Genomic DNA, 61,901 nt, shown 5'->3' with positions numbered 1-61,901 from the left:
AATGGATCAGGCTGATTGTTAGCAAGCTGGTTAAACAAGTTCCACTTTTCCACACCTAAAAAATGTCACCACAAAAGCACAAAGTTTAAATTGCCCTCATTCTTTAATGCTACTTCCACCCTTCACTACTTAGACTTTGATTAGACTTTTAGAAGACTTAAATACAGATGAATACATCCCAGGTATTGCTTGGAAGTTAACGGCTTTGTTTCTTTCTTCCACATTTATTTTGTACTGGAAGCAAGTCTTCCGTGACTTTTAAAAGTATGTCACGCAGGTTGAGGACTAGGTATCTTCAGTTTGACAACAGAGCTCGTATTATTGTTATTTTAAATCTCTGTAAGGTTATTCCCTTTGCATCACAATGCATTCCCTATGCACAACATTGATTCAGTTTCAGTAGGTGAAATTTTGCTTCTGCATCTTCACTGCATGCAGCACCTGTAAACTAGAATGTACTCGAAGTCCAACATCAAGAGATAAAGATCTAGAAAGCAAGTAAAGAGCCACAACTATAAGATGTGCAGAAGGAAAGGGACTCCAGCAAAGCAGAAGCTCTCAGAAGCTATTTTGACCTAGAGGCAAAATTCAGTCAATTATCAAGAGTGTAGGATTTCGTAGAAGCTACAACTGACGTTACTATGTTTGCATATGTCTACAGCAGTTCATACACCAGCAATCCTCACTTCCAACAGGAATTTTTAACGCCAGTCCTGAACAGAAGAAAAGAATTAACGTACAACTGCTGCAAGTGTAGCCAGGTCAAAGTTTCTTTCTCAGGTGCAGCCACTTTGATACCCAGCCAAGCAGAGCACCAAGCATTGGGTTTTGTGATACTAGATATTTTAGTGTTATGAATACCGTAAGACATTAGCTATCGTGGTGCTGGTGGAAGCCATTGGCAAGTTCTCTTTATTTCTGCTGCTCCTCTGTTTATCTGCTAGGGTGGGAGGCCTTAGTCAGTTTATACCTTAGAAAAAAAATAATCATGCCACTTACTTCCATCAACAGCTTGACAAAGAAGAATGTGATATCTTGTTAAGTAAACATACTAACGACCAGTGGAAGACTAATTCTCCTTCCTAAATGGGGAGAAGAGACACCTTTTAGGGAAAAGGATGTTTCAAGGATGATTCTGACAGAGCAAAGGAAAAAAAGTATATATATCACTGCTGGTTATTTTAAGTCATACTCCCCCTTTGCTCCTCTTCAAATCCCCCTATTTCTTGGGTAGAGTATAGCTACTTCCTTTGTTACCAAAAAAACAAAACAACTTTGAGGTTAGTCTGACAGGGAAAATTCTATGGCATGACTCAGTGGGTGTAGTTTTAACATGTTTCAGCTAGCATTACTCTTAACATATACAGACATTGCTTAACATATTGTCTGGCAAAGAGGAAGTGAAGACAGATAACAAAAGAGGAAAGCCAATTTAAGCGTAGTACACAGAATTTGATTACGGGCTCCCATGTAAGCAAGACCAATTGTGCCAGGACAGGAACCAACTTTCCTACCCAAAAGTAAATCCAGACCATTGCAGACACCCAGCTTCAGATTACCTTGCAGAGTGCAAGTTAGATGTTTGGGAGTCAAAGATGTTATGTCCTGAAAGCTAAACAGAGTTCAAGTGAACCTAGTATATATATATTTACACACAAGCATATATATGTGATGGTTCTTTCCTCCCATCTGCATTAATGAAAAACTTGTGTTTTACAGGGGAGAAAGTGGCTGCTAAAGCCTGGGTGCATCTGCAATATCTGAATTCATAAACCTCTCCGTGTATATTTATTTACCCCCAAAAGGAAACCATGCAATTAGATTAAGTGTTATCATAGTTGAGGCAGAGAAGTAATCAAGACTGAACCTTCCTCTACCGTAGCCACCTTCTCCCTTTACTCCCAAGCTGTAATTTTATCAATAACACTGTTCTTGCCTTTATTACAAGATGAACAGAGTAGATATTAATATTCCTCCTTTGTATCCTAAAAAAATCCATCTCAGAACATTAATCTTGCTCAAGTGTAAATCTAAATCAGCTTTCAAAGATTAGTTGGTTACAGCTGTTTCAGTTTAAGATGCAGTCAAACTTTCCTGATAAGATGATCACTTATTTTCTTTCAGCTTTCAAAATCCTGTTCCAGCTAGAGGAAACACAACCATCCATAACTAGGAAAAAACCCACATAACTCTCAAGTGAATTTAAATAGGAAGGGAGGAAAAAAGAAAATATCACATTTTCAGGAACCAGTAATGAAGCAGAAAGCATTAGGATTCTACTACAAAAATATATTTTAGCTTCCAATATAGACAAAAATAGTCTTCTGTTCAAAGTAAATTGAAGGAATTATGGCTAAAAAAAATCCCATCTCTTAGCTCAGTGTCTGTATTGGAATGAAAGTGATTTATTTATATTACACACAAAGATTTTTATTAAAAAGGCTGGTAATGGAACATTTTATTTTAATGCATCAACTTGATAAAAGTTTAGTTACAGAAAATGTGTATAATGTTGTATAAGTCACATGGATAGGTTATTTAAAAAAAGATCTGATAATTAGAGGAGGACATCTCTTATTGTAGTTACATCGTAAAGTGCCTCGTGTAGTCATATTCTATCGTCGGAATGACCGCCTGTACAAATTTCAAGAAAATAAGAAGGTACCTGAGTTTCTTATTAAGGAAAACGTGCAGTAGCTAGTAATCCTACAAAACAAAACAGAAGTCACATTCTCAGGTCTGCTCAACAGTATTGCTCATTAACAGGAAAAACACCACCTAGGAATTATACAGTTAGGGAAATACAATACAGCAGAACTCTGGTAATGACTTCTAAAGGTCGTCCAAACATACAAACTCTTAAGTTAAAGCAGGAAACTAGGAGCTACTTAAAATAAATCTTACAAACATCATGCAAACATTTACAATCCTATTTACTTATTTAATATTTGTTATTAACAAATGCCAAGGTGAATTGCATCTAGCAAGGTTAACCCCTAGCTACCTTCCTGTAGTTGCAGGGAAAGCAGGCTCCTCCTCAGTGTTTCAGTGGCTCAGAAAAATAAATAGGTTCCTGTTCTGAACCATCCTTTGAAAGAGCTTCCTGTTGATGAGGGAAAGCAGAGAGATTAGCCTTGCTAAGCTGAAAAGTCTGCCTTTGTAGTGAAGGTGGCCCTCATCTCCCTTGTATTGCATTCAAACGCCCATTGGGCCCAAATCTGCACTCTGGAGGACACTGGGTAACTATAAAATATCCACCTGGGACCTGGGCAGGCAGCAAACTGAAAAGTTACATTAATGCCTTGAACTCGCAATTAAGTTATCTTGGTACAGGATATAAGTAAACTATTTTGGCATGTCAGCCTTATGGATCATTTCTTGGCAAACACAAAATACATGATAATGAGGGAAGAAACTACCTGTTAAACCTCCCTTATTTTGTTAAACAATAGCAAAAAAAAGTAATCAAAGTCTTGAAAATAAGCTTTTTGTAACTATTGAGGAGTATAAGACTACCTTGCCAGAAATCAACTTTTCCGGTTCAGTATTAGTTGCTTACTGCACAAATTGAGCAATTCAACAGTGAAAGAGAATTTTAATGATTCAGCACCTATAGCCGCTGAGTAACCTTTCCCTTGCTTGCTTTACAGCAACAGAAGTAGTCAGAACACTATTTGAAAGGATGTACTTGCTTCTAATATGACAATTATTTCAGTCAGAAAGCATACTATCAACTACTACAAAGCATAACTAAGATCAGCCACCTCTCATAAATAGAAAATTCTATATGTGCGGCATTTGATATTGATGTTCACAACCGTTTCAGTATTTTCACTCCTCTTTCTGTCAGCTAAACATTCTACCAAGATATTGCCCACATGCAGAGTTGAGAAGAACAGGACCTCTACGTCTTTCAGAAGTAAGTCTCAGATCCAAACCTAATACAGAAGCTGTTGTACCAAGACGAGTAATTACACTCTGGTCAGAGTCTACAAACCTCCAGCCTCATCCTCCTACACTGGAATTCCAGTTTCATATTCACAGCCACCTTCTTCACATCCCTACAAAGTCTCAAGCCTGTCCCTTCAATCCCATATATTCGCATCATTGCTTCTGCCGCTTTCCCACCCTGCACCTGGTTAACAGTTTGTTCAAAGGAGCTCATCCCAGAACTCTAATAAGTGCTACCACAAGCAGTTGTTTACTGCTGTCACACACAATTGTGTTAGGAAGCTTGAGGTAGGGGCTCCTTATGCTACAAGAATATCCCGTAGTAACAGTAAAGGATACATGTGAACTCCAAGTTCTCCCCCACCTTCTGCAACAGTCTCGATTATTTTCTTCATCACTTCTGCATGCCTGCAAAACAGAACACAAAGTGAAAATAAGAAAAAAGTAACTCCCTCTTCATCCCAATAAGAGCAGGCTTCGTGCAAATACGACAGTTTTGGACTGTTAGCTTCAGAAGAAGCAAGACTTTCAGTAGACTTTTAGTCTACTATGGAAAGAAGTTAATCATGCTGCCAGTGACTGGAAACACAAGGAAGGAAGTTGTTGCAAAGTTACCAAGACACAATGTAAACAGGAACAGGCAAATCTGGGGAAATACTAAAGGTCAGCATTTGTCATTTGCTGTGCTGTTGGTCTTTGCAAATTGGCCAGCTCTCACAATGCTGGATCCTATGGATGTCCCTGCAGAACGCATGCCATACTGGGTGACAAGGCCAGTTGCTTCTACTAGAAACCCGGCCACTGTGAAAACTTAAGCTTTGACCTTGCCTGCAACACTGGACTACTTTTTCTATCAGCACAGAATACAGGTCATCCTATAGCTATGAAATGTCTCGACAGGATACTACCTCAACTTCATACATCTTAATGACTTCTGTTTTCTAAGGACTAGTTAGATATTTGGAATTCCATAATGGCCACAGTAATGGTCACTCTTACTGTCACACAGCTGGACATGAACAGCTTTGCAGGTGCTTCATAAACTTTCAAAAATGTTTCCTGTTTTCAGTTTCCTTTATAAGAAAGTTTTGGGGAATTTATATGAAGAATGTATACAACCCAACAGAAAGAAATACGATAACTTCAGGAGAAATGTTATCTACAAATTTATTCTTTTGTTTTTTTTACTTCTGAATACAAGTCCCCAGAAATAACTCTTAACTCAAGAAGACTAAGTACACTAGGTGCTCACCAATGCTTGTTTCAGTACCTGTTCGTAGTTCACTTGAGCTAAAATAGATCAGACGTTTAAAACATCTACTAAAATCATCTAATTTACGTTTTTGTATATCAACCAGCTTTTGAGGTGGTTCAAGTAGTATAGATAAGTTATTATTCATATTCCAACTCAGAAATATTGCTGTTTCTATTGAAAATAAATTGAGATATACATAGTTAAGACCATACGTTAAGTATGAAGAAGGCGATTTCTCAAGTTGATTAAGTGACCCTTTATGCTCTCATCAGGAACATTTGCTTTTCAGCTGAAGACACCCCCCTCCTGCTTTGTAATCGATCAAAGCTGTCAGTCAAGATATATATTAACTTCACAGTGGAATTCAGCACAGCTGACATACTGATATTGTCTGCGTATCAGCTGGAAAGATATACCATCAGAAAGTAAAAACAGAAGTCTATCTGATATACGGGAGGGGAAAAGAAAACCCAAACCAGAAATGATTCATTCCCTTCCTGCCCCTTGGAGTTTATAGAGATGAAAGACCTTCCATAGGGCTTTCAGTGTAGTGGACAAGCGCAACAAGTTTCCACAAAAGAGGGTGAAATGCAAGACTTTTCAGGACAGCGTACTTTCAAGGAAAAAAATTACCCATGAATTTGACTCAGTGTCTGTCACTGCTCACATCCACTGAAACACTCAGAATCACAACAGTCAGTTAACTTTAAGATCTACAATTCACTGTTCCTTGCAGTTCCCTCTAATTGCATCCCTGCAGATAGTTAGATTGCATAAGAATGAGAGTAAAGCCGCCTATCACCATTTATTCTGAAACAGAGAAAAACAAGCCCTTAAAATTAGCGCAAGTAATTCAGATCTAATTGTAAATGCATTTAGTAGCTAAATAGTTTGATAGTCCCTTCATAACACCCACATTAAAAAGCTATGAATTGTTATTAGACCAGTTTGCAGCAATTGAGGAAGTTGACAGTGCTCCTCCCAGTACCACAAAAATGCTGACAAGAAGTACAATGTACAGCAAAGCTGCAAGACGAAGTTTCATCTAACTACTCAGAATAGAAGCAATCTCAAGCAGCTGACGGTGGCACCCAACTGCTGCTTCTTTCCTTTCTCTGACGCATGACAGAGATACACGTCACAAGAAACAGCCAAGTAAGTTCAGGACCATACAAATATCCTACATTGCATAATTATTGTAACATGCAGGAAAGCAACAGAGCTAGCTAAATACCGGAACCTCCTAGCTAAATTAAGAATAAAATAACATTTTTGGCTATTATTTTTCACCTCAGATGCCCAGACTTCCTTAGCTGTCAGCCTGACCAGTTTAAGAAAATGGAATAGTTCAACTTGGAGAGTAAGAATATACTTAAAATCTCCATTTCAGATACCTGTTTGCCTCTTCACAGTCTCAAGCTGACCTTTTCAAACCTTCCTAATCTGAAGCAGTTGCCAGTCAACTAGATTTCTTTTTTGAGAAAGACTAGACTTTCTTCCACTTTTAAGACAAATTCATCTCACTGGAGTATCAATCATCTCATTAATAGTTAGACTAGTTGGAACAAGTTTCATAGAATCATAGAATAACCAGGTTGGAAGAGACCCACTGGATCATCGAGTCCAACCATTCCTATCAAAACGATGCAAACCATTTCTTCAAGTGTACTTCTTGATTATGTAACAAAGGCACTGGAACTTTGCTGGCACAAGCTTCAGAGGAAGAAGTGAAAACATGCACACAGAGCTCTCATCCATAAAGGCTCTCAATCCAAATTCACAGATGAACAGGAAATTGGATTTTACTCTGCAAAGGTGTTTGCAGAAGTAAGCAGATTACTTGGCAGCCACAGCCCAATACAAAACCCACAGGACTACCTAGCCAGCAAGGACCGTCATGCAAAAATATCTGTTCATCTTTGTTTCTTGTGAGAGTGCCTTCCTAGCCTGCATCCATCAACAGGAGCTTCTTCCCAACCGATTTTTAGAAGGGCTTCCAGCAACCACTAAATCAAGCCTTGGCTTCAAGCTTTTTTCCCCTCCTTTTCTTCTACGAATCATCCTACATTCAATCCCACCCAACACTCCTTCAAAAACAGTAGTTGTACAAAAAGCTGCATCTATTTTTTTCTTCAAAACCCTGCAGACAGCAAAAAATAGCACATTCCAAGTCACTAAACAGGTTGACATATTAAGATGATTTGTTCATATAAGGTACACGAATGCCTCATTGGATCAAACCAAAGTTCTAGCTTGTCCTGCTTATTGTCTTATAGTATGCGCTCAAGAAAGTGGCCAGAAGAAGCACCCGTGCTACTTGTTTCTAGCATGTGCAATCTAGGGACTTCCTAATTCTGAAGCATTCTAATAACTTCCCTTCTAACAACTTACGACAAATCCTTCTTTCATTAACATCACATTGCTTGTGTGCAGAGTTAAATCCTTCATCTGGCTTTGAACATGCCAGCAGCGAGTAGCATTCAGTGTCACCAGTTTTACTATTGTGAAAAAGTTAATACCTATTACTTCACCTTTTGTGACATTCATAATGAAGATCACTGAAATCAGAACTCCCTCCTCAGCTGCCTTTTCCAAAGTGTTGCTCCCAGGTTATCCATAATTTCTTATGGGAAAGAGCTACATAACCTCAGTTATCCTGTACAAGTCCTCTGTGTCTGTATCCTTTTAGTCTTCCTTTATTTCACAGGCTACAGAACAGATGACCAGAGCTGTACAGCAGTATTCAACATGTGGGTGGTTCCACAGATTAATACAGGCTGCATACTGTTTTCTGTTCTATTTTTTATTCTTTTCCTAACAGTTTTCTAAGTTCCACTCCGTGTCTACTCTTGAGTACTGAGACTGATGTTTTCACAAGTTTATTATGCTAGCGTAGACTTAAACCCGAGGTCTTAGAGCAACAATAAATTTCCTAGTAGCACAATGGCTTCTCTGCTCAATATCGTCCAGATACAAGCCTGACTATTTGGTGAAAGCAAAGACTTGTAAAGTTGTAGTTAAAGAACTATGAATTGGAAGAAATACCAGATACAGATTTACAAAGCCCATCAATATACATCCTCATACTAAGATCAAAAGTAATCATAAACTACCTGGTGTAAAGCTCCTTTGCTCTCTCTTACAAATGGCATACCCTTCCTAAGACCAATCTTATGAATAAATAATTCCTAAACCAGAAACAGGAATGCTTTGAGTCTACAAAAACTATTACAAGCTTGTCAACAACAAGCAGATTATTTGACAGCTCAGCTAGTGGCATGGATGCCAGAAGCATTTCTTAAAGTAAAAAAAACTGCAAGGCCTAAAAGGGCAATTTGCATGTTGGTTTTTTTTTTTTAAAACAACACCAACATACGCAAGACTACAAAGGGCATCTCTTTAAAATGCAATAAAAGCCTAAACTCCTATCTCTAAGAATTTCACATTATCACAAAGTTGAGGAGTTGCACTGACGAAGATATTAGCTCTGTGACACTAAGACACCTGAAAGGACGTTAGGGCTTAGATACAAGACTAAAGACGCTTTTCAAAGGCCTAGAAAAAAATATCTGTGCAGCTAGTTAAATGACAGACTCCCTATGTCTTAGGTGAGAAATGTAGAAAATACAACAGAAAAGACCCTAAAACCAAAGGTGTGTTTCAGACTTGTGTTCAACAAATATTTCAGGACCTTTATTTATCAGTGTAAAATTTCAAAGACTTCTGGGGGAGCAAGAGGTAGTCATCAGAAAATAAGAAAGTTATTTCATGTTCAAATAGCTTTCTTCTGCTCCTAAAGTATACATTATACTTTTACCCTCCAAAAAAAAAAAAAAGCAGCAACAGACAGTACAGAACTTCCTTCTGCAGAGTCCTAGTAGTCTGCCATCTTCTGGAGTCCGTAGGAAAGTGAAAAGCAGGATAAGCAGAGGGAAGACGGGTCTAACTGCAGAATACATTTGCAGCAATAAGCATTGGAATTAGTTCAGAGAAGTGCCAATATCCTCTTTTCTTACTGTATCAGAAGCCAACAGACCACTACGATAGCCAGCTGTGGAAATATGTCCAGAAAACAGACTGGTTCAGTGCCTCATGTCTGCATGCTGTAGCAGACCAGAAACACAGGCTTACCTGCACGGATGAACTGAGCACATGGGAGGTGGAGGAAGATGAGGATGGTTTTCAATGGTCACTGTTTTCTTGACATGATCTTGACTAATATCTTCATACATATGCTCTACTGTTAAAGGCTGCCGTTGCTATATGGGAAAAAGGAACACAGGAGGAAAAGTACTATTATTAAGGAATATTTTGCTCCTTCTCAGCAATTCTAACATCATTAATAGACGAAACACCATAAATTCTAAGCATCTAACACACGATGGTTCTGAAGGTACACTGAAAGAAAAGGGTGTGTGTTAAAACCCATATGTGGTAGAAGTAGTACAGCACAAATTTTGCTTTTACTATACCAAGTGAATCTTAAAATCCATATATCTGAGCACCACCTAGGTTTCCGCATTTCAGCTATGAGCCCTAACCAACTTTAATTCAAGAAACAAGCCCTTAAAGGGAAGAGTGATTTATCTAACCCTCTCCCTCTGAAGACCATGAAAACACACACCTGCTTACTTGACTTAGCTTACGGGGGTTACTACTAGCTCTATAAAGCTGACAAACTCAAACGACAGAGCAAGATTTCATCTTTCCAAATGTGCTCAGTTACCAAGTACAATTTTCACTGAAATTGTTCCTACTTTCTGCACATACATTAAGACCTGTCTGCAATCCTGTATAATGGTTTTCTCAATAGTTTTTCCTTTACATTTCTACTGAGTAAGCAACAAAATAGCTTTGCTATTTGACACTGTGAGTCTCATTTCACAGAAGCTGGAAAAAAATATAACACAGCCATACCTCATCATACCCAAATAACCAGAGCCTTGGAGTCTGGTAATATTTGTCATACGTGATATAGAGGTCGTAAGTTCTAGTCTGTAGAATAGCATCTTCCCCTCCAATATCAGCTTTAGGTTTGTTAGCTTCTACAATTTGTCTGGTATCAAGTGTTGCCTGGTTTAGGTAAAAATGACAGCATTAGTATAGCTTTGTTTGGGTTCCCTCCTTCTCCATTCTAAGTAGTTATGTAAAGCTGTAAAACTGAATTAACATTCTCAAGTGAGCATTAAAAAAAAAAACACATAGGCTTTGGGGGATTGTTTTTATCTTTAAATTAGGAATATCAGTTTCTCTCCCACCAAGCATTCTCTGGTTTTAATTTTGGTGGGGGATTTTTTAAAAAAGGTCTGATTCCATGCAACTATATTACCACATCCCCCTCTCTTCTTTCATCAATAACTTTTGAACTCAAGAAACAATTCCAATGAAATTCAGAAGGCAGAGGTCTCAGTTTACAAAGACTTCAGCAGAGTACCACAAATAACAATGCCCATCATTTTCTCACATGACAGCCTGGTGCATCAGTGTAATCTGTAAGCCACTATAAGCCACTCATCCTCCACATGAAAGCCTCAGGAACAACCACTCTATTTTATTCCTCTTCTGAATACAGCACCGTGTGCAAGCAAAGCGAAAAGGATCAGCACAAAAGGCAAAATTACTGTGATCAAAATCTTTCAGGACCTAAGGTTACTGCAGTAGGTTAGCAGGAAACAAATCCATAGGAAATGAGGCTCAGGAATCCCACAGCTCGTAACAAGCTTGTTAAGTCATTATTTTTACTTTGCTTGTGCTCATATTAGCGATAAACATTGTAACAGACAAGAGAGAACTGTTCACTCACATCATCTGTCTCCAATAGCCCGCTTTCTTCATATTCTGAAAAGAAGACCCATAAAATTCTGTGTTCAGCAGGTAGCTAGTCAGTGTGTTTCTCATTCATAAACAACTCCTTTAAAACAAACTACACGTACCTAAAGATGTTTTATTCAGGCAGATTTCTCAATCTCCAAATTAGACTCTATTTTTTTTTAATACAAGCTTGAGTGAGACTAAAGCAAGTACACAGTCAGAGATCCTTAGTGGTTTTAAGTAGGCAGTTTGCGTTTAAGTGTAGGTATAAAGCCGGAAAGAAGCTGTGTAAATCTTTAACTTCTGCTTGCTTGGATCTGTTCTGCTATTCTAACTTCCCAGTCACTAACATTCATGCAAGTTTCGGCACACAAGTGAGAGTAAAGGTGTATCAATAAGACTACAAAAACATAACGAGCATTTACATGCTGAATTTTTCAGCATGCACGCCACAAAAAGAAACAGAAGCATTTTCCTAAAGCCTACTGCTTTAATTAAAGGCCTGAAATAAAACATCCCACGCAATTTAAGGAAATACCTTCCATGTCTGCAGCTTCTCCTTCATCTTCCTCATCATCTTCACAAGATGCTGAACATTCTGGTATTTTTATATTATCCTTTAGAAGTTAAATTGAAAACACTGCTTTAAAGACTGCTCCATATACGCAGCCTAATAGACCCACCAAATTTAAGGTAAAAGTCCAGTCAACAGATAGTGAAACAAAAATAATTTATGCAATATTAAGGAAGACCATACAGATATCAAATTACTGGACCTGTGTTCCAAAAAATGAAGTACTGTACAACAAGCAAACTTCTCTATGCACAATGTATTAGAAGTGAAGTCCAATTCATAACACACAACAGCAGTTAAGAATCACAGTAACATTCTGCAAGTATTGTGTTTCATAGAAATAGTGATCACTTTTAGGATTCCTTAGTATTTCTTCCACCCCGTGTTACTGATTTGTAAAAAAGCAGTATTTTTACTATTCAGCACAGTTTCACTTGAAATATATGCACTTCACAGTTCCTCATTTCAATAGCATTTTGAGCTATTTTCTATTGTGTGGTAGCTGTGGCAGCCCATTCTTTTTCCACCTAATATTTAGAATCCAAAGCTTTGAGCTTGGATGGTTTAATAAACGCTCAGAGCATACACAGAACTGCACTTCAGCTGTCATAACTTCAAAAGCATTTTATGTCTCTGTAACTTCCTCCACGTTTCTTAAACATGCTAACTAATACATCCCCATTTCAAGTACTTCCAACTTTCAGATTTGGCCACTACTGAAGAACGACTTTTTGGAAATGTGCAGAAACTGATGACTTTGGAAGACGCATATATTTTAACAGTTTTAGTACTTGAGTGCAAAAACCTGTCAAACAGGACCAAATGTATTAATTCTCTGCTTGCAGCAGGTAAAGATTACAAAGAATTTTACGTAACCTTTCCATGTGTAACCATATGTAATTTTTCCATTTAAAAATTTCTTTATACTGGAACTCCAAACATTAGTTTCTTTAGAGACAAGCGTGCAATCCCACTGTAAACAGAACTTAATTTTCAGCTTGTAGAAGCATGTCGCACAAAAGCATACCGGCTAAAGACATACTAAAAAGAACATTGCCTAATAGAAGCACAATGTAATAAGGAGATGCACATGCTTAGACTAGTATCATGGGCTCTGAAGGTCAACGTCTATCCGAAACACATGCAGTGACAAAGTGTATTTTAACCTTTCACAGGCAGATAAGACTTCCATTACCTTTACAAACTGTAATTAAGCAAGAGGAAAATTCAGAAACAAGTACCTTACAGTCTAGTGTGATCTCCTTAACTGCTTCTGTTGCACCCACTATACCTGTTAATTGAACAAGAAGTTTGCATTAAAAAAGCTTGTTTCTTTGTTAAAAGAATACTACAGAAAGAGGTTTCAGAGATTTCAGAAAGCAGCATATGATGTTTCCAAGTTACATCTCACAAGAATTTTGATATTGGAATGGTTGTTTATCTGGTATTGGCAGCATGTTTGATGCAGGACATCCATACGCAGACCATACCAGTAACATGGAAGACAACAGCACCGCTCCCGCATGTCATAGAATTTTTTTTGATGGAATACCATGAAGTAGTTTGGATTTTTATTTCAAGGAATTTTTGCGTAAAAGTGGCTTCAGGATAAGCATTCACATCACAATAATGGAACTCAACTTCATGAGAAGGGGAGGCGTTTATGAACGTTCCTGAGTATATTGAAAGCAAGGTCTTCATGACAAACCATAATGTAGCAAAGCACTCAATGCTTTTAGCTGAGAGGAAGTGTGAGTAAAAAAACATCCCAAATCACAGTAGTATCATCTCTTGAGTTCCTCCCCATAAGCTTTTTGGTTTTACTACAGCTCTCACACAGTACTCTTTGGGATATGTGACAAGGTTCTGCCTTTAAACAGTACATCTAATTAACTCTTCAATTGAAAATAAGTTACATCATTATGCAGAACAAACGTGGAATCAAGTAACTGCTCATCAAAAGTACCTGTCCAAAGAAAACAAATGCTACTAAATGCAGTCTGAAGCAAGGATTTGAATACCTGCATTGTGGAAAGTGTCTACCCATCCCCCATCTCCATCATCTTCTTCTATAATTGCTTCCTGCTCATCTGAGTACTCCATCTGCTTACACCTTTTGTAGCACGGCACTGCAAAAAAATTGCAAACCAAAATGAATGCAGTCATTCCTACACAAAGCCAGACTGGAGCAAGAAATTATCCTTACAAGGCCTTCTGAAATGTGATAGCCTTCCATCTATCCTCATTTAAGGAATCTTAAAGCTAAATTTCAAATGCAAAAGCATGAACTTAGAAAAACATGTTGATGTGCTGTACCAAATATTTTATTTCAAGTACAGAACAACACTTGCAGTGGCCTTAAAAGTTCATTCTTCTGTTGCCCATTAGAGTACTTTCATCCAAAATCATATTATAAAAGAATTAATTTCTCATGTCCCAGACTGCCTATCCATTTGGTAAGAACTGGAGACATCCTATTAATTTTCTTCACAATCCTAAACAACTTTTAGTATAAGTACAACTTTTCCTGGATTAGCATCAGTTTACTGAACCGATTCTGCAAAAAGTTTGCACCACCTATTTATGTGATATATTAGGCATGTTTAATTATAAAATAAATCGACATCTAGAAGTTTAGAAGAGGTTAGAATTAACATGTTATTTAGAGTGACTTCAGTCATATGCATTACAGAGCCTTTCAAGTAGAGATTTAAACAAGGTTTTCTGAGAACAGTCAAAGAAAGAATGTGTATCTGATTAAGGCAAGGCAGATGTTTTCCAATAACATAAACAAGAGCTACATAAAAATTGCTCCTTTACCCCTAATGCAGAGGAAACAACCACTGCACAAAGCAAAGAATTTGTAAATTGCTCTTAGACCTTTCATAAAGGGAGAAGGGCTGGGGTGGGGGGTGGGAGGGGGGTGCAGGGGGGGAATCCTCCAAACACTTATAAAATTCTCAGGATGGCTCCTGACCTCACTCATAGCCCACAACTTTTACTTCGGTGGCAGGCCAATGTGTCACCATCAGCAGGAAACACATTATTTTGAAACGTGATCGAGAAGAGTCAGAGTCATGTGGGCTCCTGGGAAGCAGAGGGGGACAGAGAAACAAAGCAGATCACTTGGCCATCCAGCCACCAAGACCAAGTCTGCCCAACACTGCTATAAACATTTTTCCATCATAGTGCACTGCAAGAGTCCAAAAGCCAGAAAGTGAAATCAAAGCATAAAATACAACCCAGAGCAGGTAAAAATCTCCTCAGGGTGTTCTAAGTACTGAAGGTCTATCCAATAGCATTGACAAATTTTCATACACAATCTCTTAAGAAAGTTATTTCCCTATGGTTTTGCCAAGATGTACAACGTTTTATCTATTAAAAAGGTAGTCACCACAAGTAGCATTCACGCACAACTGTGAACCTGATTGAAATTTCATTTAAAACTGTTGTATATTATAGTTATTGAAAGGAATGGTGACATTACTTACACATCTCAACTAGAACTATCAGGGTCACCATTGAAAGACATTTTGGGAATCCTTCAATAGCCCAAGTTTTCCAAAAGCAGAATGAAAATAAACATATTCTTGTTTGAAACACTGAATATGAGCTGAAGGACTGGAGAAAGGAAAGGCAAAAAAGGAGGTTTATAATGCTTAAGCTTCATTTCTACTTCAGCAAGCTAAGCTGAATAACCAGTATAAAGCCCTACTAACAACTGGTCCAAGGAAAAGATTTTTGATGTGCAGGAAAAACTTTTTTTTTTAATATTGCAAAGCCAAAACATCTGAAGTGCAACATACTTGCTTCCCCCGTCAAAGCAGACAATCAGTACAGTTAATAGCACAGTCAACCATGTTATCAAACCTAAGAACGCTTACATTTAAACTTCAGCCTTACCATTTTTAGTTACCAAAAACTGTTTGTCTGTTGGGAGATAAGCCTTGACTTTTAGTTCTTCTCCTGAAGCCCTGTAAAATGGAATGCACCATAACAGGTTGAGAATTTGATGATCTGCAAACAAAACAACCCTTCTATTTTCTATTTAAATCAGGTACACTTTATGTTTTTGACCTACTCTCAGAATCTGTTTCTTACATCTTTACTTTTGCCTACAGAAAGACTTTGAATAGGTACAGGGTCAAAAAGGTTGGCCACTCCTAACTATGGAGTCTTGGGCAAAAATGATCTTCTGCTTCAAGAACTACTTTCACTTTGAGATGGCAAAGCAAAGATGGGTTGACAGAACAATATGGTCTATATGAAATCTTCTAGGATTGACAACAACACAGTCGCAAATGTTTCTAGAAAGCAACTTCAGAAAAAGCAAGAAACAGACCTCTAGAAATGTAAAACCTGCCCATAGTCAGCAGAGATCAGGCTCAAGATCACATTACTCAAGCATCTGCTTGGTTTTAGGTTTAGAATGAGTCTAACATTCTAAATACCCTGTTCCGAACTGCTGGCACACAGGCCAGACTCAGTATCTTCTTTTCTCTGAAGGAGACAGTAAAAAGATAAGAAACAATGATTCAAGCATAATACTGCCTCCTTCAGCTCCTCATGGCCCAGTATAGAGCCAAGAATCTTGATGACACCAACTGCACTGAAACTACCCATTGTAGACACTGATTAGTTTCATAATGCCAGACACCAGTAAAACATGAGGGAGCACATTATTTGCAGCCTTACTGTACATGAAAGAAGGGATTTTTGAGGACAAGCACCGCACAAAGTGATCTGATGTGGGCCAACATGAACAAATGTAATTAACAAATGGTTTTCTAAAATATATTAATATATATATATTATATATATAACTAATTCTTAGAAACCCCACCTGGCCTTTGCTTTTTCAATCACCAATACTGCAGCAAGGTCAGGGAGACAAACTGCAGCTACATAACTGTAAACATCCACAGTATGTACCAGCTTATTTCCTCTTCAGCTTTAGGAAAACAACAAAATAAGCCCAAAACAAATTCTCACCTCAACTACTGCTACACAGAACAATGAGCAAGTCCTGCCTGACTTAAAGATATCTTCATCATAAAAACAGCAGAAGCTCTACTGCAAGAGTCCATGTACTGTTCTGAAATGAGACAACTATATAGCTGCAACCAATAGAAACACATCAAAACACAGAGAGGGATGCTAGCTTTCGATAATTCTTTTTATTTTTACTTACCATTGCCAAGTAGGACAGTGGTGAACTAAGTGATCTCCAGCTGCAACAAACTGTTAAAGCAGGAGAAAATTAAAGCCCTGTTAAACACAGTGCAAGAAAACAATCTCAAATTTCTCTCACTAATAATATTTCAGTTGTGCATTCCTTTGCTAGATTAGCTATTTAAGTAATAACTGTTTATATCACTTTGATGCTTTCTTTTAACTCCATTTCTCAGCTAACCATGAAAGCTCAAAGACTAGATCAACCTACCAACCTCACCTGAAGGAAATGCATACTAAGCACAATAGCAAATTCAGATAAAGTTTCAAAACCTGTGGTATTACCTACCAGTCTTGTAAGAAGCAAAAAAGACCCTTTCTGACCCAGTAACATTGTTTACTTTGTGATGAAGAACTATTTTTATTTGCCACTCTTCAAACTTCTATAAAAACAAAGAGCTTAATGTAAAATAAGATACTTAGTTCTCTTTTGGAGTTCAAAATAATTTTGCAGCAAGAGAAAAGGGATACTGACATCAACTCAATGAACCAATGAAAGAATTGCAACAGAGGAGTAAATAGTACACGTTTTAAGTAGCAGCCATCACCATGATAGTTCACCACTGATGTTAACTAAATACAGATAACCAAGTACTTAATACATTAAGTATGAGTACTTGCTCATTAAAACAACTTTGTTTTGAGAAAATAGCTGTTAATCTTCACTGTACTACTTCTTAGCATCAGAGATAAAGGCTTTTAAAAAAATCACACCACTATTTCAAGGCAATACTGTAAATCTCATGCTAGATTTGTGTGTGACTTCAAAATTTACCCAGCAAAGTCTAACCCACTGGGTTTACTTTTGTCCACAGAAACCTAAGGAGCTTGCATTTAAGTGATTTGTGCAGTCTGTGCACCAACTGCTACTGAAAGTAAGGCACACGCCTACTGCTGCAGTTGCTTTCTTGTCTTAAAATGCCCATCTATGAAAAAATACTCCCAACTTGACCAGAAGCTGTAGTAAAGGGACACAACAGGACTACAGCATGTCTGCCCTTTTCTTGCCATGTCCTCCAAAGTGAGGCATATCAGCGTAGTGGAAAACACCGCAACGTGCACTGCATATGGCTTAACAGATTTAATCTCCACAAAAGTGCATTTTCCAATAAAACCCTCCAAGAAAAATGAAATCTTTACTTTAAAAAAAAGCAATCCCTCCCAAAATATATTAAAGTTTTAAAGCTCACTAGCCTTGACACAATAACGCATGAAACTCCAGAATTATATAAAATTCTCTGTTCAAGGATCTGAAACACTGCGGAATGAATGTTAAAAAATATTACTAAAGATGCAAAAAAAAGTTAAAGTGTTCTTTGTGGGTCTACAGATGCAAAAACCTAAAACAATACCTGAAATTTCATTTGTGTTTTCTTCAGCTTAGGCAGCAAAATTTTCTAGCTGGTTTCACTTTCTATTTCTCAGGCACTAATGCTATCAAGTATGTGAATCAACATTGCAAAAGTGGCAAGAGATCAACTTCAGGACAAAATCATATTTCTATTCCTGGAAAGAACGATTTTTAAGATTTGCCTGTACTTAACATGTAAAATTAAAATAGGCGTTATCTTTCCGAGGTATTAACAAGTAAGAGCTCATGACAGGCAAGCATTTGTTGAAATTAAATCAAATACAGAGATATATGAAAAGAGGGAGTAGGTGTTGAGTTTGATTAATGAATCATCTTTAGCTTTATCACCAATGGATTCATCTCCAGATGAATCTCCACAAAGTCTATAAAATAGTCAGTGTCTTAGACTAAGATACAGTTATATAGAGATTTATTACCCAAGAAATCCAAACTCATACAGAGATAACATCCTAGCATCATTACAGATTACTTCAATTCTTCTTTAGTAATCATTATTACATAAAGACCAAAATCATAAGGGAAAGACTGTCAAAGGGAAAGTCATCAGATTCAGTCTCATCTAAATTTAACAAAATATTGATTTTGTTGTATAACTGCTTCCCTTAGCTACTGCTTTGAAGGATCCAACTCATTCATCCCAACAGTATCTTTCTGTAGAGAACACACACTATTCATATTCTCTTACTAGTGTTGAAATGCTGCAAACTGTTCAACATAACATAGTGCGGTTCCTGTTTCATTCTATACAGAGTACCTTCTCTTTCAGTATTACAGCAAAGTTTTCTCCCATAGATCAAGCAGGGTTTGAGCATTTGTAGAACATGTCTAGAATTTTTCGGTAAACAGCTATGTGTTTTACATTTGATAGATTATAAATACACTATTATGTAACATAAACATTTACACATACACACATTATGGTTATCAGAACAGTGAAACATCATGTTGCTAAGCCTGTTTTTCTGAGCAGTAATCTTCTGGATCATAGAAAGCACAAGTGCTTGCTTGTCATGCAATGTAGCAGAAAAATGCTAGGTACAAACATCAGGAAAAATACTTCTGTCCACATTATCTACCTACATCAATCATAATCTGTTCCATCTTTTTACAACTCATCTTCACATTTCTGCATTCTGCCCCATTTTTCTTTCATTCTACCTAACAGTCTTAACACTGTTTTCTTATACCTCTGTACAGACAATGTATTTTCAGAACAGCAGAATTTCAATATGGGAAAAAGCAGAACGGGGATGTTGAAGTAGCACTGCACAATCAGTGTTTTTGCCATTCTAGAAAAGAACCCTGTTTGTTTCTCTTCACAGCAAACTCCTTAAAAAGCTATAACTGATTGGCAGCAATCCAAAATAAAACCAGCCTGGAAAAGCCTATAGAGAAATGGGGTGGAGAAAAAAAAAAATCATTGGATACTTGGTGTGGACAAGCATAAAATTTAACCAGAGCCTTGGAAGGAACTGCAACTGAGGTAGGCAGGGCCTTTCTCCAAGACACAAGCTCCCATTTCAGGTGCTTAGAGGAAAGACTACTGAAATCAATATATTCCTGCTTTAGTCCTGAGCTCCCATGAAAATATGCTATTCACTCAGCATGAGCTTCCCTACAAGCTTTTTTTGACTTGATACAGGAAAAAAGCATCCCACATACAGATGTCAAGCACCATGAGGTATTTTGCTGTTGACCTACTTCATCTGTAGAATAAAAAGGCCATTTAAGACTTCCACTTTGTCAAAACTGTTTCAAAAAGCAATGATTAGTTGGCAAAGAATCAAATTGCTTGAAATGAACATATTACTCTTGAGTAAAATTTATCATTTAAACTAATTTTATATATATATACACACACACACATATATATATATATCACACGTGTTTCTAAATACTTACTTCTTCAGGTGTAATTACTCCAGTTTCTTTAAATTTGGATTCCTGTAACAAAAAAAAAAAAAAAGTTCAGAAATGCTGAGCTTTGCTGACAAATCCAAATACCTCACTTTGGTTGGTAAAGAAAAGCATCTGCTCTGCCTTTATCTTGGAAATCGCTCTATCCACAGAGATCTGTGAATCAGCTTGGAGGCAACCTCTGTCAAGGCTGACACACAGCTTATTTCCACATCCTATAATGCAAGGCCCAACAAAATTACTTGTGGTAGAATATGATCTTATTAAAAGAGAATACATATACTAAATATTTTTTTTTTACTACAGACAATTAAATCAATAACGAAGAAAAGATCCCTGGCACTCAGGATTACATTTGCCACTAAGAGACAAAAGAACAGTTGGAACTAGCCATTCTCAGAGTCAGGACTTCGGTACCGTTCTAGGCACTGAGCAGCACTGCAATGCATCAACATCTGCAGTTCAGAAAGGTCATGAAAGGAACCACCCAACTGACTCTGCTCTGTGGTAGGAAAAGCTATTTAGAAAGACTTGGTTAATTAACTTTTTTTTTTTTTGTACCCATTTCTCTATATGGAGAAATTAAGCACTTTTGCATTAAAGATGACACTCATGAAGTTTAAGGACGCAACAATTTTAGCATATTGAAATCTACAGTAAGTGTATTTGGTTCAAACTTCTCTATCTGTTTGTTGTTTTATTTTTTTTCCTCAAAAAAGGTCTTAAACACCAAAGAAACCTACAGTTCCCTGGCATTGGCACTATCCAAGAATAACTTTTGAAGAATGTCATTTCATCCCTGGCACAGCTCAGTTCTCAAGCTTTTGCATCATCAATTACCGATGACTTCTTGCCCTTAAGAGCTCATGATTTTTATTTTTTTTTCTATCAAGACTAAAAGCAGCAACTGAAAAGTACTGGATTTTTGGCTACAGCTTCACCCTATTCAATATCTTTCATGCAACATTCAATTTTGTATTCAATGTAATACAATATTCATACCATATTATCACTTCATACAGCATTCAAAATGTTTCATACACTACCAACTATTCCCTTTTCTCAACCATTTCTAAAGAGACATTTAACAACGAGGTTAAGGTAAGCAAGACAGAAGCTGTACAAACAGCATAACATTATTATGTGCCAGTTAACAGAAATAAAAGGAACTAAACCAACCCTAATATAGCTGTAAACCTGTTTAGATTGCTGCAAACCTGACAATTATCTGTAACAAATATGCAACACTCCAGTGGAGAAGACTTACTGTTTTACCTCAAAATTAATTATAAGCAATAGGCAACATGCACAAACCTGTGTTTCTGGAATTACATCAGGAAACTAGGCAAAAATATCTATTCTCTGCCCCCTGAGGGTAAGTAGTTCACTTTTTTACCTCTCTAAATTCTGTGGAATGTAAGCTAGTGAGGGACACGTCTAGTGTCTCTCTGAGGTTACTAAGTTGGAATACTTATTTCAAACCCTTGTGCAAAGGTAACACATACCATTTTCACCTCCCATTTGTGGGAGGTTCTCTGCTCCTGCCTGCACCCAGTAGTACATTTGGGTGCAAGAATTTCTCCACTATTACACCAGCTTTGCAACAGTAACTATACTCTGGTAAACAAGTCGCTTCACCTTTCCTCGTCATGACTTCACTATAGCCCATATATGTCGCATTGGTGTGCAATTGTAGGAAGGTCCACTACCCAGGCAAGAGCACATTATAGTGACAAGTTCAAACAATAATGGTGTATCACTGTCTCCTGCCCAAAGATTTAAGCTGCAGGGTACAAGGCATAGAGGAAGTCACACTATAATATAAACTAGAGGTTGAGAGGCTGCTGTCACAAACAATTACAGTAGAAAGAAGACCTAGAAACACAGGTTGCCCAGGGAAGTTGTGGCTGCTCCATCCCTGGAGGTGTTCAAGGCCAGGCTGGACAGGCCTTTGGCCTTCTGGTCTCATGGGAGGTGGGTAGAATAGCAGGGGGGTGTAATCAGATGGGCTTTAAAGTTCCTTCCAACCCAAACCATTCTAAGATCCTGTTCTACGAAAAACACGAAAATCATTCATTAAATAACTGCTGACAAGGTAAAGCTAAGCATCCACACACAAAGTTAGGGTTTGCATCAAAAAGTATTTGTAAACAGGAGGCCAAAGAGGGGATGCAGCTTAAAACCGCATAAAATCATTTACAGTACATATCTACCTAAACAAACACTGACAGTCCTACCTCCCATCTTTACAAGCAGGCTACCATAACTCACTCTCAAGTGCCCAACAGTCCATTTCTCCTGTTCGGAGAGGCTTGTGCTAACACAGCAACGCCGACACGGGAATATGCTACGCAACAGAACTTCATAATGGGAGATGTGGCTGGGTTTTTGTACGTCAGCCGAGTAAGTTGCACTCTTTTTACCCAAAACAACCACGGCTACGCCTTCCTGAAACCAGGCTCAAGCCTACCGAGTAGAGCAACACCTCTAGATTTCCATTCCCGGTGCCAGAACCGGCGAAAGCTGAGCCGCTTCGAATAGGAAACGTCCGCGAGCCCGTTACTCCCGGGGCAGCGGGACCAGCAGCACCAGCTTCCCGCAGGCCTGCGAGCTCCAGGCCCCGGCGGGGCACCGGGTGGGGGGGGAGAGAGGGGGTGGGAAAGGGAGCGCGCGCCCCAAAGAGAATAAGGAGGGGGGGGGGAGCGGGGCGCGCGCCTCACGGAGAAGGGAAGGGGAGGGAGCGCGCGCCTCCTGTCCCGCCCCGCCGGCACCTTGAGCACGGGCGTGAGGTACTCGGCCACCTCCAGCGCCTTCCCCTTCACCGTGTTGATGACGTTCTGCATGATCGTGGTGGTGCCGGTGCCGCCGCCGCCGCCGCTGCCACCGCGCAGGACGCCCGCGAGGAGGACGGACGCGGGGCACCTCCTCCCCCGCCCTTCCGACGCAGCGACGCCCGCGGCGGCGGCCGCCTCGGCAACGCCACACGCCTGCCTCCTCCTGCCCCCCCGACCCCCACCGCCCCGCCTCGGCGTCGCCGCGACCCACCCCGAGAGTCACGTGACCCGCCGGCCGCCCTCTTCCCGCCCCCGTCTCGTGTCGCGCGCGCGTGACGGCAGCCCCGGCGCGCGCGACCCCGCCCCGGCGCACGGGGGCACAGGGAAGAGGGCGGTGCGGCCCCTGGTGCGCATGCGCGCCTCGCCGCCGGCGGGGAAGGGGCGCGGCGGGTCACGTGGCTGAGGGGAGGGTGGGGTGGGGCGGAGCCCGGCTGCCTGCGGTCACGTGGTCGGAGAGGCGGGGAGAGCGCGCTTGGCGCCGCTTGGCGGCGCGGGGGGCGTGGCCCAAGGCAAACGGCTTGGTTACGGCGGGAAGGGGCGGGGCCTCGGGGATGCGGGCGTGGCCAGAGAAACCTGCATGGCCGATAATGAAGGGGTGTAGCCAGCGGGAGACGGGCGTTTTCTGGCGCTGTGGGGCCGTGTCCAGAACGGAAGGGGTCGTGGTCTGCGCGATGGGGGCGTCGTGAGGAGAGGAGGGACCGTGTGGGCGTGGCCAGATGGGGAGGGGATGCTCTCCGTGCCGATAGGGGCGTGGCTATGATGGAAGGGGCGTGGTCTGGGCTCCGGAGAGGTCACAGCGAAAAGGGGCGTGGTCTTGACTGTTGGGGCGCGGCCATAGCGGGGGGCGCGGCCTGAGTTGTAAAATGGGTCGCGGCTCCTGGTGCGCATGCGCGTCCCAGCGCTCGCGGGGCGGAGCGAGTCGCGCGGGCGGGCCCCGGCTCCCCGCGGTCACGTGGCCAGCTGTCAGAGGGAGGATGCGGGCGCGCGCGGGGAGGGCGGCCCCGGGGGCGCGCGCGGACGGCCCCGCCCCGCCAGGTGAGGCCGGTGCGTGAGGGGCGGGCGGGGGGGGGGGGGGGGTGTGAGCGGTGTCCGGGGATCGGGGGGGACGGGGAGTGCGAAGGGAGGGAGCGAGGGGATGGGGGGCCTTGGGGCCGCTCCTGCCCCGCCGGGCACCGGGGCTTCGGCCGCCCCGCAGCGACGTGGCACCTGGCGGCCGGCACAGTGACTGGAGCCACTGTCTACGGGCGTCGCCGCTGGCGGTGGGTGTCGTGGCCGTCCATGGATGCTGCCGCTGTCAATGGACGTTGTGGCCGGCCATGGATGTTGCTGCTGTCGATGGATGCTGCGGCCGTCCCTGGATGTTGCCCTTGTCAATGGTTGTTGCCACTGTTACCCCTGTCCACGGGTGTTGCCACTGGCGGTGCGTGTCACGGCTTTCCACAGGTGTCACAGCTGTCCACAGGTGTTGCCACTTTTGATGGGCGTTGTGGCCGTCCAGAGGTGTCACAGTGATCAGTGGGTGTTGGGGCCATCCCCTGATGCTGCCACCGTCCATGGCTGTCACTGCCACCCACGGATGTTGCCACTGTCGATGGGTGTCGTGGCCATCCACGAGTGTTGCTGTTGTCAGTGGATGTTGTAGCCATCCACGGTTGTTGCAGCTGTCAATGGATGTTGCTGCTGTTAATGGGTGTCCCACCCACAGTCTGTCCAGAGGGTCTCCCCTTCCTCCCCCTGACAGCTGTTCTTTCAGGCTGTTACCAGGTCCACCAAGCAACGGCAGGGCTGGAGACAGAGAATGTGGGTGCAGCTTGGGCTCTGACTCTCAGCAGCTGACCTGCCTGCCTTGTCTCCAGGGCACAAGCTGGTGAGTAAACACCAGGTCATCACTACACTCATTACACAGGTGTAGAACTTTCTCTTGCTGGAAGTGGGAATGAGAATGCTTTAAAAATGTTGAAGGAAAACAAGCACATAATTTATTTAGTCCTCTTAGCTAATCAGTATTCCATAGATGCACTCTTCTGACAAACTGGCCTTTGTGCTGCCTTCTGAGTTACTCTGTATACATTGTTCATCTGCCTTTGCTGGTCCTCAGCATATCCTTCTCTATCTCTTAGTTTTATTTTTCTTTCCATGAAAATTATAGGTGTAGAATGTGATCGTGGCTTGTGATGTAAGCATCTTTGTATAAAATAACACCAAGCAATAAAATGCACACAATTCACGTGTTTAACCAGTTTCTGGAAGTACTATTCATGGGTCATATTCATTTTGTCATCCAAAGGGCGTTGACAGCAAGACAGCAGAATGAAGACCACATGCTGTAGTCGATTTGTGCTTTGCTCCAAGACAACTGCCTATACGTTTCTGCTTGGAGGAGTGTTTATTGTGTTGGGCTCAAGTCGAATCCTCCTGATGAAATATTCTGCGAATGAAGGTGCTGTTGGGCAATAAGCATAAAGTACCTCAAATATGAAAGAATTGTTGTTTGGGGTTAAAAGAATACCCAAAAGCCTAGTTCTTCAACTGCAAAGTTCTTCACTGTTCTGTTATATCACCATTCTGTTATATAAATAATTACATATATTTCTGTACTGGAAAATTTCTATGTAGTTATCGGTCAAACATGAAGAGATAACTTGGGGTGCAAGGTGCATGATACGTGGAGATGAGGCAATGAGTTATTTTATAGCTAATTTTCTAAGACTAAATTGTTGTGTAAGCACTATCAAAGGTACATATCTTGACTGAAATGTATCTCTCCCAAGAGGCTTGGGAGAAAAGTGCTGTCATAGTGGGTGTGTGCTGTATAGCTGGCTACTATTACTGTCAAGTGTTAGCAAAATATGCTAAGAAAGAAAAGATACAGTCCTAGAAGAAGGTTGCGTCATCCTGGAAGTCATTTTTTCTTAGGAAGGAAAAAGTAGCATATTGCTGTTTGGGGAAGACATTCCCGTTTCTTACTTTCTTTGAAAACAGTGATGTTCCTGAGTTCTTAAAAAAAGTTCTGCTGTAAAATGGGACCAAATGATGAAAGATTTCAACCCAGAAAGAAGGCCATTCAGAAAGTCATATATCATAAAAATTGAAATGATTGTAATGAAAGTTATGACATAGCCTTTTGCCTTTATGGAAAGTAGCTAATATTCTGATTGGAGGGATTAAAAGGACTTCCTTGGTTTAACTGTGAGTATGGGTGACAGAATCTAATTGTGTACTCTCTATTATTTGCTGAATCCCACAGATAACAAATATGATTACCTTCCGACAACAGTGAACATATGTTCTGAGGTAGTAAAACTGGTCCTGTGTGTGATATTGGCACTATGGGTTAAGAAAAAAGGTAAGTATCTAGGTTTAAAATAACTAACGTGTTGACTTTGTGAGATGTGCTGTACTTCAAATCTCATTTTTAAGTGTTCGATTCGCATGTAGTAGTATGGAGTAGGTCCTGATAGTAAGGTTCACTGGAACTGTCTTCCATGCAGTTATAACTAAACTTTGCTTTTATAACTATGCTTCGTGATGTAAATTCAGTGTTCTTGATTTGTCTGTATTGTGGATGAAACGGGGACAAGTAAGTTGAATTAGAAAGTGTAATGAAGATATAGTCTAATGTTTTCAGAATTTTAACACAGCATAAGAAAGCTAGGATAATATGAGACACCCCACTGTAAAGTTGTAACTGAACAGAAGCTTCTAAATTGCGCCAGCTCAGGGATTGGCCTTTATGTTCTGTTGTTCAGACCACTTTTATTTAAAAGCACTACCATCTGCTACTGAAGGGGCTTTGTGTATGTAGTGGTATTTCAGTTAGAAGCAATATATCAATCTTATAATTCAGGGTAGCTTTGTTGTGAAGTCAAATCTTGCAGCTGCTGTTCAGGAAAAGTGGTGTCAGGCTTCACTAACTACTTGTTTTGTATTCCAGGCTATTTGTCTTTTTTAGTTTCTTGGCTTTTTGTGCCCTGATGTAAAAGGGATGAGAGGTTAACTTCATAACCTTTCAAAATGGTAGGGAGCAGGTGTTTAGATTAGAAGAATGTGTTAGGCACTGGAGACTCATGTTAAACTGAAGTGCTGGTTTTGTCCGCTTTTCCATCTAACAGTTATGGCTCTGGAAAACTGATGAAATTTTTACCACCACCATTTAGTACAGCCGTACCTAAGATAGTAAATATATTCAGTGTTTGCTGTCATTGGCTACATCTGACTACATGTTTTCTGGTTTTCTTTCCTTTTTTTTTTTTGTTTTCCCCTTTTTCTTTCTTTTTTTTTTTCCATTCAGATGTCAAGTTTTGGTGAACTAATGTGTTGGTGGCTCAGAAGAGGATTAGATAATATTGTGTAGTCTTACATCTGTGCTAACAAAGTACTTGTGTCATCAGTTCTAAAGTAGTTTATAGTTTGTCATGGTCTTCCTCCTCAAGTACATGTCCTGAATGCCTAAGTCAATGTCATTCTCTGTCATTTATTTTTTCCTGCCTACCTTTTATTTCTTCTGTCTTCCATATGTTCTCTTTTTACCCAGGTCTGTGCTGCATGCTACAGATACTGAGTTCTGGTTTATTTTGTATTTCTGACGTTACTGACTGTCGTTTGGGTGATATACGAACAGATCCACTGTCTGTCATTGTTTCAGTTCTAGATTTGATGTAATGAGAGATGATGTCGCTACTGTGTAGGGGCCTTGGTGTGTGACTTTTGGTCTTCTAAAGAATGGTCAGTAGTTAAATTTTTGCTCCCAGTGGACAAATACTCTGATGGGGATGAAAGGTTCCTTGATGTTTTCTCTGCTGGAGCAAGGAGATGAATGCCAATAGACAAAGAATTGCTGCTCTAGCTGTGTGTCCCACCCTGGATCTGTCCTCTATGTCGCCAGATGTCTGCGGTACCTTAGTTTTTTCAGTCCAACAGTGTTCTTGAACACAGAACAATGGTATGGCTTTTGATAATAAAACCAGATGTCTTCCTTTTCCTTTCAGAGGGTTGTTTGGATCCCTTTGAATGTCTTTCCTGGAAGAATTTTTGGAATTCCATGAAATGGTCAATTCCTGCCTTTCTTTACTTTTTGGATAACTTGATTGTCTTCTATGTACTGTCCTACCTCCAGCCAGTAAGTATGCATATACTGAATAAAGTATCTTCCATGCTTTAGTGGTAGGTAATGTTGCTGTTGGAATGTCTACCGTTGTAACACTGGCAAGGCAAGATTTGGAGGTAAAAGGGTGATCTGTTACTTGACCAGCTGGATCTTCCCTTTCTCTTGCCCTCTGATCAGTATTGTACATCTGACAGTGGAGGAAAGAGTGGCTGTGTATTCCCTCCATCCAAAGTGGTGTAGAAATAGGATGAATTCCTTAAGTACTTAAGCAGGTTTTCAGTGCTTTCCCTCCTTTGGCTTCTCGAACTCTGTATTTCTCTTTCAATGCATTTGTTCTTCTTGCAAGTTTATGAGCCATGCTTTTCTGTGCTGCTTCTACCACTTTATGTATGTGACTTCACATGATGACTTGTTTTCTTTCCTCACTGATTCCAAAGATAAGTGTATAAATGGAAACCCATAAAGGGTGTAAGTGTAACTGAAGAGGGGAGGAAGAAAACTGTTTGACTCTTAGTTTTTCTATTTGTATATTAGCTAGTTTTAAGTACAACATTTTAATACTTCTAGCTACATTCAGCCTTTTGGATTAATCTGCATATGCTCAGGAAATAGTACAGATTTTGTGCTTTCTTTTATTTTTCTGCTAGGCTACTTTTTGTTCAGAATCTGTGTTTGAATAGAAATGGATGGTTAGTGCTCACTATAAAATACAGTGGCTGCACCTGTTTGACATTAAAACTAAGTATAAATATTTCTGTTCCTTCTCTTTCAGAGTTTCTGTTTTAAAGCACTGACCCTTTAGGTATGCATTTCTGTCAGGGACATAAATAAATAAAAATAGGACCTGACTGGTAAAATCTGATTAAACTCAAGAGCCAGATATCTTAAAATAACATGCACAGGTGCTTAGTTCTGCGGTTTGTTTTGTGGGGAGGGAGTTTGGTGTTTGGTGGTGTTTGTTTTTTTTAATTTTAGGAAGGAAGTTCAGCTATAATGTTTGCAATAGCAAAGCCTGATGTTTGGAAAGTTACATAAATACTGTTGCTTTCTTAGACAATTCAATTTGGGTAGGCTAAGGTCTTCTTTTGTAAAATACACCACTTCTATATTTTACACACTCACACACACACACCCTCAAACACATTGTCTCTCTCCCCTCAGAACATGTGCTCTAAGATTCCTCTTTTTTTCAGAACTGTTTGTGTCTTATACCTTCTAACAGGGTATGTTTTATGAAGGTTAGCTGAAATTGTAACATTATCATAGTAAACAAGTATTAAAAGATAGAATGCCTTGACAGCATACAAAACCATGAAAGCACAGAGGTGGAGGCAAGATGCTTGAAAGAAGGCAGTTGTACCTGACTGAACTTGGTTTCATATGACTTTAAAAACTAAGTAGGTTTGGGACTAAGCAGTACCTGAGTGAGCAGTTGTTTGAAGTACAGAGTTGGTCTTATGAGATTTTTTTTTTTTTGCTTGAAGCTTCAGCTGTAACTATGGATACTCTTTAGTAGCTAACATTTCCTGGTGCTAAGACTTATTTTTTAGAGACTTCTTTTGTGACATGTAAGTTAGTGGCATGGTGATCTTTGGTAAACTTTTTCTTACTCCTTCCTAGGACAATGGTCCCTTGAAGCCTCAGAGAACAAAGCAACTCAAAATGAATTGCTAATAACTATTCTACTATAGATGATCATATTAGGTTACCAGAGATGTAGGATGGAGGGCTTTGACTGGGAATCAAAACCAAACTATACATGGAGCACTTGTACATTTTGCATCTAGCTTTGTTTTTCCAGAGTGGTTTCTGCTAGTTCCGGGTCACTTGTTTGTTCAGTATTTTTCTCTTTTCATGGTGTTCACCATGGTGTTATTGAGTTGTAATCTTGCAAACAGAAAATTAAGCTGTAGTTTCTTAGGCACAAGTCTTGTGTCAGTCTTCAGCTTACCTGAGACCCTGTGTCTTGGTGTTTTGTGATATTTATTGGTCAGCAGATAGCATCTTGGAATAGAGTGGAACTAAGGTAATGGGAAAAGAGCCAAATCTTTTCCTCTAGTGAATGAAAAATACTCTGCTTTACAGAATTTTGAATGTGGAAATGCTGATGAGGAGTTTTTAGATATATGGGTTCAGAAGCACAAAAACCAGACTATATGTTTTAAAAAAGTGATCTCATTCTCAGGCTGAATTGGGATAAAGAGTTTAGATGCCTAGATTTTTGTGCATATACTGACTACACAGGGCACACACACACACACACACACACACACAGAATCACTAGGCTGGAAAAGACCCACAGGATCGAGTCCAACCATTCCTATCAATCACTAAGCCGTGCCCCTCAGCACCTCAGCACAGGTGTTTAACCTGTCTTTTAAACACCTCCAAGGAAGGTGACTCAACCATGAGCCTCTTCTTGGTCCAGTGTGCCAGTATAGAATGTCTAATACAGAGACCAAAAAGACAATCATTGCCACAAGGAGTTTGCAGCTTGGGATCATAACTGTGGATTATTATACATCTATTCCCAAATTTGACAGGAGCTTTAGAATTGTCTTCAGTTGCACTTTGAAATAAATGAATGTTTTAGTACAGTTGCAGTCTTGAAAATTCAAGCCGAGCACCTCCTTACCAAATGCACTTGATGTGCAAGAAGTTTATTTTCTACAACTGGCTTGTGCAAGTCTAGGATTTCATGAACACTGCAAGCTGGCACTGCAGCCAGAAGCAGCCTCATCTTCCCCTATTACTTTCTTATTTTCATTTTGGAGTAACTTCTTCCTTTGTGCTGACACAGATGTTTTTGCACCTGACTGGTCAGCTTGGCTGGGGAATTGATCTGACTGAAAACTAACTTCCTTTCTTTTTTAAGTAAGTTTTCTGCTGGATTACTTTCTTCACATCTTTGTTTCAGTAAAGCTTGCCGCACTACAGTGAAACTTCAGTCTCTGTGTTTTGCTTGAGATTTTGAAATGGGACTTGAGTGTCATTTTAGGGGCATATTATTCTACCACTTTGGTAAGGAAGAGAATTCAGTACCAGGATAATGCTTTTCACTTGGCACCTTGCAGAAAGGTGAAGACTTGAAGTCAGTGGGCTTTTCATGTCCACACTATGTCTGGAGTATAACTTTGTTTCCCTGCTTCTCTTTCTAGGCAATGGCTGTACTTTTCTCAAACTTTGTCATTATAACAACAGCTCTCCTCTTCAGGATAGTGCTAAAGTAAGTAGTATTCACTGAAATAAATGAAATTTTATATCTTCCTAGCCAGTATGAAGAATTTAAGGTATGTTCTCTCTCTTTGTCTGATGGGAACAGTAATGCTCTTTTCTTGTGGCTATACCAGTTTGGGGAGATATCTCATATTTCCTGATTAGGAGTACTTCTTTCCAGTCTGTTTTAATTCTTAATTAAATGTAAATGTAATCTAACAAGAGGGGATGAAATATGTAATTGTGAAAGATGGAGGTGTCTTTGGTAATATTGTGCCAGCCCTGATTGGTTACTAGTCAACTGCATAGTGTGTTTCAAAAAGTACTTACATGTTCCTTCTTCATTATTCATGTGACAAAAGCCAGATTTTCTGCCCTATGTTTTCCACTTTGCCTGATTTGTGCTTTTGATGATGTGATTTAGATTCAGAAAAGACTGTCAGGGAAATGGATAGTAACTTTACACTCTACTCAAAATGTCACTCGTTTTGAACATAGAGCAAAGATGCCTTTTCTACAGATGTTAATATACCGAAAGTGTCTGATAGTCCAACTTGAAATGCTTTTTCTCAGCTATTTACTTTTATGAATCTTGTGATGTGACAGTTCACCTAATCTTCCAAATTTTTGATTTTCCTGAAGATAAACAGACTTTACTTGAGTGAAAAAAAAATAGTATAGATAGCTCCAGCAGTCTAATAAATTAAATTCATAGGTTTATATGATTTACCATTGTAAAACACTAGAAAAGAGCACAAAATCATGGGGGAAAAGTAAAATGTAGTGTAAGATTACCAGGTAATTATTTGAACATCTGTGGTTTCTTTTTGTCCATCAGACCTGTGTTCCTGTGTAGACAACGGTTGCTTTTACGTGACCAGGTAGCCAGTATCTAGAACTAACATGATCTTGAAAAACTCTCCTTATATTATCTCTATGGAATACCCCATTTTGTATTTTTGTGATCACCTGGCTGGACCCCCATTGTCATAGGAAATTATGCTGTGTTTTGGCATTTTACTGTCAATTCTGTATAGCCAGGATTTTTCTTTGCACCTGTCTCAGTCTCCGTACCTGTGCCATTATGTTTTTTGTGTGTTTTATAGAACTTGTTCTGCTGTTATTTAATTTGTGCCCTTATGTTTCTAAAGTTGGTGGCTTTTTTTTTTGTCTGCTCCTAGGCGAAAGCTCTCTTGGGTACAGTGGGCATCTCTGTTGATTTTATTCCTGTCCATCGTTGCCCTGACTCTAGGAACTGGAGAACATCATCAAAGTTTGGCTGCACACGGATTCCATCACAATATGTTTTTCAGTCTGTCTAACCACTGCCTTCTCTATACTGGACCTGAGGAAGCATGCTTGGAAAAGGGCAACTGCGTAGCACCAAGTTTCCTTCACAGCTTCCAGTGGAATATCACCAGTACTATGGCAGGAGCATTGAAACCTCTCCGTCTTAGCCTGGGCCATCTGCTTATTCTAGTGCAGTGTTTCATTTCTGCCCTAGCTAACATCTACAATGAAAAGATCCTGAAAGATGGGGATCAGCTTGGTGAAAGCATCTTCATGCAGAACAGCAAACTCTATGCCTTTGGGGTGCTCTTCAATGGCCTGATGCTGGGGCTGCAGACTAAGGACCGAAGGCAGATAGAGAATTGCGGTTTCTTCTATGGGCACAACATCTTCTCAATGGCTCTCATATTTGTCACGGCTTTCCTGGGGCTGTCTGTAGCCTTCATCTTGAAGTTCCGAGACAATATGTTCCATGTTATGACTGCTCAGATCACCACTGTCATCATCACCACAGTCTCTTTTGTCATCTTTGACTTCAGGCCTTCTCTAGAGTTCTTTTTGGAAGCACCTGTAGTGCTTCTCTCCATATTCATCTATAATGCCAGTAAACCAAGGGGCCTGGAATATGCCTCTCTGCGAGGAAGGGGCAAACTCGTCAAAGGAGACGCATGGGAGAGGTCAAGTGGGGTAAGGCTTTTCAGTGTGCATTTCCTCTGCTTTCTCTTTTGTTTCACCTCCATTTATTCTGTGGAATGCTTGCAAGATTCGTTTTGCATGTGACTGCACTCATCCCTGAACTCAAACACCAAAACTCGACAGTATTTTTAAAAATCTTTTAAATTGATTGGGTATTGCTTTGGATGTGCCACTTTTTCAGTTCATGAATTCACTGCTTTCCTGCTGTGACTGTAGACAGTCCTGGGAGCAACTTTAGCTTTGTATAAATCCTCTCTTGAAACCTTTGTAACCAAAATATTTTACTGGTCCTGGGCATCCAGAAGCTGGTGCCTGGGAAATAATTGTAGCTAAGTAGAACTGATAAATCTGTGTAACTGAGCCAACATCATGAAGAATTCAATATATTTGATATTAAGATTCTTTCTACCTTAACAATCAAAGATACTTGAAATAAAATCGGTAGTGTTTAAATAGAGTTTTAACACATTTTTTTTCTTACATTATGTTTAGTCCAGGCCCTTTAGTAGAGTTTTTTTCCTAATTTAGGTAGTAATCTAGTTATCTAGAACATGACAGGGAAGGCTTGCGCTTAGATATATCTGCTGTTCAACTGGGCTAAGCAGTCCCTCTCAGAAGGGGGAAGGGTTAATGCCTGTGTACTTCTAGTCTTCGAGTTGTTCTGTAATACACGTTGCAACCAGCAGAGAGTGCTCTGTCCATTTAATGCTAAGAAACTTTAAACTTGGACAAGGTGTTTTCCAGCAATTCCACGATGCCTTTTTAAGTTATTGTGTAACAAGCAGTAAATCTCTCAAAGTTACATACTTTTGGTGTACCAGGCACTGTCTATTTTAGCACTTACAATTGAGGAGCTGTGGTAAAAACAAACAGCACTATGTGAGCAGGCTTTCTGATGAAGGAATGTGTCAGAAGCTGTTTTAGGGAGTGTCACTAAAAAGTGTTAAAGATACAGGTGATGTTTTTTATAAGCATGTACATCCTAGAACAAGATTTAAGCATTCTTGTAACGGGTCTAAATTGCAGGGGTTTGATTTTATGTAAGTGATAGCTTCAAAATAATTTTTTCTTTCTTTCTGTTTTTTTTTTCTTTTTTATTACTAACAAGATAGCTTTTGGTGACATTCTTCTCTTCCCTTTTTGGTTTTTGCAGGATGGAGAAGAATTTGAGAGACTGAACAAGCCAAGCAGTGACATCGATACAGATGAAGATTCCCTCTAGCACATAGCTGGCTCAGAGAAGTGCTATTACTCCTACTGAGAGAATGTTAATATTTTATTCAAATAGAGAAGGGCCATTTTTCCCCACTTGAGAACAACTGAGATTATGTTGGGGCTGGATGTCAGAGGTGGATGAGGAAAACATTCAAGCTATATATAGGGAGAGTTGTATTCCCTCGTCCTATCCATGTAAATCAGAAATTCAAAACCTGCTGAAAGAAACAAAATTTGTAACTTATGCAAACAAGAGGAGGCTTGGACCCTGGACTCATTGCTCAGAGTGACATGTCATGCATTGTGAAAGGCAGTCCTGGACTCTAATCATGTGTCTTTCACTGCTTTGGTTGACTGTCGCAAGTCACTGCAACTCCTGTATGAATCCCTTGGTTAGGAAAGCAGAGATAAAACCGTTCTCCGTCTTGCAGAAGTGATATCAGTGATTGATGTTTTTGCTGCATCTTCTTTGGAATGTACAAACACTCCAGTAAGTTTTCTTTTCAGGAGTTAAGGTGTTACTAATAACCTCGTAAATAATCAGGCATATTGAATTTTATTGTATTTTGGCAATTCAGATTGATATATCCCTAGCTGAGTAAAAGGGTCCTCATGAATCGACCTCATCAAACTTTCAGCTGAGAATGTATAATAAATCATTTTGGTTAAGGATATTTTGATCCTTCAAACACGCAGATCTCTAGAGTGTGATTTGAGATCGAATGGTCTTAATTCTGTCTTCATTTCTGTTTTTCACATTAGTGTAACTTGGTACTGACTCCCGTGGAGTCCTTTCTTTCTGATTTTCTCTGATGTGACTGACAGCGGAATAGATCTCACTGTCTTCAGCCACTACTTCTCCTCACATTTTCAGCGTGAGACTGCTGTGTGCCTGTCTCCCAGTGTATGGGGAAATGAAAATCTGGAATGCCTTTGTAGCAGATAGTGAATTTTACATGCAACTTACATGGCCTAACTTTGAAAGACCTTGAATAAAACAAAAGTGTGTTATACATCATGGGGTTGTCTTTGCATTTAGAAAGGCTATGTACAGAGGCCTAATTTGTGCTGAGGCCACTATCTGAAGACAAATATTATGCAGCTATGGTGATGCCCTTCAGCAGCTGGAGTACCGAACAAGAGGGTACAGGTGGTAGTATCGTTTGGTGTTGCTCCACCCTGTCTGACTGATAAGGTCTTGCTTTCATTTTGTAGGGAGAGAAGTCATTGTGCAGAGTGCCAGGCATAATGAGTCACTGAGATGTTTGCTGGATCGTGTTTTGAGTCAGATTAAAAGTAGTTTCCAAATAATTCAAAAAATTTTAGAAGGAGGATAGAAATAAGCATGAAGAGACTCTAGGTATGTTCCTAACACCTTTTTCCTCAGAACAGTGGAAAATATGTTGGTTTATAATTTCCTCCCTTTGGAAATACATCTTTCATAGTTGAAAGATACTATCAAAAGAATTCTTAAAAAGATAAGCAGTGAATTCAGTGTCAAAGCCTCATACCACTCTGTAGAGTAATCAGTTAGTGATGCATTTCTTTGTGGCCTGAAGATACTTCTGCCTTTGTTGCCCTCTGCCATCGTGTTTCCATATTCTGCCTATGACAGCCTCCTTATGCATACTGTATTGATGGCTTATTGCTGTATTAATTAACATACCTTCTGTCATTGATCCATAAAGAGGGGCAGTCTCTCTCCATATGTGGCCAATGACTGTCAAGTTATAAACTATGAATGTAAAATCATTATTCTCATTTCTTTTTCCTTCTGGGTGTATTTTTTTTTCTAGCATATATCAAGAATAACTGTACAAAGTGAAGTTACTGTTGTGCTTGAAAAATTTTTTACAGCTGATCTCATGGTGCTTGTGTAATAGGCCATTTCCACAAAAGGAATCCTAGTTGTTTGCATCTGTACAGAATGAATAAGAAAGCATATTTCAATGTGGATTCCAGAAATGTGGCTTTCATTGGTTTATGATGTTCTGTTTTGGGAAATGAAACTTCAATGCAAAAAAAAAAATGCTGAAACTGTTAAATACTTAATTGCTTAAGTCATTTTCATTTTTTCCATTACATATAGCTTTTCAATATACACCTGCCTGAATTCATTGTCTTTTTTCAATCATAGCTGCCAACTTTTAGCAGGTATTTCCAAGAAGAGTGAAAGTACTGTTATCTTTAGATTGCTTTGCATTTACATGAGCAGTAGCATTTTTCAGGAACTTTTCCAGAGAGTTTTGCCTTGCGTTAAGTCAGAATGCAGAAATAGGCCTCATGCCTCTAGCAGCAGAGCATCAAACCAAAGAGGAATCTCTGAAAAACCATGTGTTTGACTCTCCTGCTTGAAGTATCTGCCTTAAGAGAAATGAGATATGGAAATGACTGATCTGCAGATTTTAAGAACGCGCTTCGTTCTTGCTTTCGATTCTTGTCCTGCTTAATGATTTTCCCTCTAAAATTTTGCCGATGCTATCATGCTTGGCTTATTTGCCAAAGTCTTAGATTGCACAAAGATATCAGGTATATAACTGTTGATCCAAGCGTTTACTTGGGCTATAGAGTTGGTCCTATTTAACATGCAGAAATCTGTTTGTTGTGTTCAGATTGGAGGTCTCGGAGATTCTGTTAGATTGGCCAGGCAGATTTCTTTTAATAATGGAGGAGAACTGTATATCCCCTTTGAGGAAACAGGGATGTTATCCGCTGTCTAAAACTGGGTAAGGTTTTGCATCAACATAGCAATAAAAAAGTGTGCAAAGTAACCTGAAAGCATAACCATCCATTTCTGTGCTGCTGTATTATCTATGGCAATAGTCAAATTTGGTGAGTACATGAGATTTGTTAGAGGAAGTGACTCAACGATTGTTAGCTGGAGAGCAGTGCTGGTTAGCAAGGGGGAGCTGTTCTGTAGAGTTACATATTTCAAATAGATCAAGCGGATCCCACATGATTATTTCCACTGTATGGTTCACCTACTCCATGTTGGGGAGGTTACTATTTTTCTCCTCAAAGGACAATAGGGAAGTTTATGTGGAGATTTTTGGAAAGCAGCACTAGTTTGGCATGTAGTCCTTAACGAACACTTTGGGCAGAGAGCACTTTCTGACCTGTGATTTAGTCCAGATTTATAAATGTTTGAACTTAATTTCTGCTGATGTTACATTCCTCCCTCCAGGTCTGAGGAAACAGTTCACAAAACCTCTCAGGAAGAGAGGTGCCTTCATGTTTCTCTTGTTTGTAACAAGCCAATTAAAGTAATGCTTGTTCTGGTTAATTTCAGCTACTTTGTGAATGTAGCAACCTAGACACAGTGCTTGAAAGACATCCTGTGGACAAAACCAACCATCTTGGAGCTGAATCAAATCCCATAAATATGTATGAGAAAAAGGGTTTTCTTTATCTTGTGAAATCTGCCCACGAAGAACTGTAGAAATAGGACCTTAATAAGTCTGTCCTTAGAGTGATGCTGCCGGGACAAGTCCAGTGCTTTGATTTGTGTTTTGCAAAATGAGTCTTAATTTGGGTATTGTAGCTTATAGTCTCCAAGACAACATATATTGTTGTTGAAAGGATTTTTTGGCTTGATGTTCCTTCAAGTTTTGCTTTTAGTTTTCCATAGGGAGAGGCAAGTTGCGAAATCAGGATTCAAAATCATTGCTAAGAGTTTCTGATAATTTTCAGCCAGTTTGCAATGAAGGCAGGAATTGACACCAGAATGTAGAATAATGCTGAGTCTTCCTCAAATTCCGTGAATGCTTGAATATGTAGTTTTGGTTAAGAGCCCATCCCAGCCTCCCTTATAAGTGGACAACTTGTTTGGAGTTATCTTTTTAATGCAGCTCCCGCAGAATGCCTAGGCTGGGTTTAGTTTGGTAGTTGCACAATTGAACTTTGAGATCTGGAGATGTGGGTAAGCAATTTGGATCAGGTGTTGCCCTGTCTTTTGTAGGTTAACTGTCTCCTCCTGCTCAGCACAGGACATTTAGTTTCCATGATTTGTAATGTGAGAAGGGGCTGGAGAACAGGCCTTATGAGGAACGGCTGAGAGAGCTGGGGTTGTTTAGCCTGGAGAAGAGGAGGCTGAGGGGAGACCTCATTGCTCTCTACAACTACCTGAAAGGAGGTTGTAGAGAGGAGGGTCTGTTCTCCCAAGTGACAGAGGACAGGACAAGAAGGAATGGCTTCAAGCTCCGCCAGGGGAGATTTAGGCTGGACATTAGGAAAAAAATTTTCAAAGAAAGGGTCATTGGGCACTGGCAGAGGCTGCCCAGGGAGGTGGTTGAGTCACCTTCCCTGGAGGTGTTTAAGGCACGGCTGGATGAGGTGCTAAGGGGCATGGTTTAGTGATTGATCGGAATGGTTGGACTCGATGATCCGGTGGGTCTCTTCCAACCTGGTTATTCTATGATTCTGTGATTCTATGACCACTATGCCACTGTGAAGGCTTGCATGATACTTTCATGTCAGGATATTCCTGAATCTTTCTGCTGGGTCTCTAATGTTCAGGAGTCTATTCCAAGTGCTGTTGAAGCATGGCTACACATGCAGTTCCTACCACTCAGCAGGAGCAGGGTGGTGCACAGATCCAGTGCCTGAAGACACCAAGAAGAAAGGAGGAAACCCTGTCAGAAAGCGTGGCAGAAATAGAGTTGGTTTAGTAGCAGATGAAATTATTCCCAACTAGTTTTATAAATGTTTAGTCTAGATTTTTTCCTTTATGTGGGAGAGTATGAGAAGAGGTGAAAGGAAATTTGGCATTTAGAGCAACAGTTTAATTAAAAACATTATTATAGAGAGATAGTTACAACTAATTTAAAATATATGTGAATGCAAATTTTTTCCTTTCTTTCCGATGAAAGTAACACTTCTCAGTTTTCTGTATTTCAGACAATACTAACTATGGTTATGTTCCCACTTAGCTCTCATTAAGTTGGATTTAACTATCAGATGGGCAAGACATAAGAGAATAGAGATCCAAATAAAAGAATACACGACCATGCAAGAAGCTTTGTAGTTAAGAACTTTACATTGTATTGGAACAAATCTTGCCATAGCCATAAATTTGTATTTTCATTGATTAAGTCAGCTAATTACAATGTTAATGCACTGTAGAAGGGATGCTGTCTTTTTAGACAAGGTACTTCAATAGGATTTTATTGTTATTATTGCAGCTGTTATTATTAAAGAGCCTACTCCATACTTTTCTCACACTTTCCCTTTCTGGGAAAGTTCTGAAGTGTGATTCTTTGCCTGTCTTCATGAGCACAATGCAAAAATTCCCACTTTCCAATAAATACACTTATTTTTTTTCTCCTCGGGGAAAAAAATACTAAGAGCATTGCAATATTTGTTGGACAGTTCATGTCCTCCCCTACAGTAGTGTCCATGGACTGGAGCTGTGTGGGTTTTTTGTTTGGTTTAAATACAAATAGCACCAGCTGATGACCTTTGTTTGTAAAGGTTTACAAATATACAAGTCTTTATTGTTTAAAGCTTCAATACTACTTTTTTAAATTGCTTCACTGTAAAGGCTTCTGCATTTTTGAGAAGGCAAATGACTGAAGTCCCTTGATTGAACACTGGAAGAAAGGGGCATGGATATTTAGGTGGCCTGGGAAGACTTTCTGCAACTCGCCACCTATTGCTTGGATAGCTATTAAAGGACAGACACGGGGCACCTGGAGGCTAAGTCAATCTTTTTCAGTACGGATATCCATGGTGGTAACTTCCATGGTGACGATAGTCATCTTGGTAACCTTCCTGATATCCCTGGTGATAGCTATGGTAACCGTACCCACCATACTCATCATCTGGGCACTGCATGCCAAGCGATTGCTGAATTGTCATTTCCTGTCGACGAAGCTGCATGGAATCAATCAGATCATACACAATCGCCATTGACCACATTGGAGAAGGATACCAGGATTTGACGTTTCCATCTTTCCCAACTAGAAGCATGGAGAAATACTCTGGGCTAATTTGGAAATAATTTCGAATGTCCTTCACCAAATTAGCTGGGATATCTTCTCGGTCTACAGTAGAGCTTCCTAGAAAACGATCACACAAAAAAGGCGTTGATATTTTGATTAGATGACGATGATGGTTTGTAGGTAAGCAAGTTAGCAACATGAGATAGAATACAGCCCGATAGTTGGCAATGTAAAATTCTTGTCATTTACAAGCTCATGAATTCCTCGTTCCAAGAAATCACAAGAACTGAAATATGATAGCGTGAAGAATTGCAGGATGAATTTGCTGGGTCGTTAATGGCAGTATAGAGCCTCACTCTTGAACTGTCATGATATGTGAGACATGGCATGTGGCAGATGTCATGTCCCCTTTAAAACATGTTCTAGCGCAAATATGGGGAACTTAAGGCTTGCAGGTATGAAGTCTGTGCTGGGTAAATTCATAGAAAGTATAGGACAGCTAGGATCAGTGGACACCTGTATATGTGTGTATACACCCATATATGCGTAGTTGGCTTGACACCGGAACCATTACAAACTTGTTGAAGTTCTCCAGAGGAGGTCAGCAAGCAGGTGACTGGGGTGGTCTGCCTGACAGAGGCTATGTGGATTTCCAGAAGACTTCAAAAGGAACTTTGATAGCTTGGTTGAAAGACAGAAACAAGGTGGGAGCAAGTGATCAGGTCTTAGAGTGGAGGGAGGTCACCAGTGAAGTTCCCTGATCTTTGTGCTGGTATTGGTGCTGTTTAATGTACTTGTAAATGACGCACATAAGGTATGAGAATGAAGGTGAGGAATAGTATTTAGGTTGGAGATGCTTAGACGAGTAAAGACGGGATGATTGTGAGGCATTGGAGAAGATCCTTGTACAGCTATTTAACTGGTTAATAAAATGTTGGAGGAAATTCTGTTCAGGTTGAATTAAAATGATGCACATGGTGAAAATTTTGCTACCTCCATGTATGAAATGGTGATATCTGACTATTACCACTTGGCAGTGAGGTCTTAGGGCTATGAAAGAGAGTTTCATGAAAGGCTGTTTCAGTGCTCACTAATGGTCAAAAGCCGAAACAGATGTTATAAACCTTGAGAAAAACAATAAAACCAAAGCAGAATTTTATTGTGCCACTATAGAAGCCTATTGTTTGTGTGCATCTTGAACACTGCATGAAATTCTCATCCTCTCACTTCAAAATAATACTTTAAAATGGGGGAAGAAAGTCAGAACTGCAACAAGGTTGATCATAGGTTTGGAATAAACTCTGTATGAAATGACCAAGTAAGTAAAGACTCTATCTGTAAAATAATGGGCTGGGCGGAGGCCTACCAGATTGTGAATGTCACTGAAGGACGGATAGGGATTAAATGTTTACATTTTTCACCCCACAGGAGTAGGATCTCAAACAAAGCTATAGGGGCCATGCTTGGGACAAATAAAAGTCACCTTGCAGATCTGTAGAGGCTCTCACAGGGGGACATATGATGAGTGATTTGAAAAGAGGTCTGTTGATGTTAACAAATTGGGACTGTAATCAAAGTCATGAAGTCCTTCAATGAAAAGTAAGCGGGGGCTGCAGGAGTGTTGGTGTGAGAAATAGGACATCTGCTCCCTTTATTCATATTCGTTCTTAGGCATGGACTTAGGTTTATATGTGGTAGAAGGACTAGGATGCTTTTATGTACAGAGCAGCAGGAATGGCAATGGGATACGTAAGCTTCTTCCTGACCTTGTTCCTTCATTGGTGGAGACAGTTGTTGGGCTTAGGTAGTTGAGGAACCTGTAGAATTTGACATTTACCCTGGAACAGCCACCTGAAGTATCCTGCTGGGATACTTAAATGGGACTTATAAAATGGAACAAGACCTTTTTCCCGGGGCCCATAGAGACAGGACAAGGGGTAATGGTTTTAAACTGAAAAAGGGTGGATTTAGATAGGATGTAAGGAAGAGGGTTTTTTTTAGGATGAGGGGGGTGAAACACTGGAACGGGTTTCACAGAGAAGTTACAGATGCCCCAGCACTGGAAACAGTCAAGATTAGGTTGGATGGGTCTTTGAGCAACCTGAGCAAGTGAAAGATGTCCCTGATAAAGGCAGGAGCATTGGACTAGATGATCTTTAAAAGGTCCTTTCCAGCCCTTTCCGAGAGTCTGCAGAATCTGCATTCTATTAGCCCTGCAACTCTTCATCATGTAAAAGACATCCCTTTTCTTTGACAGCAGGCAGGCAGGAGTGCACGTGGAACTGTATGTTTAGGTGGAAGATAAAGGTGTGAGATGGCCTCCAGATGACATTTGGGCTTTTCTGTCCTGAAGAAGCTATATAGCGTTTAGTACAGGAACACCAAGAAAGGGGTTTGTTTGCTTTTGTATCATCTTGTTTCTTAAAAGAAACATAGCATAAGGGAAAAATTCAGTCACACCCATCCCTCTAAAGAAATTACAACAAATAAACACTTAGCACTATGTAATGCCCTTCCTGGGCAGTACTGAAGAAACTGGAAACACTTACCATTAATTGGATACAACTCTAAGACTCCTCCAATATCTTCTCCGAGTCCTAGCAATTTCAGGATAGTTATATGGCGCAGACCTATGGAGGAAATGAAGGAGGATTTGGGTCAGGCCAGTTCTTTCTCCTCATTCTTGGGCAGATTTTAGTTTAATCAGCACGTCTATGCATGCTAAATTAGGGGCCAATCTCAGCCAGCCCTCTAGAAAGAAGAGTTAATGATTTCTCTGGAGTCTCTGCCAGTCACATCAGCTGTCCCACACATGGGGATAAACTAGTGCGTCAATTAAATGTAGTATCAGTTGCATAAAAGCTATTGCTAATGTCCTAAGAACAACAGCTTTTGGTGTGGTTCTGTAGGATAGGGATACATGCATCAAGGACATCAGTAAGTCAAAGAGACCATTCCCCAAATTCAGGATGTTTCCACACTGTTTTGTTCACTAGTAAAGCTCTTGCTTGTCATATGCACAGAAACAAAGCATTTAGGGGGAACATAACCTGTCAGTTAAACTCCAAACGACTGTGGGGAATGGCTTAAGGCAGACATTAGCTTCTTTCGTTTGCTCTGAGCAGAGGCTTGGGCTGCCATCTCTGCTTTGGAGAAAGGCCTTAGGGGCTGTAGAAACTGTTGATGTGATATAGGTCTGTACGATCTACAAAATCTTTGACGTAACTCTTTTTACGGCTTGGAGGTAAGATGCTTGGAAACATCACTTAGTTAAAACACCCATTGAGGACAAATGCTTTAGTGACTCACTGGATCTCCTTCAAGCTGCCCCTAAAACAAAGTTGGGAGAATTAACTGCTTTGTTTATATTCCATGCTTCAGAAAGCATTTTATAGTGGTCCATGTCACAGTTTACTTTGTTGGCTCCCAAATGCAATGCTCCTGAAGCTCTGAGTGAGTTTCAGGTGATTATGAGTAAACAGACAGTACAGCAGTGATACTGTGCAGATCTCCCTTCAGGCATGACTGAAATGTATTGAAATAGTGGCTTTTGAATGCCACCTGTTTCTTCCTGTTGTAGGAGTCAAGTCTTGGCCCTCTACGATGCTTGCATTGCTAGGAACCTAAGTTAAGCAGTAAGCCTCTCTGGGCTTCATAATTGAAAGAGAGAAGGGTGTTTCTGGGAATTGTTCTTAACTGCCTCGTGGAGGAGCCCATCCCTCCCCACTATTTACTTGGTTCTTAAGTTAGGGGGCTGGGAAGGTTCTTTCTAGGTTGAAGCAGCTTCTGTCACTATTTTTACAGGTTTTGGCAATGAAGCAGGAAGGAAAGAAACCCCCAGCCTGTTGTCTGTGCATCTCTCTGATACCTGATCCAATTCTGAGCTGGGTATGAGAGGATCTGTCCTTTCCAAAGCATTGTACTTGTATCATTAATTTGTGCAGTATGAAAATGAAAATAATATTGAAGTCCAGAAGTACAAGCTAAAAGAGAGGCTTTGGAGTGCTAACCTTCTCTTCCTCACATAAATGATTCCAGGGAAGACTTGGTTTAGCTGTCTTAGCTGTCAGGGTGTTCTCTATTACTTGCCTAGTACAATCATTTCCACTTGGATTTAGAGTAGCTACAGAAAACTTTTCAGTTGTTGGACTCCTCATAGTGTCTAGGTTCAGGTTTGAGCAAAGGAATCCATCTCGTCACTGAAGGATGTGGTTTTGGGGAGCTATAGTATAATTTCTTTTGACTCACCAAAATTGCAGGCTTGTCCACTGAGAGCAGCAAGCTGCTGGGAATAAGCCCAGTCCTCATCACTGGGAGCAGAGATCACCACCAGCCGCCTTCTCCATCGGAACCTGGAATGTGAAGAGAGCGTGACAGGGCACGGTCAAGACACATGACTTGAATCCTCTTGCTTTTTTTGTTCTCAGTAGGCTGAGATATGTCATACCTCTCACAGCTTCTAAGTAACAGCTGGATGGGAGATCTTCCCAGTTCTATGCATCACTGGGAGAGGATAAAGTGTGTTTTCAAAGAAATCTCTGCAGTCTTGCTGCTTCACCAAATGCTGCATATCTTACCATTTTTGCTCAAATTCCCCTTCAGTAGTTATAACAATGCTGAGAATTGTATATTCAAGGGAAAGGAAGATTCCTGTAGAATTCCTCACTAGGTATTTAGTTTTTACGTCATTCACCACTACTGGAACTGCACAGTTATTTTGCAGTCCAAGGGCTGTCTGAGAATTAGGGTGTATCTTCATTTCAGACATAACTCATACTTCTGTGTAAATACTCGCTGACCTCTTTTTCTTCTATACCACACTTGCACAAAATACCTTTAATGTGGCTTTAAATCTGGGCTTGTTTCTATGTGTGTGGCTGTGTGAGCCTGTGGCTATATGAGGCATGCATGGGGCACTAAGATAAACCTTGGAATTTTCCTTAATATGGGATGCCACATCTAACCAAACTTTAACACAATGAGCACCTTCCTCTCAAAGAAAGGTAATGCCATAAGGACACTTGAAACCTTTAAAAGTTCCAACTGCAGGGGGGTTTAATACCCTCCAAACAAACCTTTTTTTGAATAAAGGTACTTGTCCATTAAACCTAAATAAACCAGATTTAAAAGAATTTGCAAAGCTGCAGGGATATTTTTATAGCAGGAAATGATCTTTTAAATGGATGCAGATGTTACTCTGTTATAATAGCCTGTCTTTCTGCAGCACCATGTTAAGATCTCAAAATAAAGGCTATTGAAAAGGGTCAATTCGGTTCCCCTTGAGAGGAGCAGAAAATATGGTGGGACTTGCTTAAAGTCACATAAGTTGCTGAAAGAACAGGGGATGATGGTGTCTTTGTCTTGTTGACAGACTGATACTGCATGTATTCTTATAATTAAAAAAGTAAATCCTTGAAAAGCAAAGCTCCCCAATTTTAATCTTGCCCAGGAGGAACAGCAGAGGGGCATAAGTGTGTGTAAGTAGATATATGAATAGGAACGGGAAGCATTAAGAATCACATATGTGGTGTGAAGGAAAAGGAGGAAATTTCATGTAGTTATTCTGAAAATAGAAAAAATAATCTTTGTGATATTTTGTATAGCAAAAGCACCTGTCTACCTGTAAACAATGACTGAGAATGTAAACATTGTTTTGTTTAGGGCATAAATCACGATGGAATCTTATCTGTGATCTGTTTTAAGATACTCTAATTCCATTCTGGGTGTTTTTAGTATCTCCTTTGGAGATATGCAGAGCTGAAAAAGGTTCAAAGCCACTTAAGATGTTTATCCACATGCCCTGGGAAATTCCTATACCTAGAGCGCTTGTCCGGAGATACAACTTACTGAGAAATTAGCTCAGTTGGTCTTTTACAGCTGTTAGTTCACCAATACTCATGTACAAATTTATGCCTTCTTTCTGACATCAGAAGCTATAGGCCAATACTTCTGTCCTGACAAACCTGCCAGACCCTTCCCTAACTGCATCCATTCTTCCTCTTCTGTTTTGCATCCCATTCATGTTTGTGAGCCCAGAGAGCAGCACAGCCAGTGTCCTGGTGTTACAGCGGGACTCCCCCCACACAAACTGAAGGATTTTTCTCCTATTACATGAAACTTTTATGCATTATTCAAGCCAGCTCTAGCTCTCATGGTCTCCTTTCATTTCAGCCAGGCTTGTTAAGAACAATATTTGCATTGTTATAACTGACCTTCTCAATGAGCAACACCAGGGAGATGATGCCAGGACTCTTGTTCAGCAGGGAGGACAATCTTGGACAGGGCAGGAATGAAGCTTCCAGAGAATCTGACCAGTTAAGATGGCAAGTGAGGTCCACCAGGTATTTAAAGACCAATGCTTGTTGCACAGAAAACAAATGCACTCTGTGCAGCAGCAATTCTGTTTATAGATGCAGCAGCAATTCTGTTTATAGATGCAGCAGCAATTCTGTTTATAGATGCAGCAGCAATTCTGTTTATAGATGCAGCATTATGCATTTTTCCTGCCTGTTTTTTTAATGTGTGTTTGTTACTGGGGCTGTTTGCAAGCAAATAAGGATTTGTAGCCTGTCATTTTCTAGCATACAAGCTCTTTCTTGTGCTGTTTGCAAACTGTGGTTCTTCTTGGAGAACCCGAGGATGAATCACTGAGACCTAAACAGGAGGTGGTGAGGTGGGAGGGGTGCATCTTGTTAAAGGTTCTCTTTCTGTTGAAGTGGCCATTGAATTTTAAAATGTTTACAAACCAACAACCTACTCATTTACCTGTTGCTCCTTTCCCACTCAAGTCCTAATCCAACGTGCCACCTCAGTTATTTTTGTAGCCACCTGATACTAACAGTGTATTCGCGTGGATTCTGATAGTGGGTGAGGAGGATGCAGTAGTAACAGGTAAAGCCTAGAGTGATGGTGTAGCCCGAATTTAATGAAAATATTAACCGGTAACAGAGAGGGCTGTGACTGCACAGCTGTTTTGTGGATCTGAATCCCCATGGCCCAGATATGTTTATTGCCTGGAATTAAGGTCTCACTGGTCGAGCAGTAACACTGCATGTAGAGATTGCATAACCAAACTGTCTTCCTGCAGAAAGTCTCTCAAACATTTTGCAAGAGACATCTGCAAGACCTTTAATAATATGCATGACTAGTACTGGCAAAGACCAACTGTTATCTCAAGCAGGATAAGAAGGAAGTTACAGAGAATTAATTACTGATTCAAACTACATGAAAGGGATTAGAATGGGATTAATGAGATTGTGATGGTTAATGATTGAGATACATAAACACTGTGCTTCATACATTCAAAACACTGAGCTAGCTTCTGTGAATTAATCCTAATTTGCTTTTCTAATGCAAATCATGTTATTATCTCCATGTAATGTTAGGGGATACTGAGATAGAGAAAGTTAGTGTCCAAAGAGTGTGTGGTCAGTTAGGAAACATAACATGCATCCTGGACTTCACTGTACAAGATTCCACGTGACTATGGCTACATCTTTGCATTTGCTTAGCACTGTAAGTACAGAGAAATCTATATTAAAAAGAATCACAGAAATAATTGGATGGGTATTTTTCCAATAAGATAATAATTATTAGAACTAAGAGCAGATAAGAAAAGAACGTAATACCTGGATAAGAAGCTCTCAAGGGATTGTTTCTTTTCTTCTTTGCAGACAATACCCTCTTTTTTCTGTCTTTCCATGTCTTTAATTCGTGACTGGAAGGTGTCGATCAAATCAAACACAGACTTCATTGCTATGGGTACTTCATAGTATTGCTGTTAAGAAGAAAGAATAGATCAATAAAAGGATGCACACATTAGCAGTCTTTCTGCATGTTTCACAGCACTGTAGGATACACAGAGCCAAGTATTCCTGTTCACACACAGGTAACAAGGCCTAAAACAGATTAGAAACCACAGAAAATATTGTTGGTTTTGCAGTCAGGCTGCTCTTTGGAAGTAGCATTTTTTTTTCAGTATTTGCCCAATGTGATAAGGCCAGGCCATTGCAGGCAACAAATTGTCATTATATTCTTTTTTAAGGCCATTCAACTAGAGCATTTTCCATATGCCGTAAGCTGTCATCCCACTGAGTGGCCAAACCATGGGTTTTAAAATGCTGGGTACTACATTAAGACACCTGGTAGTGAAAGGTCCTGTTCCTGTGGTGTCAGCTCACTATCCCAGCAGAAAGTCACAATTCTCAAAATCCCCTGACTGCAGAAAATGAAGACAACTACCTCATTCCTGAAAATTTCTCTTACTGGCCTTTCTCTGGTCTTCCAGCAAAGACCAAGTCCTGCATCAGTCTCTTATGTGCCTTATATGCAAGTCCATAGTGTAATTTCCTAAAAGGTTTCAATTTTTAGGTTTTTTCCAATGCTTTTTGTTTCAAAGAAACCCTCACCTTGACCTTCATGTCAGTGTCTGTCAGCACCATGAAGAAGTCATTGTAGGTCATCCCATACTCTTTTCTCAACTCACTGATAAGCTGCTGGTCCACAAGATCTTCATCCTCTATCACTTTCATGGGCTTTTCATTATCTTAATGTGAGGCAAAGAAAAAATAAAAATAACCATGGAATCACAAAAACTCTGCCTTTAATTTCACCTTGAAAGAAAAGGGGAAAATTAATTTCCCAGAATCCATCTTCCTCTTGCATAGGCAAGAAATTTAAAAACCATCAGTTTGGCACTGTGGCTTTTAACTGTCCAGTTTTCAATCCCAGTGTTTTCTAAAAAACAGTCTATCCTAGGTCACATGCATTTCAGTATTCAACATTTCTACTTGCTTTTGAAATATCTTGGTTGCCTGCCCTTTCCTGGAAAGATCTTTTAGATTTTTTCAATACACTTTTCTATGTATATGCATGCACTAATCATTTCACCTACTCCTCAAATGCAGCCGCTTCCAGAACAGAAAATAGAAACTGTTCAACAGTTTATGATAGAAGCTGGAAAGCACCATAGGCAAATAAAACAGCATATAGATTTTGGGTCAGTAAAATGTACCTAAACCAGCTTTATGTTGGCCAGGGCACTGGAGTTAACATTTCCAGTCTTAAAAGGTTACATGGGAGGTTTAGTTACTACAAGAAACCAGGAACTGTTTAACGTGTCTTGAATATTGTAGTCCTAGCTCTTCAACACTCTATGCATACTTTGCTGCGATATTCCTTCTCCATCTGCTCAAAGATGTTCATTTCCCATTCTAGAAACCTGATAGGAAAAAACTTAATTTTGCAAATAATTTGTACCTACTCACTGCTATACCTTAAGAAAACATTCAGAAATGCTCAAGGAGAGAAAGACCAATGAAGACAGAGATTTGTAGCATATAAAAGAGAAGCCTGTGGAGGTACTGAGGTTCCTCATTTCCCCTGAAACCAAGGTGTATTAGGCCAAGTCTCAAAAGTCTCTGTGTCATCAGCTCAGCCTCAGTTTTAGCATCCAGCACAATGCTACATTGAATCATAGAATCATAGAATCATAGAATCATAGAATCATAGAATCATAGAATCATAGAATCATAACTGCGGCAATGCTGAAAAAAGGCCTTCATGTGCAACTGTGGGCCTGGAAAGCTGAAGAAAGAATGAATCACACACAAAATGAAATGTCACCTGGGCACCGACCAGCTCTCTGCAAGCCTTACTTGCTTGCACTGTCTGACACCATGAAAAATATAAATATTCGTATCATCACTTAAAAATTCCAGCCATGGCTTAAGGGACTTGCCTGAAGCTAAACAGAGATGCGACAGCTGAACAAGAGCTAGAATTGAGAGGTACAACCTTCCCGTTTCATCCCACGCAGGGGAAGCTGAGCACACAGCAACAGAAAAGATCAAATTCATTGTGTAATAAGGAATCTAAAATAACTTTCTAAACACTAGTAGCCTTTAAGGAACATACTGATCTGATTCAAACGTTGCAGTTGGTCCTGTCTGAATTGGTAGCTGATTGAATGAAACTTCTGAATTAAAATCTTGGGAAAATGTCTGAATCAGAACCTGGTCTTTAGGTTTCACACCTTAGACCTGCTGCTTACAGAAAAAAAACGCCAAACCAGCAAATGTTAAAATCTGATTGTACTAATCAAGCTATAGATATAATTTTACAGAATCATAATTAACATGTTGAAAAAAAGCAGGAGACTTAGAAGGGTGTATGTTAAACCTTACATGAAGTTCACCTTACATTTTTGCCCAAAACACCAAATCCAAATGAAAATTTACATGGTCTTATGTGGTTATTGTACCTCAGTTAAAAGTTTTTTAAAGAATTATAGGCAGTGTTATAAATTCTCCATTGGATGGGTTGCTGTATGTGCTGTTGGTTATTCACTTTCTAAAATATATGTAAATAATAAGTGCGATTTACATGTTAGTAATTGCAACCATGACCACTAAAATGTAGACAAAAAAATTGTAGTTATGCCTGCAATGAATTCCCTACAAAAGCAAAGACTGTCTTGTTGGCCTATATGGAGGTAGAATAATGCAAAAGAATTTAGTGTGAAATGTGTTGGAAAACAGCTGTATGGTGCAGTATCTTAGACCAACTGACCCGTGGCACTCTTCTGCTTTAAAGGCTGTAGATATTAACATGAAAATAGCACTTTAGAGTTTCATTATTAGGAGATTTTCTTTCAAAACTTACAATGCAAAGAATAAAATGTAAAGACAAGAGTGACAGAGAAAATGCTTCAGGGTAGAAAAAAATAATGTCACAAAGGCTGGCCTGCCTTTCAAACTTGGAAGTGATTTCTAGGGAGATAAAAAGAAGTTAATCTAATCACTTCTTTTCACTTCACTACTTTTCCCTGACCTGCATCTCATAAAGAACATCTGGGATCATCATTAAGAACTATGGGAGTCGTGACTGATGCTACCTGCAAAGTCCTTGCTCTCTATGCTCTTTCTAGAAAAGTCACTGAAAGAGCATGGAAACTTTTCTCCATAAATCTTCAGCTGCTAGACAGGATGATAAGATGGGTTACTCCTGAGAAACAATTAAAATGAGGCTGCGAAGAAGTTCTGAAGTTTGCTGTGGGAGTACAGTGGCATAATGGATTAGTTATTGGACTTGATTGTAAGGTAGGTAGCCTGGGACTGGCGTTCAGTTGACTAAAGACCTGTTCCCATAAACCGGGGAAAAGACACCACATGACTGACTTGAGGGTGACAAGAAGACCTCTGCAGTGACACTCAGCTTTTGTGTCATTTTAGTGGGAACTCTCTTTGGCTTCAGTATGATCTGATCTTGGCTAGATTTAAAGCCACATTAAAGGTATTTTCAGAAAGTGTGACCACTATCTTTCCTTCACTACTTGTAAGTGAGACTTAAATTCCAGGTGAAAAATCTTCACTGTGAACTTTTCTGTTGTCATTTGTGTGTCTGTCTCAAGATGCAGCAGTGCAATTAGACCTCATCATGCTGGGTGCTAAGGCTTCTTGCTACAGCATAAATGCTATGAACAAAATGTGTCTTGGGAGCATTTGCTGGCTCTGGTACTGACAGAGAGCCATGAAGAAGCCATGCAAGTAGGAAGGCTAAAGGAGAAAAGAAGGTAGAATAGAAAGACTTTGTATTATTTAAACTTTTTACAAAGGTCAGGATTTGGTGTTTAGGGCAAAAATGTAAGGTGAGCTTCATGTAAGGTTTAACTTACACTCTTCTAAGTCTCCTGATTTTCTTCAGCGAGTTAATTCCTCCTGTGAGAATTCATCTGTAATATAGATTTGTGTGGTTTGGGAAAGTTTGGATGTAGGTTAAGTTTGGAACAAGCTGAAAGAGTATGGTCTATGTCAGAGTGAATGTCTGTTTATTAAGCAGACTGGAGCTAAATATAATCCCTGAGAGTCCACTGACAGGCAGAAGTGTTTGGAAACACAGAAAATGGCCTTGTGTAACCCTGGCCCAGTGTGGAAAATCCTGTACCAGTCCAGATTTGTCAAGGAGGTGCACAAATGGACAATCTGACAGGATTTGTGAGTTGCTGTCATTCAGGGACACAAAATTGTCCACTCCCTCTGAGCAGAGGCATGGCTGGAAGCCAGACATAAATCTGCAATCTTCTGGCCTGTTGTATACCAGACCTGAGCTACTCTGGAGGGGGTGTGGTCCTGAGCTTTCTGTTCCATCACACGTCTTTTCCCAAAGTTTGGTAAGACCAGATAAACTTCCAGAGGAAAAATGCAGTGGACTGGACTTATAATCAAAATTAGTAGCTTTTATACAATTTCTCTGCCTTTGTCCAGCAAAGCATTCATGGTAGTGGTAACCTTTAGATGCAGGCAGCGATGAGATTGTTTACAGGATTCGAGCTTAAGTGCTTTGCTGGATTGGGACCTGAAGTCTCTGTCCAAACCCTACTGTTATGAAAGAAAAGGTTCTCATTGGCTTTGGTGGGTGCTTGCCCAGGACCTTGAACACTGACACCAGTTGCTTCAAAGGTGCCTAAGAGCGATGGATGCCCAGTGTCACTAGTTTATATGGGAACTCCGTATGTAAAGAAGGTGGTACTGAAAATGGCTGAATGAACTACTTTTCAAGTCCTTAATAGTCTGATTTATAGTGCCTCCAAGACCCCTGGCTTCAGTGAGATGAAACTCTTTACAAGAGCTGGCAATAAGCTGTTGGGTATCTCACTTTATGGGTAAAGACAGGTAATAAGACTTCAACTGATAAACCTCTTAATATTATGCTGGTGCAAATTTGTAGGTTGTCTGTACCTAGAGTCTATGGTTGAAATCTTCTAAAACCTCCCCTTACTGTGGAAGAGAATACTTACTTTGTGAACATATCAAAATCAACTCTTAAGCCTAGGAAGGCTGATCCTGAGAAGAAAAGGAACTCACAGCAAAGATTCTAACTAGCACTCTTCTGTCTGTCCTGGATGTAGCCAGTGCATATCCCTGAAAAATTAAGCTTTTTTCATGACCTTGTGAGGAGAGCAAAGGATTGAGAAAATGTTATATAGCAGAGCAGAGAGATAATGATGCTGAAAATCAAAATAGGATTAACTTCATCCAAGTTTTAAATATAATCCCAAACAGTTCCCTTCAGCATTTCCTGCCCCCAGTCTCCTCTCCTTCAAGACAATATCCACTTTCTCATCTCATTTTTCTGCCTTTTCACTGTTTCACTGTTTCACTGTTTTACTGGCTTTGAGTATTCCCACAAAGAAAGCTGAAGGTGCTCATATTACTGCACTGGAAGCCTAAATAGGGAAAATACCAGACACACTTGTGTAAACACAAAAGAGGAGAAATGGGTTTGAAAGTGTAACTGGACCACAACAAAAGATCTTCCTTAGATCTTGACCCAAGCTGGGGAGATTTTTCCCTTTGCTGTCTGCATTGTGCCCAGGAAACGGAAAGAAATTATAAAAAAAAGAAAGAACCTAGCTGGAAGTGGTCAATTTTCATGCTGCTGTTGTTCATGGTACCAAAAATTGTAATAACCGATATCTTCCTTGTTGCCATCTTGCAGAAACTTTCCAGATATTCATCTCGCTGCTGTACATACATGGTGTTGTCCGCCTTGGGGGTCGTGATCAACTGGTTGGTGAGAGAGACAAAAGAGCTTATTTAGTATAAGGTATGAAGCAGATGAGTATTTTACCAACAGATAACTAGTCACTGTCTGCCACTGGGCTTTCTTTTCTATAGAGCTGTTAGCGGCTTTGTAGCCTTATTTTATTTGTTTGTGGTCAGAGTGGACCTTTAGGCCCAGGCCTGACCCGAAGACATTCAACCAGCCACAGGAGAACCTTAGGAATCATGGCCAGCTGGTGGCACCAACTCCTCACTGCCTCTCCAGAGATGTGGTACAAGAAATGGCACTGGATTTTACATTTTCTATTATCCCTTGCCATTCCAGCCCTGCCAGATCTCCCTCACAGACTTCAGCAGTGCCATGAATTTAGGATTCCCTCTGCTCTCTTGCAGTGTGGTGGGAACAATGGGAACACAGCAGCAGCTCTGGCCTCATCCCATGGTCCAGGCAGGTCTCCTGGTGGCTGTTTTGACTGTCAAGGTGTGAGTAGAACTAGGGCTAGATGAATAGAATTATAGAATCATAGAATGGTTTGGGTTGGAAGGGACCTTAAAGTTCCAACCCCATCTTCCACTGGATCAGGTTGCTCCAAGTCTCACCCAATCTGGCCTTGAACACCTCCAGAAATGGGTCTTCCATGACTTCTCTGGGCAACCTGTGCCAGTGCCTCACCACCCTCACAGTAAAAAATTTCTTCCTTACATCCAACCTAAATCTCCCCTCTTTCAGCATAAAACCGTTGCCCCTCCTCTTATCACTGCACTCCCTGATAAAGAGTCCCTCCCCAGCTTTCCTGTAGGCTACATAGAATTCTGTAGCTAATGGCCATATAAGAAGACCTTGAAGACTTGCTAAAGCCACTGTTACCTTTTAGCTTTTGTTTGTTCAAAGCCGTTTTGAGGTCTTACAGGACTTATATTTTTTTGAGAAGGCACAGCTGCAGGGAAACACAGCAGGAGGAGGAACAACTACAACAGCAGAAGTATAAAAATCTCCACAGTTTCTAATACTTATTTCAAAACCTCCTGACAATTGCAAAGATTTAACTTGGAAAAAGTTTAAATTACACAACTTGGATCCTTCATCAATGACTGAGTAGCACATATTCTGGAGAAGGTGTGTGTGTAACAACATGTAGTTGTCCTAATCAGCAGTTCCCAGCAGAAGATGGAGAGGAATGGCACAGCTGTAGCAATACAATAATTTTATTATAACTGGCAGCAGTGAACTGCAATCCAGCACCTGCCACGAATCTCCCCAAACACAAAAGGAGCTGGAATCTGGATCCAAATTGAATGGTTTAAGGTCAAAAATAACCACCAGAATCCTTCAATTGCAAACATATACTTTAGTCTGCAACAGGTGCAATCATCTTCTAGTTCCCTTCTTAAGTTTGTAAGGCCCACAGGCTAAATTTTATGATACAGTCCTTATAAATCCAATGTAATTGATGTACTGACATGTAGGAGGCATTTCTGGGCTTGCAAGATCCGACTTTCATTTATGCAAAGACCCTCCGGCATGCCCATGGCATTGGGACATGAAGGTGAATGAGAATCAGGCACAAAGAGTATTTGATTTCTGGGCCATAACATGTAACATGCTTTTCAGTTGCATAGAAATGAAAAAAGGATCATGAAAAGGATTTTAGGGCTGAGATCAAAACAAGACCATTGGTTTGTATTGTCCTAATTTTGTAAACCATATGTAGGAATGCGTGGTCAAGTCTGAATTTTATCTACTTCATCAAACCCTGTAGAATAAAGCAGGGAACACTTTAAAGGCAAAGCAAACTTTAAATCAAAGCTTTGTGCTAGGCTGTATATGCGTTTGCTTGTACATGTGTCTATGTGCATGCTCATATATGTGCATGTGGGTATAAATGGAGGGTGATATATAAACTGTCAGTCTGCACTTCACCAACACAGAGAAATAAACAAAAACCCCAAAATCACTAAGCCAAGACTTCTCAACATTAGTAAGACTGCAATAAAAGCCTCACTACAGAGAGGTGGGCCTGCAGGACTCAAAGCCCATATATTTTTTCAGTTTCTGCAGCTGAGTCCTGCATTTGTCACTAATTGAACTTAAATCAGAATAGCGTTCAAAATTCTGGATGTTTGAAATCCTCTTTGAAACCTGCAATCTGAACTCTTTAATGATGTGTAGGACTTAACCCCCCCATATCTCTCAAAAGGCTTTTGGGAGAGGGCTGAAACAATGTCCTTGGGAGCCAGGAAATAAGAGCGGCTGAAAGACAAAACTATAGCAATGCAATGAGTAATAACTCATTATTACTAGTAGTGTGGGCAAATTCTTTAGAGAGGAAGTTTGAAGACTGATGAATGGGAGAGTTCACCTAGCTGGAAGGACTGAGCCTAAGGGTTCTAAAGAGTTTGATAGGAAGGGATGCAAATAGGCATGTGTATGGATTCAAAGAAGCTTGAGAACTTCTGTGATTTCCACATGTGCCATGAGTGGCAAAGAGGCAGTAGAATTCACCAGTGCTTTTCATAGAATCATAGAATCAAATCAAATCTAGTCTCCAAGGAACTTCAGAGCAAGCAAGCTGAAGATGGTATTGGATAGTGGAAAAGTGAAATGCAGCATGGCATAATCATTAGTCTTCAGTAAGTTTTGACCTGATAACCAGAGTTTGTGCAAAGCTTTTCTTGGAGATCCAGCTGAGAGGTGGCCTTGTATCAGAAGGTTCCAATTTCAGACCGGCTTTTAAGTTGCCAAGACTGTTTTGGTGTAATTAATTAGCAGCCTCACATCTGTGAGCTTTGCTTTTGGCTCTTTTTGCAAACTTGTTTTTATTTGTCCTGCTGTTGCACATATTTTGGAAGCCACAATACTGAGATACATGACCCAGTTTCAAAGATCCCAAATTTCTGTGCAATTTCTCTCTCTGAGCTTTTGATTTGGTTAACCATTAGTTAACAAGTAACCAATAGATATTACTTGCAGAATTCAATCAAGCTCAGAATTTTCAGCTATATGGCTCTTCATGATGTTGGGGAATGCAAGCCTGCTGGGTCTGCTCAGCCCCTACAGCTGAAAGAATAGGGAGGGGGAGAAGAAAGTTGGCTTCTGCTCAGGTCTGTGAATCATCAGAAGAATGATTAATTAAATTCCAGTGGTCAAAATCTTAGTTGGCATCTTAGGTATTTGTATTGGAATATGGGGCATGAAAGTCAAAGCTATGTTTGTGACACTGGCTATTGGATAATAACTGTCAAACATGCCCGTATGAAGTGGAATAATTGCAAGAAACCAGCTCCCACAATAATATTTTTAAAGAACTGTTTTTCAAAGTGTACCTTTCAGGGTATGTGTCATCTGCCAGAAAAAACATTTGTACTACAGCTAAAACTGTTTCCTGTCCCAGGTGAAGTGTTTTTCTAGATAAGTAGTTGGAAAAACATACAACACTATTAAACCCGGGGACAAGTAACTCCAGACCATGCTGAGTTTTGCAGATCTGAGAACTTACCATCATGTTACAGTTTAATAGAAACAGCAAGGGAAAAAAACAAAACACAATAAAGTTTGAACGGATCTCTGAAGATGTCTAGGAGATTTGAATGCCACATTCCCATCAGAAAGATTGCAAATGTAACAATCCTACCCCAGGGCATCTGATGATACGCCTTTGTGCATATCCTCGGTCAGACATGCGCTAGTACTGCCAAGCCACCCGGCTTGCTTCCAGTTTTAGGACATCAGCACCAATATAAAACAGGTGTGCCAGCTGGCAGGGCATGCTGAGCATCGAAATGTAGTGACATTGGCAAGTACCCCAAAGCAATGAAGGGATGTAATCCACACCAGAACTTCGTTTTATCAATTATAACTAAATAGATCTTGTACATACACCTACGTATCCACTGGAAACAACCTGATGGCTGCATGGTCCCTCATGGAAATGACTGGGAATGGGTTTTAGCCTGATGCCTGGCTGACTAATGTTCATATTATGTGTAAGATATCCAACACGAGGCTGTGAAACCTTTCATGTTGGAATTGATCGTTTGGGTCTAGAAATTTTACCAAATCATAATCCAAAACCACCATAAACTTTCGGTTACACGTATTCCTACTAGGAAGGAGATATGACTTCATTTATGTAATAAGATTCAGGTGAACAAGTTACTTACAATGAGCCGCCTTTTGCCTTCAAAATATTCCAGGAGGTCAGTCACCGATTTCCTGGGAGGCTGTAGGAAAGGCTTCTTGTTGGACTTGGGGTAATCTTCATTCTCAGTTCTGCTTCCCTTCTTGTTCTTCTTGCTACGGTCTTTGTCCTGCTTGCTTTTTTTCTCAGCTTTGTCCTTCTTGGACTGCTTCTCACTCTTCTGCAGCTTGTCAGGCCTGTCCTTTTTCTTTTTCTTCTCAGGTTTATCTATTCGTTCATGCTTCTTTGATTCTTTTCCCTTCTTTGGGGCAATATTTCCCACTGCAATCTCTTCCTCTAAATGTGAACTAGCAGGCTTGCTCGGGTCGTATTTATCTTCATATTCATTGCTTAGTATTTTTTCTTGGGCCTTCTTTTTTGGTGTTTTAGTCTTAGTTGGTTTGTGTTGCCCTGGTGTGGCATTCAGGTCCCTATGGTTATAGTCTTTCCTGTCTGTTCGGTTATCTTTAAATCTACCCACATTTGCCTTAGTATAGTGCACTGAGGGAGCTGTTGGGACTTCGGTGAAACTGTCATAGCGAGCAGCTTTGCTTGGTTTCCGTGTGGCTACCGTGTGTTTCTCTGGGTGGCTGCGCTGCCGGTCCCTGCGGTTTGCCTTCCACACAGGAGAGTAGAAATCCTCAAAGGCTGTGACTCGTGGCGTTGTGGCATCAGGTGCTACTGGCAGCCTGTGGGACTCTGTGGTGGAATGTGACTTTGCAGTCCAGGCCCTCTGTGTGGTGGGGAGGGGTGTAGTCGTTGTCGTAGATCGGCTTGGTGTTGTCACTGCACGGGTGGTGGCATGGGTAGTTGTGGTGGTGGGAGGGAGGGTAGTGGTCCTGACTGTAGGCGGAGGAGTGGCCACTGTGGTTGTCATTGGTTTCCTCACTGTTTTGGTCCTTGCTGGCTGATTATTGCTCCTCCTCGGCTCCTCCTTCCTTGCTGACACCTGGACATGTCCACCACCAGGAGTAGGCTGGGTGCTCCCCCCATTATTGCCTTCCTCAACAACTTGTCCCTCTACCCCAGCTGCTTTGCAATTCTGGATGAAGCCCTTCTGCCTCATCTTCTCAATTTTTCTGATGGGGCTCTGATCAATAACTTCGTACATGGCCTCTAGCCTGACTGGATAAGGATACCTTTCCTCCACCTGCAGAGTTTTCTTCAACAGCACCATGCCAAATTTCCCCTTCTCCAGTTTTAGAAAGCTCATGAGCTTTGGTATAAGGGCAGGATCTAGCGGCTGCTCCAGGATTTTTCCTTCATTGGTTATCCTGCGGACTTTTCCCTCTTCTTCCCCTTCTTCATGGAACAACACAATCTGCTGGATGTGCCTCTCAGCTAGTTCGCAGTAAACATCATTTTTCAGCAAGCTCATCATGAGCCGGTAGTAGCCCTCAGAGGCATGAGGGGCAGAAATAACCCACACCCGATTTTTCCCAGCAAAGCTGGCCAGGACATTGGGAGAACTTGACCCTGAAGGGAAACGTACCACTCGTGACTGTGAGGCAGAGGATATCCCTTCATCCTTAATCATCTCGGTCTTGGAGTATTTGGCTGCAGCTGTGAGTCTCTGTACTCGTCTCATTCTGGTTCCCATGCCCCTGGCCTGGGAATGAGCTTCCCCTTGCAGGAGACTGGCAGGTGCCTTTGGAGGTGCTGACGAACCCCTCTTCGTGACAAGGCTCCGATTCCTCAGGGATGCTCCAGACCTTCTCAGGAGGCTGCTCGGAGCCCTGTGAGCCAGGGGCACTTTCCTAACTCCATGGCTCCCTCTCTCTGCTAGCCTCTCTGTCTTCTCAGAGCCACACGCTAGCCACGCTGCCCACAGCAGGGCTAAGCTGAGAGCTGGCCTCCAGTTCATTGTGCAATCCACTTGCAGGGAGGAGGAGAAAGAGAAAAAGTTAGACGTTAACAGTATGATGATAAAAAAAAAGCAGAGGACAGGCTGGCTAATTTCTGTGATTTAAAACTGCTGATTAAGCCTCAGTCTTGCCCTGGTGGCTCTGTTTACTTTACAGTCACAGTTATTTTTGGAAAAGCACAAAATGGATCATTTTATGCAAAAATGAGGTCATCCATCTGTAACATGACTCTGTCTATCCAAAAGGACACTGTGATCTGCATCTTCCTCTCTCTGTCTCTCTCACACTCCAACATACACGCAAACACGCACAGAGAAAGCGTCCAGTACATTGAGCAGAAATCCAAGAATTTTACTTGAGACTTACACTCTCAGGGAAGTTCCCCTTCCAGCGATGAAGTTTCACGTCTTTTTCCTTTAAAAGGAGACCAATGGCATGCAGCTTTGCTGTTGTCCAGTGATTTATCTTTACTCAGCCCAACAGGTCCCAGAGCCTGTCTGTCTCCCCGTGTATCTTTTAACTTTCTTGCTTCTTCACCTTCTTGACAAGTTGGATGAGGTTAGTGGAAATTTCCTTTGGGATCTCTGCTGCTCCATTTACCTGCAGGTCTGGCTTTTTGCTCTACCGGTTAGCTGCACAGGCAGGGATTTCATTTAAGAAAAGGGAAATACCAGCTGCCCTGAGTCTCTCTCTTTTAAATTTCCCAAGCCTCCTTCCCACTTCTTGCTTCCTCAGTCCCTTTTAGCTCCTTTGTTTCCAGAGAGGAAAGCAGCAGCATTAATATATTTTCCAGGCTGAAGAAAAACACAGGAATGTGATGCTGAAAAAAAATAAAAGGACGCTTCCCTTTCCCCTTTCTCCACACTTCGACAAAAGCAAATTGTAAAAGATTCAGTTTTTCTTCTCTTTCCCTTCTTGGCTGGCTGCAGTCCCAGAAATGTCAGGGTAACCCCAGCCCTGCTCTGAACCCGCCTCAGACAACAGTGGCCACTGGAAATGGGGGAAACTTCACTCAGGATTTAACAGCTCAGCAGAACCCGCCTCCTCCCCACTCAACACAGGGAGGGAGGAGGAGGAGGAGGAAGGCTCTGGGGGCTGAAACACTGCACAGCATCACAGAGCACTTCAGAGAGGGTGACTCCAGCCTTAACTCTTTCCTTCACACATCCCAGCTCCCTGGCACTCTCCAACCTCGCCTTTCTATTTCCTCCCATTAAACAGACACTGTCTGGATAAATAATAGTCCTGTGTGAAGTGTGTTTCCCCATCGGTGTCAGTATTAGCTCTAGTGTTTAAGACGTATTGTTTATTAACCCCATTATTTCTGCCGCCTGTTCCCCTTTTCCTTGTTTGCTTGCCTTCTGGGAGTTCTCCAGTGAAATCCTATTTCTCTTCACTTCCCAACCAACTTCTCTTCCAGGCCCTCACATACTTGTATGCTGGCATAGTATTTTCCACAAACATTGTATAGGCATGGCTCTTTGTTAATTTGTAGTTTTCAAAGAGTTCAGGATGTTCACTTTATTATTGTTCTAAAATTAGAGCTGTGTGTATTGCAGAGAAAAAAAAAAGAGAAAGAAAAGGTACAAAAATATCTGAAGAGACATGGGTAAAGACAGGGTCACGTCCTTTGCTCTCCCTTCATGGTGTAAATGACACCATTCTATTGAGCTGACGTAAACTAGCATGGCTATTCTGCCAGCACCTGGTTTTAGATGATTCACAGTTACTTCAGTGTGTCATGCACCTTCAGTGTAAAACACCACTTAATGGCTGTTGGCAGGTAACACATAAAAACATCCAAGACCTTGATACTATTACTATTTTCCAAGATTTCACTTATTTATAGAGATGCTGTTACACACCCATGATGACATATTGGATTTG

The 61,901-nt window shown here is 40.5% G+C and overlaps 3 protein-coding genes across 3 annotated transcripts; 1 reads left to right on the top strand and 2 right to left on the bottom strand.

The window, feature by feature from the left end:
- Positions 1 to 2,446: 2,446 nt before the first annotated feature.
- ATG3 (autophagy related 3) lies at positions 2,447 to 23,071 on the bottom strand. Its single transcript, XM_069867666.1, has 12 exons — positions 22,884 to 23,071; positions 20,098 to 20,139; positions 16,783 to 16,832; positions 15,495 to 15,565; positions 13,613 to 13,720; positions 12,833 to 12,882; positions 11,556 to 11,634; positions 11,010 to 11,044; positions 10,124 to 10,279; positions 9,338 to 9,465; positions 4,291 to 4,359; positions 2,447 to 2,665 (listed from the first exon to the last, which is right to left on the bottom strand). The coding sequence occupies exons 1-12, from the start codon at positions 22,953 to 22,955 to the stop codon at positions 2,584 to 2,586; spliced, it is 942 nt and encodes a 313-aa protein (XP_069723767.1). The 5' UTR covers positions 22,956 to 23,071; the 3' UTR covers positions 2,447 to 2,583.
- A 791-nt stretch (positions 23,072 to 23,862) lies between these two features.
- SLC35A5 (solute carrier family 35 member A5) lies at positions 23,863 to 35,483 on the top strand. The gene is made up of 7 exons (XM_069867813.1): positions 23,863 to 23,981; positions 25,234 to 25,386; positions 26,194 to 26,292; positions 27,935 to 28,065; positions 31,212 to 31,279; positions 32,451 to 33,246; positions 34,409 to 35,483. Exons 2-7 carry the CDS (start codon positions 25,257 to 25,259, stop codon positions 34,475 to 34,477), a joined length of 1,293 nt encoding a protein of 430 aa, XP_069723914.1. The 5' UTR covers positions 23,863 to 23,981; positions 25,234 to 25,256; the 3' UTR covers positions 34,478 to 35,483.
- A 3,733-nt stretch (positions 35,484 to 39,216) lies between these two features.
- Positions 39,217 to 61,024, bottom strand: CCDC80 (coiled-coil domain containing 80). Its single transcript, XM_069867798.1, has 8 exons — positions 60,381 to 61,024; positions 58,133 to 60,024; positions 53,818 to 53,974; positions 48,818 to 48,954; positions 48,038 to 48,186; positions 44,658 to 44,761; positions 42,959 to 43,039; positions 39,217 to 40,526 (listed from the first exon to the last, which is right to left on the bottom strand). Exons 2-8 carry the CDS (start codon positions 60,011 to 60,013, stop codon positions 40,180 to 40,182), a joined length of 2,856 nt encoding a protein of 951 aa, XP_069723899.1. The 5' UTR covers positions 60,014 to 60,024; positions 60,381 to 61,024; the 3' UTR covers positions 39,217 to 40,179.
- Between the last annotated feature and the right edge of the window lie 877 nt (positions 61,025 to 61,901).

Source organism: Phaenicophaeus curvirostris, chromosome 1 (genome assembly GCF_032191515.1).
Source record: "Phaenicophaeus curvirostris isolate KB17595 chromosome 1, BPBGC_Pcur_1.0, whole genome shotgun sequence".
In the NCBI taxonomy this organism is placed as follows: Eukaryota; Metazoa; Chordata; class Aves; order Cuculiformes; family Cuculidae; genus Phaenicophaeus; species Phaenicophaeus curvirostris.
The sequence above is the reverse complement of the archived record's forward strand: the minus strand, read 5'-3'. Positions and strand labels throughout refer to the sequence as shown.

Bases quoted from the DNA above. Each gene is read 5' to 3' on its own strand.
- ATG3 (XM_069867666.1), bottom strand. From the start codon at position 22,955: ATGCAGAACGTCATCAACACGGTGAAGGGGAAGGCGCTGGAGGTGGCC. The intron at 20,140-22,883 runs GTGCCGGCGGGG...TTTTTGTTACAG, and splicing joins ACCTCACGCCCGTGCTCAAG to GAATCCAAATTTAAAGAAAC. The intron at 13,721-15,494 runs GTAAGGCTGAAG...ATTTTTTTGCAG, and splicing joins GTTTTTGGTAACTAAAAATG to TGCCGTGCTACAAAAGGTGT.
- CCDC80 (XM_069867798.1), bottom strand. From the start codon at position 60,013: ATGAACTGGAGGCCAGCTCTCAGCTTAGCCCTGCTGTGGGCAGCGTGG. The intron at 48,187-48,817 runs GTGAGGGTTTCT...TCTTCTTAACAG, and splicing joins ACACTGACATGAAGGTCAAG to CAATACTATGAAGTACCCAT. The intron at 40,527-42,958 runs GTAAGTGTTTCC...ATCGTTTTCTAG, and splicing joins AGAGTTGTATCCAATTAATG to GAAGCTCTACTGTAGACCGA.
- SLC35A5 (XM_069867813.1), top strand. From the start codon at position 25,257: ATGAAGACCACATGCTGTAGTCGATTTGTGCTTTGCTCCAAGACAACT. The intron at 28,066-31,211 runs GTAAGTATGCAT...TTCTCTTTCTAG, and splicing joins TACTGTCCTACCTCCAGCCA to GCAATGGCTGTACTTTTCTC. The intron at 31,280-32,450 runs GTAAGTAGTATT...GTCTGCTCCTAG, and splicing joins CTCTTCAGGATAGTGCTAAA to GCGAAAGCTCTCTTGGGTAC.